Genomic DNA, 72,089 nt, shown 5'->3' on the forward strand with positions numbered 1-72,089 from the left:
ATACTGTCTGTAGGTTTCAGCCTTGGTCTTGGTACACCATTGCACATTGCAACACATGCCTTTGGGAGACTTGATGTTATGCATATGCAACCTGTAGAGAGACCTAGATGATATTTTCTGATTACCCTCACCCATAGGTCACACTTATGTAGAGTCCAGGCAATTGTCGACACAGGTACTGCACATGCAGTGCTTGCTAGACATTCCTGCAAGTCCCTCAGTGTTGCTGCATGTTTCTGGGCAGCCTCCATGTTGCAACATGTGTTTCATCTATCTTGGATGGGCATCTGTTTATTTTCTACATTAATGTTGTCCCATACTTCATAGTCACATACATGACTGTCGGCACTGTTTGCCATGGTATATGCAATGATGAGTTAAGGCTACATCTCCCACTCCTGAGTGCTACCTTTTGGATATGAGATCTATTCCATTGACTGTAAGATGTGTGCAAGCCACAACTGCCTCTATTGCAGGTGAGTGGGCAAAAGTCATGGACATACTTCTTGGACAATAGACCATTACTTGTACTTGATGGAAGGTGCATGCTCAAGAAGAGTGAATGCTGTCAGTACCTTAAAAGCTGCTTCAACAATATGTTATTTGGAGTGTGTGCACACATATGCTTCCAGTGTTTGTTAAGGTATGTATTCCCCATATTTGTTGCACTAACATAGGATTCCATTTTTCACATTCATTGCTCATGTTAGGATCACATTACAGGTTGTAAAAGGTGTGGAATGTGGTATTGTGTGTGTTGTGTAGACCTGTAACAGTTGCCATTCTAATAGTGGTATATACACTGTTCTAGCTGCTGTATAAGGGTAATGTTTCAGACATGTCCCTACATTTGTCCCACCGTTATGTTCATCTCTGTCCACACATCTTGCACTGACAGGTTGTTAGCTATACTGAAGGAGTCTTACATACCCTTCAGATATGCCACCATGATGACCACTGCAATGCAGTGCAGTTAACAGCAACAATAAGTGAACATGTACAGCATGTATTATGGGTAGGTGTGTTAAATGTGTGCATGACAAATACCATGGGCATAACATGGCCAGGGTATTGGCAAACCTGAACAAAAACACTCCATACTCATCAGCTACAGGCTGCTGCCCCAGAGGTATATCAGAGGGACCTACATAGTTGTGTGAGAGATGTGATGTCAGTAGCCACACCTGTGGCCTTGGTACTGGGTGAGAGCAGCATTGCAGTACATCAACAGTACAATGCTACAATACTAGAGATTATGCACATCTGCTCATTACTACTCTGCAGCAACAGACTACGTTATCTGACATATGCATGAAGATCCTTTACAGATGAAGATGGGTAAGCAACAATGGTCTACTAATGTGCCCTGGGGCCTTACCTGCACACTCCCCATCCATTTTGTGGGTAGCACCCATCTCCTCAATGCTATCATCAGGTTTGTGGCTTGGCTGGCAGGCATGCGCCCCAAGGCTGGTGAGGAGCTCCTCAGCATGTGTCAGTGGGGGCTGGATGGCATGAACCCCACCTGTGGCTTGCTGGTCCCTCCTAACTGCAGCAGCAGACTGATGCGCATGGTGGATGAAGTCAGTGCAACAATGTCACACCTGCTCATAACTGCAGTTATGCTAGCCAACATCGTTTATCCTGTGAAAGAGCTTGTTCCACAGGGCAGTCCTCTCCTGCAGAAAATGGGCCGTATGCCCAAACAGGGTTCTGTGGTGATGCACAAGGTAGTTGATTAGTATTTCATTCTCCTGTGGAGTATAAGCAAGGAGACACTCCCTTGACATGTTATCTGGAAGACATAAACAGGAAAAAAGGTCTGAGGACCTCATACTGCAAGGATATAATAGTTGTTAATTGACATCTCCACCATATCCGCAGCAATAATCTGAACACACAAATCAATGGGTATGTTTACACCAAACCTAATGTTGGGACAAATATCCTATTGTGCAACAAATATTGAAATGTGTTTCTATTCATGTTCCATGTTGAAACACTATCATTGGTGGCCTGTTGCTAACAATGTAACCTGCATGCCATTGTAATTGCCACTGTGGTTCCATACATGCATGTGTTCTGTTTGCTATGCAACTGTTCCAAATCTGGGGTTTTGGGTTAATGGGAATATCTCTGCATGCTGTTATAATTAATCCTGGATTGTGTTGACTATTACTAACCACATATGTTCTAAAACTGCAACACAATAGCATGTTTGGGAAAGCTATTCCCAGCAGAACCACTTCTCCCACCTCATCTGGCCATGGTACCAGACCACAGCACATCTGGGACCCAACCCAGGACCTCCTCATCTGTTGGTCCTGCACTACCTTCAGGTGGAACCACCTAAGGGGATGGTGCTTGCCCCCATGGGAGCACACACAGATAAGATCCTGTCACCTGAAGTCATGTTCGGGGTCTGGTGCATATGGAGCTCCGCAGAGAAATGGTGGATCTGTTACACCACCTTAAGGCCCTCATGACACAATAAGAGGGTCAGCTTGCCCCTCTTGCTCAGCTCCCAGCACAGCCACCTTCAGGGCTGCAAAGGTGCAGTGGTGACTGCTCATAGGTGGGGACCTCAGTCTCACTGCTATCATTTGGGGGCTCATGAGCTTCCAGTTTTTGCAAACATCCCTCCCCACCCAAGGTGTTTACCCACCACATGTCATATACCTCCCCTGTATGCTGTCTTGTCTGTCTTGTCTGTCTTCCGACCCAACCTACCTCCGTAGATATACCTACTATCCTACCCCAACATCCCACTCTCACTTTAGCAAATAAAGGGCAATCTGTTCCCAACACAAATTTCACACCATCCATAATTGTCCACTTTGCACCCACTTACAACTGCTTGCAGCTGCCTTAATCACTCTGTATCCAACAGCCCTTGTTCTGGCCAGCAAATAAATTATCAGCCCTTGCATGTGTCTAACCCAGGACCCTACACACCATAGCCACATTAATTTACCAGTAAGCTATTTAAGCTGCAGATATGTGTGATGTTTTCTCAAACATATCATGCAGCACAGTCATTTAACAGTAGGGAAAATGTTTTATATATATATATATATATATATATATATATATATATATATATATATATATATTTGTGTGTGTGTGTGTGTGTGTGTGTGTGTGTGTCTGTATATATGTAGACATACATGTCTATATATATATATATATATATATATATATATATATATATATGGAGTGCATTCAGACATTGGGTCCACACTCTGAACCTCCTTCCTACATAGCTGCACTATTCTGCCTTGCTACAAAACGAGTGTCACATGTGGGTACAGCCTATCATTGGGGGTTATATAAGGACAGATCATAGATAAGCCTATTACAAACCTATGAAGTTTGTGCATTATACTTTTCACATTACCATGACTGTTCTGAATGTAGTGAGGACTGAAACTCATGTGTCTATCATGACTTCATTACTTCCACCTTCAGCTATTTTCCAGACTAGTATACATGTTTGGCGGAACAGAACAAACACTATGATGGCTTAATTCTTGTCATTCTGTACAGATCTGCACAGTAGACAAGTATGGCCCACTGCCCACAGGACCAGATGCTTTGTACATAGCAGTTGTTCAGCAGGGCATCATTACAGCAACAAGTCTTGATGGCACATATAAATCTTTCAACATCATCCATCCCATTATCACAAACCAAGTACTACATTCAGTTACATGTGTACATGTTTCACATACCTGTTTTATTATTGAGCTCTCTTCTGTGTGCCACTTGGATATCTTCCTTGTTTTTTTTTTTTTTTTTTTTTTTGTAGTATTATTTTTTTAGTGCCATTTTTGTTTTTTTATTCCTCTGTCTCTCTCTCTCTCTCTCTGCTACAGGGATTGAGCTGGTTTGAATAGGTTGGAGCATGGCTTTTGTTGGTGATGCTCATGATCAGGTGATGGCCTCTGCACCAACTGGCATTCCCCACATTTGTAATTGCATGCAGCCAGCTGTGTAGTACTTCCAATAGCCAATGTCATAGCAACCCACTACTATAAATGACTTCATCATGTGGGCGCTGTCCCTTTAGCTTTCCTGTATGGAAGACATCCTGCCTGTGTGTGTGGGCAGCAGTGTTACAGACAATAGGTAACAATACCTCTTACAACAGGACTTGCGGACACAGGCCAAATACATGTTTGTATAAGGTTCCAGAACTACAGACAGTGTGAGTATTGCTGTTATATGCATTGAATACTTCTAGTTTTATAAGGTTTGTCTGTACATGCTAGTTTTGCATGGAATGTAGTCTGTGTGCATAGCTCTCAACTGTGGGCCTATCCACGTGATGGCCAAAAGATTGGCTGTTATGTTTTGTCTGTTCACTACACAGGTCTTGTCTCTGACATATCAGTGGCATTCTCTCCGTTGATTGCTATCAGTACATGGCAACATCCATTTATGTTGCTAACTTCATATTCCTGAGTAAGGGTATGTTGCAACCAATCCTGCAACACCAGCAACTTTCACAGTGTAAAACAGCAATATTTCAAATATGGCCCTGTGTTCCAGCCTCTGTCCTCCAGCTATATACCACACTTTGTCCAGATGTCATACAGTAAGAGGTTGTTAGGTAATGGCCTATCATTATTTACTGCTGCCATTCCTGCTATCATTCCAGCGATGTTGTGGACTCCCACACAAATTGTGGGGTAGGGTCCATATATATGAGGGCTACAGCTGGACAAAATGTGTGTGAACTTCTACAGTCTGGAGGTCAATGTATAGAAAACACTGTTATATGCCATTGTAAGACATTTTATGGGGGAGGGGTATTAAATGTTTTTAACCTAGGCTGTTACAACATGTGAGGGATATCAGTAGTAAAAACACTAAGGTATATGGCTGTACATTTTCATACATTTCACCATGGAAAAAGTAGTGAACTAGAGCTTACTGTCTTACACACAGTTCTGTTTGTCAGTGTGATAGTGACGTTTTAAGTTAAGCATTGTTGTGTAACAGATACATTTACATTGTGACAACTAATACTTTCCCCCCTAGGGGTTGAGTACAGAGTGTAATTGGAGGCTGCTGAACTGCACCTGTAGTTAAGTGTTGATTGGTTCTTATCTTCAAGGCAAGTTTTTTTTTTACTGGTGTTCTACTTGAAGGCCTTAGCCTGGACCGCAGTGTTATGTTTTTCAGATTGCTGTATCAAATATTTTGTATGAGAGCTGCTTTAATCAGATATTATGTATTTCAAACACCTAACTGCTATAAGAAATGGTATAAACAACTGAAATAGTACACAAATAAACATTTCTATGCATGCAAACTTGTGTGTGGTGTCATGTCATTTGCATTGTGTGTGGGTATATGTTTCATGCAATAATTCTCATTTGTAGGAAAGAATCAAGCATTAGCCATTTTAAAAGGTGGCAACTGTAAGAATAATGGCTGTTTGATATGCTATTCACCCTGTATATATACTCTTCTTATACCTGTCTATAAGTAGTAATATATTTATATGTGCATGTATGTGTATATATATGTAAATGCATATATATTTGTGCGTGTGTGTGTGTGTGTGTGTGTGTGTGTGTGTGTGTGTGTGTGTGTGTGTGTGTGTGTGTCTGTCATTGGAATGTTTACTGCTTCCACATTGTACATTCCCTATGGTAGACTGACTGTTCTGCATGATATGTTAGAGATATCATCCTGATGTCTTACAGTTGAGATGGCTTACTGTTAACTTGTTGTGGCTATGTTGTCGAGAGTCCTGGGTTCAAGACTTGCAAGTGCTGGTTATTGTGTTTCAAGGCAGATCTGTTCAGCTGTGGAGGAAGGGATAATGGCAAGAAGTTTCTACTTTGAGACCCTTCACCTCCATTAACAGTGCTTTCATCAGATGCTTTGTAGTGAAAGTTCAGAGTGTGGATCCAATGTGCAAACAATACACACACACACACACACACACACACACACACAGACACATATATATATATATATATATATATATATATATATATATATATATATATATATATATATATATACATATGGGTCTATATTAAAAAGACGAAAGCTGAAGTCCACGAATGCCATAACATCGACACATAAACGTCGATCTACAAAAACAGCGAAAGATGAAAATGTCAAAAGTCACAATGCCGAATGAATTCCTGGAAGCAACAGCGCCACGCCATACAGGTAAGTTGAACATAAGTAAACAAACACAATGTAAAACAGTTTTCCACACCCCCCCTACTTATATATATCAATTCTTGAGACTGCACTACAGTGGGGAAAAGGATATATTTCCTCATCCCCATGATCACCCTGCTGGCCAGGGAAATTCGTTTTGCATTGTGACTTTTGGCGTTTCCGTCTTTCGCTCTTTTCATAGATTGATGTTTATGTGTCGATGTTATGGCATTTGCTGATATATATATATATATATATATATATATATATATATATATATATATATATATAGGGTCTATATTAGATTAACAAACAGGTAAATGTTCGAATCTGTAAAGGTCGACCGTCATAGATCGAACATTTACGTGTTCAAAAATCTTTAAAAATAAAAAAAAAATAAGTAATAAATGCATAAACCAAAGGGTGTAGGCAGGGGGGCAAGCCCCCCTGCACCACCAAACCCCTCCTACTTAAATATACCAACTCCTGGATCACGCTACAGTGTAGTGAAGGGGAAATTTCCCATTTCCGCACTGTAGTGCATTGATGTGCAATCTCAGAGTTGGTATATTTAAGTAGTGGGGGCTGTGGGTGGTGCAGCGGGGGCTTGCCAACTTGCTAAAACCCATTTCTTAATTTTTGTTTTCTTTATTTTGTTTATATTTTATTTTTGAACATTTGAATGTTCGATCTCTTAAGGTTGACCTTTAGAGATTCGAACAGTTAAATATTCGTTGATGTAATATAGACCCATATATATATATATATATATATATATATATATATATATATATATATATATATATATATATATATAGATATATATATATGTATATTTACATCTATATCTATAAATACATTTTTCCTACTGTTAAATAAATGTGCTGCATGATATGTTTGAGAAAACATCACATTTATGTTCAGCTTAAATGGCTTAGTGGTACATCACTGGGGCTATGGTGTGTAGGGTCCTGTGTTTCAAACTTGCAAGAGCTGATTATTTTGTTGCTGGGCAGAACAAGGGCAGTTGGATACAAACTGATTAAGGCACTTTTATTCAGGTTTGCTCGGGTTTGCGTGACGGTAAGCAATGGTAACGTCCTGTTAAATATTCTTACAGACAATTAGCCTGACAGTGCTTAATTTGTGTAGCCATTGCTTGCCACCATACAAGCAAGCTTGAATCCACTTACTACTGCTTAAAAGTGCTTACTCTCATTTACCCCCATGCTAATTTCTTTAAAAGTAAAAAAGGGGTGATAGGAAAGTGGCAAAAAAGGGGGCAGGCAGAGGGAAAAACAATAGGGAAATTAGCTAGGGATGTGCAGGACTCGTGTAGGGAAGATCCATAGCTGTCCATTTTTTCTACAGCAGCAGCTATGCATATGTTCTGAATTTGGAGATAGATTTGGACACTCAAACCCCTGAGAGGGGGGTGAGGACAATGATAATGTGTTGTGAAGCCAATTAGAACAGATTACATGTATCCAGTGGACATGTGTGGGAAATGGACAGCTATGTGTTTTTTTTAAGGTAATAGTGGGATGTTGGTGAAGGATAGTAGCTATATTTGGGGAGGTAGACTGGGTAGGATGACAGACAAGACAGTATACAGGGGCAGTATATGACACATGTGAGGGATAAGCAACTTGGATGCGGAATAGTGTTTGGAAATCAGAAGCCCATGACCCCCCAAATTGAAACAGTGGGACTGAGGTCCCCACCCATGGGCAGTCACCACTACACTTTGACGGCCACAAAGGTGGCTGTGCTGGAGGCTGAGCAGGAGGGGCAGGTTGACCCTCTAAATATGCCATACACCCCTTAATCTGGTGTAGCAGATCTCCGAACTCCCTTCAGAGCTACGCACCAGTCCCTGGACCTGAGTTCAGGTAACAGGATTCTGTCCATGCCCACTCCCGGGGTGGGGGTGAGCCCCATCCCCTGAGGCAGTTCCACCCAAAAGTGGTGGAGGACCAGCGGATGAGGTGGTCCCAGGGTGGGAACCAGGCAAGCTGCCACCCAGTGCCATGGCCAGATGAGGTGGGAGAGGTGGGTCCACTGGGTCAGGCATTCCCATACGTTCCACGGTGTTGCAGTTTTAAAACATATGTGGGTTAGTGTCAAAGGAAAAAACTTCAAAGACCAAGTCACGTTAGGTTCAAGCAAGGCACCCGTTATTACTTGCAGCAAGGAGACAAAGCATGTATGCACAGGGTTTGTCTGGATAATTAATGATTAGTAGGTTATACTTATACAGTTCTCTTCCTGTCACATAGAAAATGTTACATTCTATTGCTGACGTAGTTAGACACAGCTTTCTGTATGTTCTACAGAAAATATTGTTAGACTTATTGCTGACCAAGTTAAAAATATCTGTCATTCTGCAAAAAACATTTTGAAAAAAACAACCTGGCCTTGGGTTTATGTCAGTCTATTTCAGCATTTCAATTCTTCTATTGCACTGTTCTAATACATGTGTTACATTTTTCCAAGATTCAAGGTACATTTCTAGCTTCAGTACAAGTAATGCTGACTACGGTTTAAACTTTCAAGCATCTATTGTTTTCTTTATCAATGGCTTCTAGCAGCTGCATGTTTTCTCATGGCACAAGCAGAAATCAATATCCCTTTGTTAATTTTCATGACATTAGCAGAAATGAATTACTTCTTGTTATTTGCTGACTTTAGCAGGAAAATAGAATGCTTCTTGTTAAGTTTCCAATGGCTGTGCAGATTCATGCAGTGTTAACAGAATAAATGTATTAACCCTTTTAAATCTCGAATGCACTAAATGCACTAAGCATGCATATTACTATTACATATTTTTCTAACATTTCCCCTCTTTTAATACTTTTATTCTACTTTCAAGATAAGCATAAACAGTTTTTCTTCCCCTAACCTCTTCCTACTCAGGATTTGCAGTTAAGAGAGTCATTCAGTTTAAACTTATGAAAGCATTTTCAGATTTTTAACAATTCTTCAAGTTCAGCACCTTGGTATAAGGTTTCTGAAACTGACATGTCTATAAAGTCTTTAATCAGTCTTTTCATGCAGGGGATGCAGCAGCACACACATACCACCAGTAGGATCATTCCTACACAGATGGCAATCAGGATGTTCATCAGGATACTGCCCCATCTCCCAGACAATCTCTGGAAAAAGTCCGTCAATGGATTTGGTCCTGGTTTGGTCATGGCTGACACCTGCTGAATTACCTCAAGATGATTGTCTATCTCGTGTTTGTGGTTAGGAATATATGAACAGCACTTCTCCTGGATTAAAGTGCACGTACCTCCTCTCGCCGCTAGGGTGAAGTTGAGAGCCATGCGGTTTTGAAGAACTACAGTTCTCATGGCAGTCAGTTCATCAGTCACCAATTCTAGGGTAGAAAAGGTTGCATTACTCATTATTTCGAGAAGTTTAGACAATTTTATCAGTTCCCAGATTGATTTTGTTGCTCCATATGCTGGCAGTACACCTGCCCACGAGATAACAGTATCACCAAGTCCATATGTGACAGTCCATTTTTCCCTAAGCCCATAGCATGATGGTTTTTCCAGCCCGCATTGATTTGCCCCACTGGATTGACAGGCTTCTTGATTTCTCGTCGAACATTTCGAATTTTCCCTTGAGGTAAAACTGCTGTGTGTCGTATGGCCGCAACCAGGTACCCCAAATAACAACTGCCGGACCAGTTCTAATGTAACCACTTGTATGCTTTCCTACCACATACAAAATAACAGTCTTCTACTTTGGTAGTAACTTTACTATGTCCTGGCTCTGGATGAAACATTTTTTGTCTGTCATAGACAGTTGTCTATAAAGGTCAGCATTATGTTTTACTTCATCAGTTGTCCTATGCATCAGTTCAACAAATGAATCATAGCTCATGTTGCAATAGGACCCTGTGTTATCAGTCTTATTGTAGCATCTATAAGGAACAGTCACATTGCAATTGCTCCAACCCACCTGAACTGTATCATTTTTGTAAAAACACACAGTCCTCTTCTGTCGAACAGACAAGTGCAATGCTACTTTATCTTGTGATGTGACATCTGATGTATCATAGACTAAGTTTTCCCAGGTCTTGTTGGCTCCTAGGGGGACTGAAGTTAACAACAACCCCCCGTATGCTGTTGGCAAAGTTGTGCAAATCCAGCAATTCAAAACATTGAAGGTCTCAGCATACACATATTTGATTGCCTGGTAGGTGTTGAAGTTTGGGTGCCACTCTGCGTACAACTCTGCATGCTTTTTCAGTCCAGTTTGTGTGGCTGAAAAAAGGAATGGCCACAACAAAAAGATTATTGTCACTAGTACAGTCAACAGGATGGTTATGCAAGACTTCCGAGGAAACGGTTGTTCTGCATTCCTGTTTTCTCTGACTCTTCCGAATAGGTACATCTGGATCTTACTGGATCCTGTCATCTTTATTTCAGACATATGTTCTTACTCTCTGCCCTAATAGGACCTTCAGCACCGATGGTTTCTTCACTGGGGTTGAGACGGATCAGTCCTATTGATCTGACCCCTCTTTGCAGCCAGACTTTGTGCTGAGGGGCCCCGATGGAGAGGTAAGATTTTTGTCCAGTTCAAAGTTCTTAACAAGTTTGCAGTGCGTCAGGTGGATCCACGAAGCTCTGCTATCTTGACTGCAGTGGGTATCAAAAGAAGCACCTGGTAGGGACCTTCCCACCTTGGCGATAACCAATTCTTCTTCTTGATAACTTGTATCCACACCCAGTCCCCGGGTGTCACTACTGTCACTTCTGATGTCTCGGTTTGCTTTCTATCTGAAACAGAATTTGACTGCAACGGATGTTTAGAATTCATGACTTTCTTCACATATTCAGCTAGTGTAAAATCAGCTTCCTGGTCTGATGACACGAGAAGTTTCCACTGGGGTGTGTAGTACGCCCTTCCAAATAATTTTTCAAAAGGAGTCAATCCTTTTGCTGTAGGGACAGTTCTCATGCTCAACAGTGCCAGGGGTAAACAGTATATCCAATTTTTTCCTGCCTCAGCTATCAACTTTCTCAATTTGTTTTTTAATATACCATTATGCCTTTCAACTAGCCCTGCAGATTGTGGATGGTATGCACAATGATTTTTTAAATAACTACCAAAATGCTTACTTAACTGCTGTATGGTTTGGTTTACAAAGTGTGTACCATTGTCACTGTAGATCCTTTCCGGAATGCCGAATCTAGGGATGATTTCTTTGACAAGTACTTTTGCCACCGCGGCTGCATCTGGATTTTTGGTTGGAAAGGCTTCTACCCACCTGGAAAACATATCTACAATGACAAGACAATACTTTTTATTTTCACATTTGTTCAATTCTATGAAATCCATACAGATAGTGTGAAATGGATATGGTAGTGGAGGGAAACTCCCTTGCTTGGGCTTTAACGCCCCTTGTGCATGATGTTTGTTACAAATCTTACACATCAAACAAAATTTTTTAGAGTAGTTTGTAAATCCATACATTGTGAACACCTGGTTCACCAGTTGTACCATCCCCCTGTTGAGACATGGCACTGCCCATGGCTCAACAAAGATGCATATCTAAACAAATTAGATGGTAGTATCGGTTTCCCTTCTCTAGAGATGTACAGCCCCTTTTCAAGAATTGCTCCTCGTTTTACCAATCATTGTTTTTCAGCTTGCTTAGTGAGTGTCTGCATTGTTTTTAACATTTCTAAGTCTAAAATCTCAGAGGGTTGTAATTCCTCATTTAAAACAAATACTTCTGTGGCTGCTTGTTTTGCAGCTGCATCAGCTCTCGCATTACCTTTTGAAATCCTATCTTGTTGCTTGGTGTGAGCTGTGCATTTACAAATGGCTACTTTCTGAGGTAACTGAATAGATTCTAAAAGATCTAAAATAAACTGTGCATGATTGATAGGTTTGCCAGTAGATGTTATCATTCCCCGTTTTTCCACTGTTGCACAAAAACATGTACAGTAGAAAAAGCGTACTGGCTATCAGTAAAATGTTTACACATTTACCCTTTGCAAAGGTACATGCCCGTGTCAAGGCAGTCAATTCTGTTGCCTGTGCAGATAAGTTGTGTGGTAAAGGTTTTGCTTCTATAATCCCGGTATCAGAAACTACTGCATATCCTACTAGGTTCTGTCCTGCACAACCCCTTTTGCACAAGCCATCCACATAGTATGTCACCTCGGCATCATCCAAGGGGACATCCATGAGATCTTTTCCAGGTAGTGTCATTTGCTCAATCACCTGCAGGCAGCAGTGCGGTGTGCCGTCTGCAGGGCTTGGGAACAAAGTAGAAGGGTTTAAAGTCATGCATCATTCAATTGTCATATGAGGTTGGCTCAACAATATAGTCATACAGGAAAGATGCCTAGCAGGGGAAAGATATGCCACCTTTTCTTGTAGTAAAATAATTGTGACTGCATGAGGTACTCTCAAAGTGAGAGGGTGGAATAAGATTACTGAGGCCGAAGCTTGTACTGCCATTGCAGCTGCAACTACTGCTTGTACACAGTGGGGTAAGGATCATGCCACTGGGTCTGGTTGTGATGAATAGTAAGCAATGGGGTGTTGCTTATCCCCATGCTGCTGTGTTAATACTGATGTCATGTAACCCTGCTTACAATCTACAGTTTGGAAAAAACGTTTATGATAGTTTGGCAATCCCAGAACTAATGAGGATGCTATTAACTGCTTCAGTTTGCAGAAAGCAGATTCTGCTTCTGGTGTCCATTGCAATAAATCTTGTGCTGCCATAGGCTTCTTATATATAAGGTCAGTCAGAGGTGCAGATTCCAAAGCATAGTTTGGAATCCAGCTCTGGCAAAAATTAGTTGTACCCAGGAAGGACATCATTTCCTTCTTGGTAGTGGGTTTTGGTGCTTGCAAAATTGCTATCTTTCTGTCCTCATCTAATGTTCTTCCTTCCTTGGATATTACATATCCTAGGTATTTGACTTGTTTTTTTCAAAGCTGCAGTTTACTTTTATTTACCTTATGTCCTTCAGTGGCTAAGAATTGTAGAAGTGATATGGTATCTTCTCTACAATCCTGCTGGGTGGGGGCTTCCAGCAAGATGTCATCAACATAAAGTAAAATCTGACTGCCTCTTGGTGGGGTGAATCCCGCCAAGTTGCTTGCCATTTCTTGTGAGAATATTGTTGGACTTTCACAATATCCCTGTGGTAGTCCTGTATATGTATACCTTTTCCCCTGAAATGTAAATGCAAACCAATATTGGCTATCAGGGTGTATCAGCATCGAAAAGAACGCATTGCTGATGTCTACCATGGAAAAATACTTCTGTTGAGGTTTTAAATCATTCAATAGGATGTGTGGGTCTGGCACTGTGGGTGCCCTTGGTATTACTGCATCATTTACAGCTTGTAAATCTTGAACCATATGCCATTCTCCATTTGCTTTTTTGACTGGAAATAAGGGTGTGTTACATGGTGAATCGGGAGATTCTATTAGTATCCCTCCTTCAAGTAAGGCTGCTATAATAGGCTTTATCCCTGCCTCTGCATCTTTTCTTAAGGGATATTGTCTTTTTTGTGGTCTGAATGCTGACTTTAGCGTGATAGTAACTGGTCCTGCTGTATGAATAAGTCCTACATCTGACTTTCCTGTTGACCAGAGAGTCTCTGGTATATTTTGTAAGGCATTTTCTTCCTCCTTTAACAGGAGTGTCAATCAGCTGTCCTCACCAGACTGTAAGTGCACAGCTGGGTTGGTCTGAGTTATCCAATTCAACTTCTGTATTTGTATTCCCTCTTCTGATAGTTCTAGTTCTGTCTGTTTCTCCCATCTCGTGACTTTTTCTCCTAGGTCTGCCCATTCTATATTTCTGTTTTTGGTTAAGCTAACATGTGATAATCAATTAGATTTATAAAGTGCAAAGAACTCCTGGGGCAATGAACAGCTGGCTACACTGTTCCCTTCTGTGTCCCAGTACAGGTTACGCAATATCAATCTGGTTGCATGATTCTTAAACAATTCTTGCTCATATTCCTTATCAGGTCCTGGTGTATTACAATAATACAGGGTACAGTGCAACAGGTGTTGCTTATCAATGTCAAGGGAGGGGAACTTGCTGAAGGCTACATTCATTAACTCTTCGGTTACAGTCCCTGGACCAGTCATAACCAAGTCCTGGCTGTACCAATAAAACATTTCACCCGCCAATTGCACTGCAAAGGTGTCAATTTGTCGCTGTGCTTCCATACCCTGCATGGTTGGGACTACTGCTATACTAAATAGCTGCATTATTTCTCTGCCCAAGAGGTTTACTGGGCATTTTGCAGAAACAACAATTTTGCTTTTTTGTGTCAATCCTGAAACTGGATCAGTTATTGCAATGTTATAGGAGAGAGGCTCCCGATACAGCTGTCCATTAGCTGCTTTGGACAATTATGTAATCAGGTGTCTCTATGTTTTCTGGCAGTTTGGAGGGATGTATCAGGTTTCGTGATGCCCCTGAGTCACACAAGAATTTGACTTCCTTCCCTTCTACCAAGAGTGTAACTTCTGATTTTGTGTCTGCTAAATAGAGCTCCAAGCTCAATAAAGCTAGGTCTAATATTTCATCTTCTTCATTGTCACTAACTTCCTGCACTTCCTCTACTCCCGCTATCACATTCTCATTTGTCCCTTCTTCGCTAGCCCCTTCTAGTGATTCCTGACTACCATATAATCAGTCCTCACCCTCCTTGTCTTCCGTTGTTGCCTTCTTGTTTTTCTTGCAATCCCTTGCCAAATGTCCCTTTTTACTGCATTTAAAACATTCACCCCTTTTTTTTTGCCCTTCAAAGTCCTCTGATCGTTGATCAGATTGTTTGTTTCCCTGTGCATTTTTCTTGCCCTTTTTTCCTGACTGTACTACATAAACTTCTGCTCCATCTTCTACAGAAAATATTTGAGCTTTCTTTTTCTTTTTGCTATTAAAATGCCTTTCGGCATGTCTAGCATATTCAAGTAATGATTGTAATCTGCTTGTACGATGATCTACCATGTGTTTTGTAATAAAACTGCTTATAGGTGCAATACTGCCCTTTAAAAATGCATTCTTTAACTGCTGTTCATATGGGGAATCTTGTGTTTGATCTTCAGGAACCTGCATTCCACAGTGGTTATTAAAACACTAGTCTGGCATAATACCGGTCAATAGTTTCACCTTCTTGTTAGATGTATTGATTAATGAAAGTCCAGTCTGCCCTAGGTTTCCATTTTTCAGAGATGCGGTCTGTCAGACCTTTTACTCTGGTGTTTAATTCTGTGCTGCTATGTTGGAGGGGTCTTTGTGCAGCGTCACGGGGATTCCAGTTCCCACTAATCATATACCAATCTGGCCCTACAATTTGTCTAACTACTTTTTCTACCTCTTCTCCATTTAAGTTATAACTCAGCCTAATTCCTTGTAAATCTTCTGAGAATTTTCTAAAATTAACCTTTGGATGGGGAATTCCCTCAGTGGCTTTCCAGATGTCTTCTGGAGTCCAAGGTCTATACACTAAAATAGTTGGGTCCTGATTGTCCTGACCTGCCTGAGGGTTGGGTACTTCTATAAGTGGACATACTTCTTCTCCTTCACTTATAGATCATGAATTCTTAACCATTTGCCATAACTCGATGCCTTCATCTGAGTTACCTGCCTTTGTTTGAGACCTGGTCTCGATGGGATCTCTAATATACAGTTTTATTTTCATAATGCCTCTATCTTCAGTGACTTCAGGATATCGTGGGGGTGGACTAACCTGTTCACTTGCTTCATATTCCGGTAAGGGAGGTGGAGGTGCTGATGCTGTTACTAAGTTATTGTCCTCCTTGTCTAAAAACATTGCTTTTGAATTTTTGTTCTTTTGTTCCCTACGGTTTACTTCCTCAATCCACCTGTGTGCCTGAGGAATTCCTAACTTACATTGCTTTTTTACCCGACCTTCGGAATTGGTTTTGAGTTGTTTGACAAGTTTGATAAGCGAGGATTTGTCTAATTTTCCGTCGAATTCGTACTTATTAACCCATTTTGAATAATATTTAATATTGTCGGCGCGCTGCGACTGCATGTATTTTGCGTCTTCTGTTAACGGCGGATTTTGGGGTCTTTTTGTGCAATTATTACCCATTTTGTTCTACCCTTTGATTGTTATGTAACTTCTCTTAGTTTTTTAAAGTGGTACCACGGATTTTGTTATAGTCTCTTCAGAATGACTGCCTACTTATTCTGTTTCTCCTGATCTATGACAAGACAGTAATCTTTTTTGTCCCTGACTTATAAGAAAAATACAGTCTAACAAAAACAATATACATCTAGTCCCTGATGTAAAACAGAAAACAGAAAAAAGTAGATTCACCTTACCTGAGCCCACGTGATTGATCACCAATTCGCGGAGACTCGTCCTTCAGTCACAGATCAGAAAGTGGCTGGCCTCTTTTGAACGACAATTCAGTCGGAGGGCTTTTCAGATAAGAAGAACCGATTTGGTTTCTTCCCCATACGGTTTCAACCACCTGGCCCGTCTGATCCGAGGTGAAGAGAAGGTTCCAGTGGTCCGAAGGACCAATCTGTCAAAGGAAAAAACTTCAAAGACCAATTCACGTTAGGTTCAAGCAAGGCACCCTTTATTTCTTGCAGCAAGGAGACAAAGCATGTATGCACAGGGTTTGTCTGGATAATTAATGATTAGTAGGTTATACTTATACAGTTCTCTTCCTGTCACATAGAAAATGTTACATTCTATTGCTGACGTAGTTAGACACAGCTTTCTGTATGTTCTACAGAAAATATTGTTAGACTTATTGCTGACCAAGTTAAAAATATCTGTCATTCTGCAAGAAACATTTTGAGAAAAACAACCTGGCCTTGGGTTTATGTCAGTCCATTTCAGCACTTCAATTCTTCTATTGTACTGTTCTAATACATGTGTTACATTTTACCTAGATTCAAGGTACATTTCTAGCTTCAGTACAAGTAATGCTGACTATGGTTTAAACTTTCAAGCATCTATTGTTTTCTTTATCAATGGTTTCTAGCAGCTGCATGTTTTCTCATGGCATAAGCAGAAATCAATATCCCTTTGTTAAATTTCATGACATTAGCAGAAATGAATTACTTCTTGTTACTTGCTGACATTAGCAGACAATAGAATGCTTCTTGTTAAGTTTCTAATGGCTGTGCAGATTCATGCAGTGTGAACAGAATAAATGTATTAACCCCTTTAAATCTCGAATGCACTAAATGCACTAAGCATGCATATTACTATTACATATTTTTCTAACAGTTAGTAAAAGTCAATACAATCCAGGATTAGTTATAACAGCATGCATAGATATTCCCATTAACCCAAAACACCAGATTTGGAACAGTTGCATAGTAAACAGAACACATGCATATATGGAACCACAGTGGCCATTACAATGGCATGCAGGTTACACTGATAGCAACAGGCCACCAATGATAATATTTCAACATGGAACATTAATAGAAACACATTTCAATATTTATTGAACAATAGGACATATGTCCCAAAAGTAGGTTTGGTGTAAACATACCCATTGATTCGTGTATTTAGATTATTGTTGCAGATATGGTGGGGGGAGAGAGAGAGATATAAATTAGCAATGTATATATCCTTGTAGTACTCACAACTTTAATGATCATTGCTCTAATCATTAAGGTACAGGTATTATTACAATACCCTATGGCCTTGGTTTGGGCAGTGGTATGTTTGTACACAGTGTATACTTCAACTGTCTTATAGCTAAATCCTTACATCTCTTACCTGGTGGACCTGTGGAGGGAATGTTTGTTAACACTACCTGACTGTTTCTTCACATATTCCCAGATTCAAAGTTAATATTATGCACATACCTCTCACTCTCTTAATGCACACACTCTGGACAAAGCTTGACAATGTGGGGGTACAAATAGGGACATGTTTTGAATATTGCTGTCATAAACTTTGAGAGTTGCATGAGTGACAAGATTTGTTTTAATATACATTTTCTGAACATTTTGAGGTCTGAAAATCAAATGTATGTCATTATTTTGTGACTACAATTCTGAGATCATCCCACTGATTTGCCAGGGGGACAGAGGAACAGGCAGAAAATATGAGACAATTATCTGGACATTCTAAATAATCTGTACAGTTGAGTGGTATGTTTATACATACAGCTTACTACCACTTCTAGGATTCAAACCATGGCTGTGTCTGCTAAAAATACAATAATTTAAGTCACAGTAGAGTGTGCTATTTGGATATTGCTGTCTATCTCTTCAGTGTTTTCTGTCTAAGTCTCTCTTGGTTGTACAATCTGACCTTGTAATTACAACAGTCTTACACAGACATTCCTACACATATTTTTATGTAACACAGTGTGAAAAACAATGGTTCACACAACAGTACTATTCTGATATCAGATGTTACTGAATGCTACATGTTAGGCCATACTATACCAGAGTAAACACTACCAGTCTTGGATTTAAATCTTTATTGGCAGTATGGTAGTAGCATTGTTACCTCACAGCAAGAGGTTCTCCCGTTCGAATCTTGGCTGGGCTTGGGAGTGCCTTCTGTATGGAGTCTGCATGTCCTCCCCATGGTTGGGTAGCGTTCAAAAGACATGCGTGCGTAAATGGGTGTGCCTTCGTTGAAGGTTGGGAGTTGAGCTGGCACCTCGGCATTTTGTAAAAAATCTACTGCCAATCATTAGCGGACCGGAGTTCCGCTATGGCGACCCCTTACCTGGAAAAGCCGAAAGACAAGCAACAACAACATTGGCAGGCACAGTTTTCTTATCTAACAGACCTGTGGAGGGAATGTTTAACACTACCTGACTGTTTGTACACATATTCCCAGATTCCAGCTAATGTTATGCACATACCTCTCAATCTCTTAATGCACACACTCTGGACAAAGCTTGCCAACATGAGGGTACAGATAGGGACATGCTTTGAATACTGCTGTCATAAACTTGGTGAGTTGCATGAGTGACAGGATTTGTTTTAATATACATTTTCTGAAGGGATTGAGGTTGGAAAATCAAATGTATGTCATTATTTCGTGACTGCAATTTTGAGATCATCCCACTGATTTGCCAGGGGGACAGAGGAACACACAGAAAATATGAGCCAATTATTTGGAGATTTGAAAAATCTGAACAGTTGAGGGGTATAATTATGAATACAGCTTACTACCACTCCCAGGATTCAAACCATGCGGAAATATGCTAAAAATACAACAATTTAAGTCACAGTAGAGTCTGCTATTTGGATATTGCTGTCTATCTCTTCATTGTTTTCTGTCTAAGTCTCTCTTTGTTGTACAATCTGATCTTTTACTTACAACAGTCTTATACAAACATCCTTAGACATTTTTTTTTATGTAGCACAGTGTGGGTACAGTGGTTAATACAACATTGCTATTCAGAGAATGCAAAAATAAATGCCATACAATACCAGAGTAAACACAACCAGTCCAGGATTTAGAGATTTATTGCCAGGCAGTTACAGTTTTATTTAAATATGACCTATATGGGACTATTACTGTCATATTGTCTGTGTTTTTCAGTACAACTGGTACAACAGTTTTTATACTGCCAGATGACTTTCTACTCTTTATATTTATTTGGTCTAACTACTACAAGCAGGATTGTTACTCCCCAGCCTCGCAATGCAGCCTTTGCAGCCTTCTTGCATAGGCTTCCTGATTCACAGCCTACTCAGCTGCAGATGTAAAGACATATTTAGGCATACCTATCCATCACATACACATGCTGGACTTTAATAAACAGTAATGGTATGACTACTTACACACTACTGGGACATCACCCCTCTGCCTTGCTTCTTGGACCCAGTCATTCAAGACCTTCCTCTTTCGCTGCTTCAAGTCAGCATAGTGATGCCTAACATGCTCACCAGTCTGAGGGATATCACTGGCACTGGTGAGATCACGGGCGAGATGGTCACAGGCTTTCTCTTTATATTGGGAGCCCTGGTAGTGGCCCTGCTTCAGTGTATCATCATGTTTTTTTTTGCCAGGAGCCCTACCATGACCTTGGACTCCTGTATGCCCCAGCGTTGCACCCGGAAGCGCAATCCCTCTCCAACTCCAGCCATCCTGCCTGCACTGGAAAGCTGCAACCAGTTATGAGCTGTATTCCCACCTGTGGGGTTTAAATATGGCTGTTTTCCCACACTTTGCCATGACTGGACGGTATGAAACATTATGTGGAGGAACTATTTTACATCAAAAATATAATAAAAAATAAATACACAAGCAAGTAAAACACAACAATTTTACAGGGAGCCCATTCTCTAAGGGCTGGCAGAGATTGGTTCACTTTCACACATCACTCACTCGCTCTCTTTCTCACACACACACACACACACACACACACACACACACACACACACACACACACACACACACACACACTCATGCACTCGATCGAGTGCTCTCTCTCACTTACTCTTATATACGCATACAGTCTCTCACACATGCTTTATTTTTAATTTTTTTTTTCCTTTTTTATTTTACACTCGCCAAACCATTTTATGTCTCCACCTATAGTCTGCTAAAAAAATAGGCTGTCAAAGCAAAAAGAAAACACCGCAAGCACAAAGACTGACCTCAGTAGTGAGTTAGCAAAAGGTGCAGTAAACCAAACAATAACTAGCACAGGTCTAGGGAAAAATACATCAGATTCAGATAAAGGTCATTCCCTTTGGAGCCCAGAAAAGGATAGCTGTAACTGACAGTGAGACATGGGCAGTCTAAAGACTAAGCTAAGGAAACCCGCCAACAGAAATTTCTTTTTGATTGCTACACTCTACAAGTATATAGCACTGGACAATGAAGGGAATTTACATCTACCTTGTATGTCCATTGCCAGTTATTCTAATGAGAAATATGAAACAGGAATAGGCATGATCTCTGATGTTTGACACTAAACAAAATATGAAACAGTCTACTAAAGGCAATACATGTACAGATGCCTTAAATAGTCATTTGCTCTTGCCAATCTTTTAATAAGGGATCTGGTAGTCTCCCAGCTTTTGTGACCCCATTGAGGAGTATCCTTAATTAATTGTGTCAAGTGGCCTCAGATCCTTGTCTTTGGGCTGCTTTTTTACAAAAAAAAAAAAAGAACAGCTGTATTGTCTAACTTCTGCCCAGACAGGTCATGGCTAGGTTATCACCTGTTTTCCCCTGTGGGACTAGGGTTGCACAGCTGCCTTTGTGCAATACATTATGTTATCTGAGTGCTTCAAGTCTATTTCTCTGTGTGGATTACCTTCAGCCATCCTTCTGTGATATTTGTGGTAGAGATTTTATATTATTACTATTATGAAGTATGTGCCTAGCAGTTGGCATAAAGGACTAAAAGCTTTGACTTGTTAATAAGCTACTTCCTGTTTTAAGGGTACAGGATTTGAATCTTTGTGTCTTTATTTGCCTAATGTGTGACCTTGAGCAAGACAATTAACCAGTCAGTGCTTTGGGGCAATTGGAAATTTGAGATAGGCTTCTTAATGGTCTCCTGGACTGCATGCCTCATAACTATCTGTGAGCCTGTTTGTCACTTAAAGCAACAGGCATTAACTTAGTATTGAAAATTTATTAGCTGCAGTATTTTATTAAAAATCCATCAAGCAGATTTGGTCTTCTTAAAAGTGGTCAAAATTGCATGCACACAGCAGTAGTACATTTTAATAAACCAGAAAGGCATAATATATTTTGACTATTTCTTCCAAATGGGGTAATTGTTTTAATAAAAATAGGCTGCTCATTAAATTCCAGTACCAAAGACAAGGACGGTCAGAAGACCTTGCAGAAATTCTAAACCCCGCATGATGCTATTATTTTTGGAATCAGTCATTGGTTGAATAGTGAGATCCTATTTGTGTTTTCCTTGTTCTTTTATGGGCCGGAGAAAGGATTGTTACAGAGTTCAGTGCTCAATCAAGTGTCAATTTTTTTATACTGGAAAGACTATTTCTAACTTTAAATGGAGGATAGCCCAACACACTTCTGAAATTAGAAATATACCTAACAAGAATCCCCTTGCAAAGCACAGGATTTAATAAACCAGGCCATTCTGTTTTTTTTTTTTTCTCATTTTGGACATAATCAGCATAGGTCTACTCAAGGGGAACTATAATGTCATTACTGAAAAGAAGGAGCTGGCATGGCAAATTCATCTTAACTCCTACAGCCACATAGTCTTAATTCTACTTGTGCAGTTAAATGTATTCCTCATCTTAGTACACTGGACCACACATTATTTTATTAATGGGTTTGACATGACACGTTTGCTCCTTTCTTCACTTATATTGGACATTTTTTATGGCTGTACTTTTGATGGTTTCTACTTGTTTACTGTCTGCTACAGAATATACATATACACAGTCATTTGCATTTTTTCCACACATTTTTCCTTATTTTTAGTGCATGACTGATTTATGAATGTTGAGTTCTGATAGTAATCCGGTGAAGCTCTAGGGGTGAATGTGCTTTTCATTTTTGTTTGTTTTTAATACACTTATGATTACAATTTTGTTTTTGATCATATTTTTACCGATGATGTTTCTTTATATTGCATCTTTTTCAAGGTTACTATAGTAGGTACAGGTCTCTCGATTTATGTGCCTAATGTCACACACGCATGCACACTCACATGCACACACATTTTCTCAGTTCATCTCTCTGATTTTATTGTTTTGTTTCCTTTACGTTTTTATTTGGAAGGATCTTGTCACCTTGATGTTTTTAGTGAAGGGAGAATTGTGACACCTTGTTTCTTCCTAGTGACACACTAGGAGTTAATTCTGAACTTCAAGTTATTTAGACAGTTTATTAGTACTCTTTCTGTTTCTTATTTAGTTTGGGTTGTAAAAAATGACATGTTACTTCAGGCTAGCTTTTAGTGTAGGCTAAGCTCATTACAATGTATGAGGTTGTCGATCACAATTTATGATCCTTTGTGCTTTTTTGTAGTTATAATTGGGTGCTGGAAGGAATATTGATGAAAACCGCCAGCGAGAACAACAACCTCCATTCCAGGCTTGGAAGATGATGCTGAAATTTATAAGTGAGTTAAAGAGGAGAACGTAATCAACAGAAGAAGGCAGCGAGGGTTCGTGAGTGACTAAGTGGTGCCCTTGAAACTCGGTTTTATTCATGTTGCACACTATTGCGAGTGAGTAGGTACTTTTTGGAAATGATTAGACTACAGGCCTCTAATTTATCTCCATAAGCCATTGAAAATTGATATTTTGTTTTGCTAGCATCGAGTGGGACTGTAGTGAATTTTTCAAGTTTGAAACTGTATCCAGTGGGTTCGGATTGTCGTATTTCGCTCTCCGGAGGTAAGCTGTTGGAACTGAATATCATTATTCTCTGGGGACTTGTGTGTAAAAATTTCCGATTTTCCTCAAGATATTAACAGTGTTTTATGCTGTTATATGCGCGTTGGTTTGAATGGAACAGCTTTTTTCCCTCTTTGCAGGGGTGTAAGCTGTTAAGACTGAATATCTTTACTCTTTGGGGACTTGTGGGTAAATCTCACTTTTTTTTCATGATATCTACAGTGTTTGATGCCAGCTATATGGGACTTGTTTCGAACGGAACCGTTTCTTTCAATGTGAATTAAAATTGCTTTTGGAAGTGCTCGACTTTGGAGTACGGACTTCATATAACTACCAGTTGGGATTATCAGTTTTGTATCACGCATTTGAGTAATTTGCAAATTTAGTCAATTTGGTGTGATTTAAATATAACACCCAATTGTTTTTGTTTTGCTGCACTGCTATTATATATGAGGGCCTATTTATTTAGTATGGCTCTAATTTTGTCGACTTGTGCCTTTACAATCTTATGCTGATGTATGTTTGTGATATATATGTTTACACACACACACACACACACACACATATATATATGTGCTTATGGCCTTGAGTTGTACCCCTTATATTATCTCTTTAGTAAATACACATATTTTGGGTTTAACACTTTGAATTTTTGATATTCTGGCTAGCTACATTTTTATAGCTTAATCCAGGTTACTATTGAATACCATACTTTGAGTTCATTATGTGTTGAGATAGGATATATCTAAGGGCTGACACAATATATTCTTCTCTCCCCAAGAAAGCCTGCCTTCAGTGCCCTCTACCCTTGCATCCTGCCTCTCTTCCCCCACACCTTTGTATCAACTTTACTCCCACCATCAGACTTACCTGTTGGTTAGCTCTCTCTTTACTGATTGTCTCCCTCCATATTTTACTCCTTTGTCTCTTCCCGCTCCGTTCACCCTGCGGGCTCACTCCGCTCCCCTACCCTACCCCCAATTCTCACCCACCCCCACTACATCTAGCTTTATAGCCTGACAACCACACCTACTTCCTCCCAAACTATCAAACTCCTCCCCTTCCTCTTCCCATCCCCTCCCACCCCACCCCTCTCTATACTCACATGACAACTTCCCCTCATCCTCCTCGATATAATTTTAGAACTCATCAACACATGTCTCTCAGTTATTCATCCCACCCAATTCAACTGCTACTCCTTCTCAGCCTCACTTATTTTTACTCTCTTACACAACCCTCTCTCATCAACCATTCTACCCACTTACATACCACCTTTCATCTCCATACAACAGAACCTCACTACAATAACCACATCTCTCCTAACCTCTACCCCCTCTGCAACAACCTATGTTTCCACTATAAAATTATCCTTCCTCATAAAGTCATCACACCCTCCCTATTCTTCATATCCCCCTCTAATCCTACCACCCACTCTATTCAAACTAAACAACCCAAATACCTCTTCTTACTAACCAAACTTCTAACTTCAATACTTTTATCTGGTGATATACACCCTAACCCAGGTCCAAACCACTCCTCAAATCATAAATCCATCCTATTCACTTCTCTTAATGCACAAAGCGTAGCAAACAAAATCCCTGACCTTCATGCATGGATATTCCATAACAAACCTGACATCTTAGCCATTTCTGAAACCTGGCTAAAACCCCACATTAAGGATGCTGAGATATTACCACCAAACTACTCAATCATTAGATTAGACAGACCCTACAAAAAGGGTGGTGGAGTAGCTCTACTCTATCCATCCTCCCTATGCCTAACACCTTACAACAAAACCATTCCCCAGTTTTCTAATGCAGAACTACTGCTAGCTCATCTCCAACTAAATACACACAAATCCATTGCTATAGCCTCTCTACATTCCCCCTGGAGATAATATCCCAATACTTGAAAACATCCTCTCCTGGCTATCAAGTAACATTAACAATGAAACAATAATCATGGGAGATACCAACATTAATTGGTCCTCCATACAGTCACCTACACACCCCCTCAACATCAACCTTTTCAAATACTCTCAATTAATCAACACAATAACTAGGCCATCCAAAGACTTCTCAAGTGGCAACATCTTAGACTGGATTCTAGTCTCCCATCCCCATAACTACACTGACAGTGGAACCCTTCCTGACCCCCTCAGTGATCATCTTCCCATCTTCACTACACGTCTTCCAACTCCCTTACAAGTTACTCACAATTACATAACTACCAGATTCCATAAAAATTTCAACCCTGACGCTTTTTCCAGTAACCTTAAATCTATTAATTGGACTCCCTTAAAAACCCTACCACTCGAAAATGCAGTATCCCACTTTAACACTATCTTCCTAAACATCCTAAATAATCATGCTCCCCTAATAACCAAAAGAATAAAAAGGAAAGCAGCCCCCTGGCTAACTAAAAATACAATTACTTCCATGCGACTCAGAGACAAAACATGGACACAATACAAGAAAAACAAATCTACTTCAAACCTCAATCAGTACAAAAATATACGTAACTCAGTGAAAAAACTTATCTCAATAGACCGGCAAAATTACTTTATCCACCTTCAAAACAATCATAAAACTAACCCACGAAAATTCTGGACAAGTATAAATTCACTCTTAAAACCTGGTACTATAGAAAACCCAAACCCCAGCCCAGACTCACAGGACATAGATCTTGCTACCCAATTCAATTGTTTCTTCATAGACTCTATTTCTAAACTTACTTCCTCTTTTACACACAACAATTCACCTAATACTTCCTCTTCTGCCAACCAACATCCCCCTCCTACTCCTTTGTCTCATTCACCCTCACCTCAATCTCCTCCTCATACTCCTTTGTCCCATTCATCTCCACCTCAATCACACCCTTTCTCAATTAAACCTACTCCTACTGCTACCATAAGAAAACTCCTACAGAAATTAAAACCAGGCACCAATGCCCCTGACAACATTCCCTCATACTATCTCAGTATTGCTGCTGATACCATTGCCCTCCCTATCAGCATCCTCATCAATCGCTCCATCCAAGAAGGTCTTGTTCCCGAATCCTGGAAGAAAGCCTATATTATTCCTCTACACAAAGGTGGAAATAATACTAACATCTCCAATTTCCGTCCTATAGCCATCCTCTCTCCCATTTCTAAAGTCTTGGAGAAATGTATCCACCTTCAACTCCTTCCCCACCTCTTGGACAACAATCAAATAACCCCCACCCAACATGGATTCAGACCCCATCATAGTACTATGACAGCCCTTCTATCTTTCCTCGAAACTGTTAACAAAGCTAGGATTCTGGACTCATTGTATCTACCACTCTTCTTGATCTTTCCAAGGCCTTTGATACTATATCCCATAACCTACTTCTTACTAAACTATCTAATCTAAACCTTTCTCTCACTTCACTCCACTGGTTTAACAGCTATCTCTCCAACAGACAACAAGCAGTCAAATGGAAAAAAGCCACTTCTTCCTTTCTAAATACCCCTACAGGTGTCCCACAAGGCTCCATCCTGGGCCCCCTTCTCTTCAATATTTTCATTAATGACTTTTATCACGCTATCCCTCAAGCTAATATTATTCAATATGCAGATGATTCCACAATCATCTGCACTGCCTCATCCATACCAACTCTACTAAAGCTTACCCAGGAAGCCTTCTCCACCACTGAAAATTGGATGAAAGACAACCATCTAGCCCTTAATGCTACTAAAACCAAACTCATGATATTTACCCCATCAAAAAATACTAACATCGATCTTAAATCATTCTCCATCTATAGCCATAATAACATTCCCCTTGAGCTTGTATCAGAAACCAAACTATTAGGAGTCCAAATCGATGACCAGTTTAAATTCCACTCCCATCTGCTAAAAAACATAAAAAAAACACACCTAAAACATGGAATGCTCTACCGTCATAATCGCTTTCTTAGCCCAGCTACCAAAATTACACTCTCAACTACATTTCTCTTACCCTCCCTCCTCTATGGAGCACCCCTTCTCACTAACCTCCAATCTTCCCTCAAAACCAAACTATCCTCTTGTTACAATAAAATTGCCAAATTTGCCACTTCTAACAAATCATCTATACACCACTGTGAACCACTCCACCAACTAAAATGGTTAGAAGTACCCAACTACCTCTCATATACCCAACTCACATATGCTCACAAACTGATTTTCCAGCCATCCCTCTGCCCCTCACTCTCTTCTACCTTTAAAATACACCACACACAAAGACAGCTAAGATCAAACAATCAAAACCTTATAGAAATACACAGACCCCACCACCCTCCTGGACAAAACCTCCTGTCCTTCTCTCTAGCACGCTCATGGAACTCCCTTCCTCCCTCTATTCGTACTATCACAAGCCTCCCATCCTTCAAAAAATCACTCCACTCATCTATCTTCCTCATGGCAATGCTCCTGCTCTCACCCTTCATAACCTATTATTTCATCTTGTAACTCTTTCAGCTCTGACTACTCTGACTATACGAACACCAGGCAGCATATTTTTGTTTTTTAATTTGGTGTAACTCTTATTGCCTTGTTTCAGCTGTTTTCTGCACGAGTTTTTACGTATATTGTACTATGTTTTACCCCAGCAAATGTATATGTATTTCCCCTGTACTTGTTACTTTTCTCATGTTGAACCCCATGTAATGTCTATGTATATCCTCATTCTCTGTTAAATATGTATATGGAGCTTTTCTCCCCAGGACTCCATTGAAAACGGGTTCTTGAGCCCAATGGATTATCCTGGTTAAACAAATGCAAATAAATAAATAATAAATAAATAATAAATATTAGTTTTTCATGGGTTAAAGTTGCTATTGAAAAGTTAATCAATAATTATATTGATAATAAAATAATAATAAATTAATTGGTGGATAAAGGCACTTATCATAAATTAAAGCTAAGTGATTCCAGTAACTAAGCCAGTTTGAGTTTGTTTCTTTAGCACCCTCATACAAGTGGAAGTAACATCTGAAGTATTTTTGTTTTATTACCGTTACTTAATACTGTAACATTTAAGAGTTTGTATTTTTCATTTTTCATAAAGAGCAAGGAAGTGAAGTCAGTCCTCTATCTTAATGCTAGGAATAGCTTTCTATTCACCTTTCTGTTGTGGTTTGAGAAATAAATAAAAGGGATTCCCCAGTACTGGTACCGAGGTGCATTACTGTAGCTCTAGAATCTGTTCTTGACTTCCTATTGTGGAATGGTGATGCAAGATTGCATGTTAAGGGGGGATCTCTCTCATATTTGGAGGATTCTTTTAAATTTCCCCAAATATTGATGGGAAAAGCAGACTATATTACTTTGTTTTTTCTTATAACTTGGTCATTGAAATTGATGATACAAACAATTGCCCTGTTGCAGGCCACAAAGTAATTATTATGTCTTTTTCTATAACAACACAGGCAAAGCCCATTAAAACCTGACAAGATAGTCCCTTGATGTTCTCTGACTCTGAAGCACAAGCTTAGTTGCTTGAACTGTTGAAGTCCTATCTGGATTCTAAGTCTCTGGAAGAGTTGCTGCTTATGATTAATGCATGACATTTGAAATCCAATTTTATTGCAAGGTGGCCAGCACTATAGCCTAGAGTAAGCATAAGAAGAAACTACAACTTACATTAATCCAGTTATTAGAGATTTGAATGTAAACTCTATATACCACTATTACATTGTACTTTTAAGTTGTGTATATGGCTACTTATCTGTTAGACATAATTTATATCAGACGCTTGCTACTCCCTACTTTTCTATACATTAAACCGTATTTTGTTCTTAGAGCTTTTCTCCCTGGGTCTCTGCTGAAAATGGGCTCAGACTCACTTGGACATACCTGGCTAACAAATGTCAAAATAAAATAAATAAATAAATGAAACACTCCTGACTTATGAAACTATACAAAAATGGAAGTGTAAGCAGCAAGACGATGTACACACAGGGATCAGATGCAGCTCCTCAGGGCTACACCCTATATTTGCAAATTCAAGGAGAAACCTTGAAGATTTTTAGCTAATCCAAATAAAGGTAGGAGAGTGAGTAGTGCAATTACTATTTGAAAGAAGGTGTGAAGAAAATTGAAGATTCTACTGATATTATTAAAACCTTTCCTAAAGGCTTTACAGATCTTTCCTCAGAACGATTGTTGGATAATGGTTGCCATACAGCTGACGCAATCAGTCAATTTCTTAGAAAATCAAACCTTTAGAATCTAAACCCCTGCTTTTACCAATGTAGATTTCAAAGGTACAGAAACCTATAATATTAATGCCCCTGGGTAAGGCACTAGCGCAGAAGAGCTGTCTGAGATACTGTGGCAATGATCTTTTGTTTTTGTTTTTTGGGAGGGGGTCGCTACTCTTGCAGCTTGATTGACAACTTCCCACTACCCCTTCAGATTAATCAGCTTCCACTCCTAGTACTTTCTCTAACTAGGGCAATTTTTAGCCAGATAGGAAGCAAAATTGGTTCCTGCAATGGATGGGAGGCAGATCAACCTGACCTCCAGTCCCTTTATGATCCTGCAGTCAGGCTGTGTTGGTTGAGTGGGAAGAGAAAGCAGGATCTGCAACATGTAGGTGGTAAGGAGGAGCCAAGTCACATGCAGCATCATATGCACAGCTTATGTTCTGGCTTTTCTATTAAACCCTACCCTACTGATGTGTTACAATAAGATCACAGGAGAGTGTGCAGTGGCACTGAGTGGCATTCCTCTCACTTATGTGGGGATGTACCCTCATCATCCACTCCCAGTGCTTGTCAAACTGAAACTGTATGGCTTTGGTACTGCCACCAGCATTTCTTTGCTTTGATTGGGTGTACCCAGGATAACTGTAACCCTCCTCTTGAGGATAGAAAAGCAGGCTAAACCTCGTCATTTCTCTCCTTCCTAGTGCCAACATTAGGAGGTGCCTGAGCTAATAATCAAACTTAGGTCACCTGTGTGATAGTCAGGGCGTGATCCCTCTGCAATACTGGAGGCAGCCTGCCTGTAGCTTTCTCCATCCATCATACAGGATCATAGGAATTACAAGGTAAGTAAGTCTGAAAACTATTTACTCCTTGTGGGTGACCACCATAAAGATATACATCCCACTTCCAGAAGGACAAAACAGGTTGGACTTGGACCAAATTTGTGAATATCAATTCAGTAATGAAGGCTTATCTTGAAGGATGTAAGAGTATCACTCTGTTTTACATGTAAAGGTAATTTGCTCCAGAGACAGAGTAAGCATGGGTAATATAGCTATTCTTTCACCAAGTCTTAGTTATATGCTAGTGGATATTTATGTGGATATATTTTTCTTGCACAGGTACAAGAGATCAAGGATTGTTGCATGTTTAATGGCATGTTGTAGAAGCTCTAGATATGTACACATGGGACTATTGGAGATAGAGTACAGGGTCTGAACTTTAGTTATTTACTAAATGTGACATACTACACTTATCTGCCTTTTTCTTTAGACTATTGGTTTGTAAGGATTAGTTCATGCTGCGATAATTCTGTATTAAGGGGTGATTAAGTAATAAAATCCAGCTTAAAGTCACTGGCAAATGTAGTTAGCCTTAGATCTTGGTTTATGGTTTTGAAAAGGTGGGGTCCTAGTACTGGGCCCTGATGTACACCACTAGTTTACTTTCTTAACCTCTGAAGTGGTACCACTCACATTGAATTTGTGAGTTCTGTCTTTTAGTTTGCTATCTACCTAACCACATAAGAGTCTACATTTTGTTCTTTTAGCATTTTAAAATATCAGAATGGTAAATGGTGTCAAATGCATTCACCAGATCCAGATCTGTTACCTGAAATGAATGAGCACTTTTTTCCCCTAGGCTTAGGTTTAGGCAGATCATAATGCTGCTTAAACCAGGGAAAGATCCTCAATGGCTGGGAGCTAGACATCAATTTTTTTTGAATGCAGAAACTAAGCTGTTTACGAAAATCTGGGTCAAGAGACTGTATCATCTGCTGGCTTGGCCTACAGGACCTCACCACTCTGGTTTTGTGAAAGTCAGGGAAACTGCAGATCATCTTTAGGCTTCTCTAACGTTATTCTGGCAAGCCAATGGCTCATCAATGGTCAATGTTTTTGTGCACTTTGGGAAGGCCTTCACTTCTGTCACTCATCATTATATTTGGAGAGCTTTTGAGAAATTTGGTTTCTAGTAGGCACTGTACTACAGAAACCCTATGGTTGTGATGTTTATCAAAAGTAATATGTCTTGTTATTTTGCCTAAGGAAGAGACATCAGTAAGGGTTGTTCACTTCTGCACCATATTTTTATTTGCTAAGGAAACCTAACAATGTTACCACAAAATGATTTATTTTTTTTTGAAACAAGGGCTTTTTGAATATATTTGCAGATGATTTACTATCAATTGTAATGAATCTCTGTCAAAATGCCCCTGTAAAGCATAATCTGTATACAGGTGCATGAGCATCTCAGGTGTTAACACTTGCATATGTCTCATCATTGACGTGACACGTGAGTTTAAATAAAAGTGTATCCCTAACATTTCCTTTCCTTTTCTTTGCAAAGGGGCACAATAATATTTAGGGTATTACCCTATACCCTCTCATTGGCCAGGTCCATCCCTTAAACTTGAAGCAACAATGCAAATAGTGATCTGTGGGAGATATTGGATTTGACTCAAGGCTTTAGCTAGGCATACTCTTTAAACTCTACTGACTACAAATGTCTATACATTACTTCGGGAAACCATGGCTTTTTTAGGCCATACTATGTCCACAACTGTCTAAATTACTGTCTCCAGTAAGAATTTTATAGATTGAAAACATAACTATTTAATGTTTTTTAGAGGGAAATTGATGCAAACATTTGTTAAGTGCTGGGAGTGAGGGGAGCACTTCAAATTTTTAACTGACAAGTGGGTTGTGGGCAGCAATAAGAGCATGCAAGTGCAAAATTATATTCCCCAATTTCACCCCTGCTTTAACTATCTATGGCAAAATTGCTGTCATTAAAATTGTGTTAAACTCATCAGAGTTCTACATTGTATCTGTCTGCCTGGGAAGACATGGTCGACAGACCACGATGCTTTGCCACAGATGGCCTGCACCTGTCACCCCTGGGATTCAAGATACTGGCTAAGACTCTTGCTGCCCCTATAGTGCCTTTTTTAGGCAAGGTTCAAATGACAAATTCACCACCATAACAGGATCAGGCAAGCAAAATCTGAGGGTAATGCTATTCAATGCTAGAAGTCTAAATCTCAAAATGCACTCCCTCGAGGCACTCATTAAAATGGAGTACATCGATATCTGTGCAGTGACTGAGACCTGGTTCAAGGTTCCAGAGAGCACCCCTGCATTACCAGGCTATAACTCATACCACACTTTTCGGCCACCTAACCTGGACCGGAACACCAAAGGCAGAGGTGTGTCCATATTCATTAAGGATATCCACACCTCCAGGCTAGTTACTCAGCATAATGCATCAAGGTTATCCAAGTGCAACTAACTCTGGACAAAACTACAATCCAAATTGTAGCTTGCTACAGATCCCCACCATGACCCAGGATTCCACTCCTCTTTTCTTGATATACTGGAAAATATTAGGTTTCAACCAAACACACTAATGATGGGCGATTTCAACTACCCCACCATTAACTGGGAAAACTACTCATGCACCAACTCCTTCACTCAACACTTTTTGGAATTCATAAATTCCAATGCCCTGGATCAACTTATCCATACCCCCACCAGGGGCAACAATATCCTAGACCTAGTCATTACCAACATGAGTGACCGGTGTTCCAAACCTGAGGTCAACTCCTTGTTGGCCAGATCCAACCATAAGCTAATCATCCTAGATATTCACATCCCACCCCCACCCCCACCCCCACCCCCATTAAGGAAACCACGGTAAAAAATTCTCCAAAGCCAACTTCATGCTTCTTAAGACAGAAGTGGTGAACTTCATGACACCCATGCAGATGGATAATACAGTTATGACTGCTGAATCCTACATAGAGGCACTCTATAAGCACTTATATGAGTGCATGGATTGTGCTATCCCAAACAGAACCAAGATGCTATCCTCCAAAAAAAGGAAGCCAATCAGGTGGTCCCCTGCCATAAACAAACTCTACAACAGAAGGAAGAAACTGTTGCAAAAGAGAGCAAAATCCCATGAGTGGAGAAGTTCTCTGTTCAGCCTCAGTAAGAAGCTGAGATCCCTTATAAGATCCTCCAATGCTAGCTATGAAAACAAAATAGCCACTGATTCTAGGGACAACCACAAAGCATTCTATAGCTATGTCAAGAAACTCAATGGTAATGCCCAGATCTGCTCTGAGATACAGCACAATGGCATGAAAATTACAGAACCAACCGATCTTGCCAACATCCTGGCAGATAGGTTCAGTGCTAACTTTACCCCCCTTGCACCACTTAAAGGGCCCATATCTATACAGAAAGAATGCAGAGTCCCTGTAATCACAACTACGCAGGTAAAAGCTGCACTCCCTAAAGCCAAAAACACAGCATCCATGGGACTGGACAATATCCACAAAGGGGGAGCCACCACTGATCCCGGGAACTATCGCCCTATTAGCCTGATGAGCCTGGTCTGTAAGGCCATGGAACGTATCATCATGTAACTCATAAACAAAGACATTGTTAACCTCCAAACTCTGGACCCACCCAGTTTGGGTTTGTGAAAGGCAGATCATGCCTCCTGAACCTGATCGACTTCTTTGAGGCAGTCACCAAAGCCGTAGACAAGGATAAGGTGGTTCACACAGCCTATCTTGACCTCGCCAAGGCTTTCAACACCATACCCCATTCTGGAATTATAGCTAAACTCACTAAACTAGGTTTAAATCCCTATATCACAAGATGGGTTGCCAATTGGCTCACCAACAGAATCCACACTGTAAAAGTTGCAGACTCCAAATCTGACTTCAAACCAGTGACAAGTGGAGTACCACACGATTCAGTCTTGGGACCTCTCCTGTTTTATATCTACTTCTCTAACACAGAGGGCCTTTGGTTAACAAAGTTCACAGATGACTGCAAACTAGGAGCCATAGTTGAGTCCCCAGATGATGTAGACATCCTACAGAAGGGCCTCACTGAGACAGATGCCTGTGTCAGAGCCATGGCCTCAAGCTCAATGCCAAAAAGTGCATTGTCATCCCCTTTGGTAATAACTCTGTACCCATGAACTACCACATAGGTGGCAGTCTACTTAACACCAAATGTGTGATAAGAGACCTTGGGACCCAGATGGATAGTAGTCTATCCTTTGATAATCACATCACCACAGAAGTCAGGAAATCCTTCTACGTGGCACACCTCATCACAAAAGGGTTCTTATCCAGGAAAAAAGAGGTAATTGTTCCCCTCTACTTGACACTCATTAGAGCCATTATAGAGTACAATGCCCCTTTTGAAATGTACCTCACAAGACATCTGCAGCAGCTGGAAAGGCCACAGAAGTACCTCACAAAGAGGATTACTGGCCTCAAAAAGATGCCCTTCACTGACAGTCTCAAAAAACTCTAGCTTTTCTCCATAGCATGTTGCCTACTCTGAGGTGATCTCTGCCTAACATATAAAGCTATGTCAGACCCAGAGCTGTTGGACATGCTATACCTAAAGAAATCCCAATCCCTCCGAGCTACACTTTCCATACTCTGGAACAAAGTACCCGTCTATGTCAAGCAAAGTTCCTCATTTGCATTCTTCAAGAAAAATCTTGATGAGTGGATGGGAAATAGGAAATACACCCCGAGAATTACTTCTGTGGCTCTGCTCGACAGGGGCACAGGAAATAACTTTTTTGGGTGGCGTAAGCCAGGAAACTTGTTGGCTAGGCTTACTTAGGCCCTTGGGCCGATAGCCTAGTACCTACCTATGAACCTATGAACCTATGTAGGGCACCACCTTTGGCTTTCCCTTTGATCTGGTGAAAGAAAATCAGAGAACTGGTAGAGGATATTTAATGGAGTGGAAGAAAGTTGCTAAACATGGCTAGCTCTAAGAGGTAGAGAGAGGCTGCTGTGCTAGAATCTGTTTTTGCTCTGCAAGCTTTCTTTAATATATAATATGATTCTCCCCATTTATAGGCTACACTACAAGCCTATTTATTAAGTAGACCTTCTTTATATATCTCCTTTTATACAAAGGAGCACTGTCTGAAAACAAATAGCATATCACACAGGTAGCTCCACATATTCAGCAGTAAGACTGTTAAGTAAAGCTTTATCATATCCTGGTGACACTGGACCTGATACTACCATCCCCATTTGGGGATGCAGGGCAGCAGGTGGTAGCTGAATGAATTGGGAAAAGACAGCAGTATTTAATTTGCCTGACTTTGTGTGTCTCAAATATTTATACACTCCTTCCTGCTCAAGTTCCATTAAATCATATTTCTGTCCTAAACTGATATTATCTTGTCACTGCAACTTTCCTGCTTTAAATGTTGCTTTTGCACATTTATCAAGACCAAATGTCATTCTTATGTCATCTGAGAAAGTTTTAACCACTTGCTGTTGTGCTTTCAATTTCTCATCTGATGAACGTTACATTTTAAAGTTATCCACAAAAAGTAGATGAGAAATCTCTAAGCCAGCTTGTTATAAACAATACCTAATCTGTTAAGCAAGCAGCTTAATTGGTAAAGGACAAGACAAAACAACAGCCCTGACAAAGAATCACCCTGGAGTATCCCCTTTTGAATTCTTATCCCAGGGATAATAATTTGTCCTTAGTCATGGCTTAATTGCAACATGGTTTGCCACCATTTCATAGTCACTGTAATATAATTGATCAATGTAGGATGCATCTTGAGGTCTATATTAGATCAACAAATTTTTAAGACATTGAATCACTAAAGCTCGACCTTTAGTGATCAAAGTCTTAAAACTTCGAATGATTATAAAATTATTTTAAAAAGAAAAAAAAAACAAACACCAAAATCTTCCGGTTCCATACTGTATTGCGATCTTGGAGTTGGTATATTTAAGTAGTGGGGGTGTGGGGGTACAGGGTGGCTTGCCCCCCTGCATAAAACAATTTATGACAGTTTGCCTGTCTCAGTTTTTTTTTTCAGATTCGAAAACTTCAAACTTTGACCATATGGTGTCGACCATATGGTATTCGGGGTTTGAAGTTTTCATTCCAATAATACAGACCCGCATCTTGTACATTGATAAGCATTCCTTTATCCATGAAAGTGGAATGCTGTAAAATGCTTTTTTGTAATCTATCCATGCCATACTTAGATTTTTCCCCTTTTTACAGTTCTGCATTATGACGTTATTCAGGAACAAATGATCCTTTGCTCCATATGATTTTCATGTTTACCCTTTTGGTCTATTGCCATGAATGATTTTTTTTTCTAAATGACTATAAAGTCTGTCGCCATCAATGCATCAATTCTAGTATATAGTTTAAACATTGTTAGAAGCCAAGGTATTGGTCTACAGTTTTTCGGATAGGTTACAGGATCACTCTTCTAAGATTTACATTTAGCTTTTCTTGTTTTAATTTTTCCATGTCATTTTGGTTTCTAATACCTTGATGGGAATGGGCCCCATTCCTATGTCAAAGTAAGATTAATGTCTGTGAAATTAGTTCTGTTTCAATCTTTGATGTTAACCAGCAGTGCTAATTGCAATACCGGCGAAGTGCTCAGAATTGAGTCCTTCTGCAATTCATACGGATTTACATGTATTGGTAGCATATCTAAATAAGACTGTTTTTTTTTTTTTTTTTTTATGAGACTCTCTTACTACTATTGGAACTGTTGGGGAACCCTTCTATCACATTGCCCTCATTTCTGCCTGAAAATCATGATATTCTATGACTTTATTTCTCTCTGTACATAAGACACTGTAATCACTGGGTGTAGCAATTTCAATGATCAATGCTGCTGTTCTCTTTTTTCTTGGTTGATGAGTTTGTTTGATGAGTTTTCTATCCTTGCAATTATACTTACACATTTTCCAAATTTCTTGCCTTCTCATCTGATCCTTTTACTTATATTCTTTGCTTTGTTGTTTAGCACAATCAGTTGTTGCCTGATTTTTGTCTATTTCTGGTTTGGTTTCCATTCCTGTTTGACACTGATATGCTTCTGCTGAACTAAGCAGGGAAACCTCTATGTTTCAATACCTTCTCTATGTTTGGATCTGGTGAGGTCAGCAGATATGTATGCAGACCTAAAATTGCAATCTATACATGTAATCAGTTTCTAGAAGGTCCAAACCTCCCTCAGAGTGAGGAATATATAATCTTGGTATACAGTGATCTTTATATATCATTTGATACGCGTGAAACATTTTTCTTGTTTTCCTGTCCAACTGATCTAATACCTTTTGGGGTCAGTCAATCACCTCCAAAACTCTAAGTGAGAACAGGAAGAGCAAATTGTTTTGTAGCTTGGACTTTGTTCCTAGATGTTAGGGCTGTTTTCAGTATTACTTTTATTCTTCTAAAATATCCCTTACTGAGTTTTGTTTGCATTTGTTCATGTTTTATTGTCAATCCCTCATCAATTCCCAAATATTAATATACTCTCTCCTGTTCGAGTTCCTTTATATCACATTCCTGTCCCAGACTGATGTTTTCTTGATGCTGCAGCTTTCCTGCTTTAAAAGTTGCTTTTGCACATTCATCAGGACCAAATGTCATCTTTATATCATCTGAGACAGCTTGAATACTCCAATTTGTGCTTTCATCTCCTCATCTGATGAAATATGCAGTTTTAAATCATCTACAAAAAAGATGAGAAGTCTTTACATGTTGTTGTTTTCTGGGTGCCAGATTGTAACCATGTCCTAATCTGTTAAGCAGACAGCTTAATGGGTTAAGGGCAAGATGACGAATCAGTGGTGACAGAGAGTCCAAAGAGTCACCATGGAATATCCCTCCTTGAATTTTTATCTCTGAGATAATAAATTGTCCTTTATCAAGGCATAGCTGCAAAGTAGTTTGCCACTGTTTCATGGTCACTGTAATGTAACTTGATCAATCTAGTATGCATCTTATACATCTGTAAGTATTCCTTTATCCATGAATGGGGGGGGGTGTCACATGCTGTTTTGTAGTCTAGCTGTACCAGACTTAGATTCTTCCCCTTTTTCCAATTCTCCATGATGACTTTATTTAACAACAAATGCACCTTTGTTCCATATGACTTTCTTTTCTTAACCTTTTGTTCTACTGCCATGATTGAGTTTTCTTCTAAATGTCATAAACTCTGTCAGTATAATTTCCAGTATATAGTTTATACATCGTCAGAAGGCAAGTTATTTGTCTACAGTTTAGGATAGCATGCAGGTTCACTCTTAAGGAAGAGTATCATTTTTTCAGTTGTTAACCAGGTTGGTGTCTGTATGGGGTATGCATATAAATAGTTCTTACTCAAGGCTAAATCTTCATTTAAAGATGTTAATACTTTTAGCCAGAAGTTAGGTACCACATCTGGGCCTGGAGTTTTCCAGTTAGGAGCTCTTCTTAATTTTGTTTCAGTTTCTCTTGCCGTTACTTTATCCTATTTCATATCTTGTACATTTGAACTTCTTACTGTTTCTATTACTTCTTCTATCCATTCAGCATTGTTGTTATGTTCCACATGGTCTTCATAGATATTTCTCCAAAATTTGTCTTTTTTTTTTTTTTTAGTGGTGTTTCTATTCCTACTGCTTTGTTTCCCAATTCTGTATAAAACTTTTTTTGGATCATCCATGAACTGCTTATTTTATAGTTTTTCTTTATATTTATCTGCATATCTTCTATGTTCTTCTGCCTGTGATGATATCTTTAGTTTATTATTTGCAGTAGTGTACAATAGATCCTTGTCTGTTCTAATACTGCACACTGCTTTTATCACATCTATTCTAAATATTTTTGTTGATCTGTTCCCTCTTCTATACTCTTCTAACAGTGACACTTCTTGTCTTAATTGATTTATAATTTTCTCTATTCGATAATTCCATGTTGGTGTTTGATTTCTTCCCTTCCTTTCCCTTACTGACCTGTATTTTTGTGATAAGACTTTATCTATTATATTTTATTTATTTATTTAACATCTGTTGACCGGGAAAGTCCGATTAGTTTCCACAGATCCTGTTTTCAGCGGAGGCCCGGGGAGAAATGCTCCAGACGCATGTCTTTAGAATGTGGGAGGAAACCGGAGTGCCCAGAGGAAACCCACGCAAATGCAGAGAGAACATGCAAACTCCTCACAGAAGGCACCCCAGCCGAGAATCAAGCCAGAGAACCTCTTGCTGTGAGGCGACAGCATTAACCGCTGCACCACTGCGCTGCCCAATTATTATTATTAATTTAGTTTCACAATAATACATTCTATTTACTTTTGTTATAGCACATGAATTTCTGATAATGTTCTTGATTACAATGTTCATTTGTTTTATCAGACTTCTAACATTTTTGGTCTTACTGACTTTCTGTAATCTATTTCTTTCATTGATCTTAATATGTTCATCTCTATTAAATCAAGCAACTCCTCCCTTAGATCTTTTTCTTCTAAACTGAAGGCACATTCTTTATTCTTTGTTTCCTGTGGGTACAGCAAGGTCCAGAGCATCTTTCTGTTACATACTCTCTTCAGCTGCATCCTGTCTCATCTGTTGCTCTTTCATATGGGAACTCACTGGCCTATCACTCCACAACATTGGCTATATCCAAGTTGCCATTATTTTCTGCTCCTTCCCATGCTGGAAGGAGCAGAAAACTCTTACACTGGTTTCCTAATGAAGGCTCCAAAGTATCTTCATATGACAACTGATCAGATCCTTCCCATTCCACCGTTTTCTCCTTATTTAGGGACTCATTGTTCTATCATGCTATGATGTTACCAGATCTGTATTTTCTACACTAAATCCTTCACTTTGCAGGTAATCCAGAATGTCAGTTTCTGTTTATTTAACTTCTACACTACTAATCCTCTTTTCTATTTCCCCCCTTTGATTTCTTATTTTTGTATTGTAAAAAATTCCATATCCAAATGCCTTTGCCTATATTTCTCTTCAAATATCTTTAGTGTCGCTTGTTTGCATGGATTAGTTTCATTTTCCCCCTTGCATAAATATTGCATTATATTAAATCTCTTTATCTTTCCTATGTACATATTTCTTCTTCAGGTGTGTCTCACTCCTGTTTCTCCTTAATCTGGGGACTCAATGTTTTTTCATACTATGATATAACCTATGTTAGACTTTCTACACTAACTCCATCACTTTACAGGTATCCTATAACTTCAGCTTCTATTTGTTTAAGTTCTGCTTTACTAATCTTCTTCATATGTTCATAGGTGTTTATTAGGCTAATGACCACAAAGGCCTATTTAAACCTAGCCATGCATACCAAATCTCTGACAAGTTCTTATACCCTTAATAAGTGTAACCAGAGTTTGGGAGATGAAGCATTTACAAGCAGGGGCCTGGGGGATGGAACTATTTACAGGCTGCCTGTGTCCATTAGAGATAGAGGTGCCAAACCAGGGATGAATTTACTATTCCCCATTCAATTGTCCAAGTTGCACATGAATTGTGTTAGAGAGGAACTCTGCTTCACATGGATGGGGAATGCAGCAACAGCAACCTGGAACACAATGAAAGATAAACAACAACCACAAGTTCCACCGAACCGTTTATTAAAACTAGAATAGCTTCTCTCTCTGACGTCTCGGCCAAAAGCCTTCAAGGAGTATGATACACATAAAAAATACACAATATATATACACAGATGTAGCTGCTAATTAACCATTCAGCATTTGGCAATTAATTAAGCAATGCTTTCCAATTAAACTCTTCATTTAATCCATATGGAGGCATTGTCTTAAACTTTAAAATGTACATTGCTTCTTTTTGTACTAAAACAGATTTAACATCCACATAACAATTTGCAGATGTATAAACTTGCTCTAAAACAGTCGTTTTAAGAAAATTACTCTTTCCCCCATGGAACTGTGCAAAATGTGAAGCTACAGGGCTATCGTCCTTACAATTATCAATATTCCTAATATGTTCTAAAAGTCTTAGTTTAAACGCCCTTTTAGTCTCCCCAATATAAAACTTCTTACATGGACATTGTAAACAATAAATCACACCTACTGTGTTGCAATTATAAACATTTTTCGTATTGAATTTTATATTATTAATAACATCAAATGAAGGTACAATAAATTTACAAGCCTTGCATTTCCTGCAGCCAAATGTACCTAACTTTTTGGGATTTTTATGCAACATAGGAGGGGGCAGACTGAACTTACTCTTGACTAAAAAGTCTTTAATACTCTTCCCCCTACGATATGAGAATTGTAAATTGAACTTCATCCAATGTTGCACACTATTTAAGGAACATAAAAAGTTCCAAAATTGGCTAACAATCTTTATAAATATGTCTGTAAAGGAGCCAAAAGTAGTCACAAAATAAATGGACTCCTTTGCCTCACAAACTTTGTTAGAATCATGCCCCAGTGGACCAAAAGGTTTAGGGCCCTTATTATACTTTATTTTACCATTAAATAGTCTATCAAGACTATTATGTAGAATTTCATTACTATAGCCTCTGGATGCAAAAGATTCTACCATAGAAGTCAATTCTTTGTTAAAAATTTCAGGCTTATTACAAAGTCTATATATCCTTAACATCTCACTATAAGGAAGAGCATTTAAGGTATGTGGGGGATGGTTACTCGTGCCATATAAATATTGAAACCCCCCTTCAAATTTTCGGTTTAAATATGTAACCAAGTTCTGACCATCAGAAATATCAAGAATTACATCCAAAAACGGAACAATGGTCCCAGTTTTTAAATCATCCAACTGTAGATTCCATCTATTAGTATTCAAATCATCTACACAATTTTTAATATCAAGTTCACTCCCATCTACCAAAAATACCAAATCATCTACATATCTATAATACTGTATTACATGTGTATTAAAAAAATTATGTTTATAGATGATTTCTTGCTCAAATAGCCCCATAGCAAGATTAGCATACATAGGGGCAAAAGGAGCCCCCATAGCTGTACCTGAAATCTGTTGATAAATATTTTCATTAAATTCAAAAAAATTATGTGTTAATGAAAAATAAACCAATTCTACTATATACTCCGTAACTGGTGAATCACCTAGGAAGAGTCTGATGGCTTCAATTCCAAAACTATGTTGGATATTAGTATATAAGCTCTTCACATCAATGGTGACCCAACACATGTTTTGTTTAAAATTAACTTTCTTAATCTTATCCAAAAAATCAAACACATCTGTAATATATGACGGTAACTTAACAACATAAGATAAAAGAAAATTATGTAAAAAAATACCTAAATTATGCAAAAAATACTGCCTCCCTGAAACTATGGGCCTACCTGGAGGTCTCAACAAATTTTTATGTATTTTCGGCAGGCAATAAAATAACGCCATCTTACAGCCATCTACTTTAAATTTTTGCTTAGCTTCATGCTGTGAAAAATAGCCTAATCTAATACCTTTGTTAATAAGGGTCAAATATTCATCAATAGATGATGCATACAACTTAGAATCCACAATTTTATATGTGTTGGTATCACTAAGGTGTTCCATACACATATCCAAATACATAGTTGCTTCCATCACTACTAATTTGTTCCCCTTATCAGATGGTTTAAATACGACATTTTTTAAACTAGCAAGTGTCATTAAAGCCTTCCATTCATTATACTGCATGTTATACTTGATATTTGCCTTCTCACTCATAAATTCCTTATATGCAGTTTCAGTAAAGTGATTGATCAAATTAACACAGTTACACACATCACCATTAAGTACATTAGGAACAAAATTACTAGAAGAAGGTACTTTAGATGTATCCAAATTATAATAGGCATTCATAACATCATCCGACACACAAGAATGAAAACTATCTGACAAACTACTACTAGTGTCACTGTTGCAGATAGACGATGAAAATGGATTGCTTCTAAAAAAATACTTAAGATGTAATTTTCTACCAAACATGAATACATCTTTTTGGATGTCATGCAATCTAGTAACTACAGTTGGCACGAATTTCAATCCCTTATTTAGTACTGCTAACTCTACATCTTTAAAGTGATAATTAGATAAATTAATCACATATTCATTAGTGTCTATGTTATGTACATCAAACTGTTGCTTATCGTTTACCACGTTTAAGTCCTTGATATTCAAAACGTTGTCCCCCTGTGTTAACGAACTGTTCCCGCGTGCGCTTCTGTCCTCTGACCTGTCGAAAGTTGGTGTTCGACTCGCCACGAAAAGTTTGGCGAAAATTTTCAGTTTGTCCTGCTTGAGGAAGCACCGGATATTCTACATCAAAGTTGTCATCTTCGAATGAAGTATAACCACCTTCCGAAGCCGAGGAATATTGAAACTGATTCTCAGACAAGTTTGCAGAAAACCTAACTTGTTTGTTTCTCTTATTGCGTTGTGTTCTGGACAAGAACGCTCTATTGTTCTCGTAGTCACGTACGTCACGAATCAACTTGCTCTTCTTTCTGTCAATTAAAGTGACCTCATACTCTTTGAGTTTCAAATTAGTTTGTTTTAAGAATTCTTCGAGCGTAAGTACAGGCACACTATTAGTAAGGTCAGCACACAGTTTCTTAATTTCTGAGCACAGTTCTTTTTGTTTAAGCTGATCCCGTTCGATTAAAATGTGCAACCATTCGGTTACACATTTATGGGCAGCATTCACCCACCTTTTTTGAAATACACAGTCAATTTCTGATGTTAGGTCAAATGGGGTTGTAGGATCTTTAAACACCCTTAGACCTCTCGGAGTGATTTCTGTTTCCAAATACTTTTTTAAACCACAAATATTGTAGTATGTGGCTGTTTCTTTCCACATTTTTTTCTCGAGATCCTCAAACAGTACTTTATGTTCTGTGTTAACAGCAAGAGGTATTTTTCTGCCTACGCACGAAAATGGATTTGAGGACTGTTTTTTACGGTCCTCGTCCCATTTCTCCCACACAGAACTGCTGTCAGTTACATTTCTCTGAGCTGTATGTCGCTCACCTCTTTCGGCTGTGTTTGCCAAAAAATTGTCCAAGGATAATTGAGTTCCATCCATAGTATCTCTAAAAATGCGAGGCAAGTGGAGTTGTGGATCTGTAGACATGAAGTATGCAGCAACAGCAACCTGGAACACGATGAAAGATAAACAACAACCACAAGTTCCACCGAACCGTTTATTAAAACTAGAATAGCTTCTCTCTCTGACGTCTCGGCCAAAAGCCTTCAAGGAGTATGATACACATAAAAAATACACAATATATATACACAGATGTAGCTGCTAATTAACCATTCAGCATTTGGCAATTAATTAAGCAATGCTTTCCAATTAAACTCTTCATTTAATCCATATGGAGGCATTGTCTTAAACTTTAAAATGTACATTGCTTCTTTTTGTACTAAAACAGATTTAACATCCACATAACAATTTGCAGATATATAAACTTGCTCTAAAACAGTCGCTTTAAGAAAATTACTCTTTCCCCCATGGAACTGTGCAAAATGTGAAGCTACAGGGCTATCTTCCTTACAATTATCAATATTCCTAATATGTTCTAAAAGTCTTAGTTTAAACGCCCTTTTAGTCTCCCCAATATTTAATGAAAATATTTATCAACAGATTTCAGGTACAGCTATGGGAGCTCCTTTTGCCCCTATGTATGCTAATCTTGCTATGGGGCTATTTGAGCGAGAAATCATCTATAAACATAATTTTTTTAATACACATGTAATACAGTATTATAGATATGTAGATGATTTGGTATTTTTGGTAGATGGGAGTGAACTTGATATTAAAAATTTTGTAGATGATTTGAATACTAATAGATGGAATCTACAGTTGGATGATTTAAAAACTGGGACCATTGTTCCGTTTTTGGATGTAATTCTTGATATTTCTGATGGTCAGAACTTGGTTACATATTTAAACCGAAAATTTGAAGGGGGGTTTCAATATTTATATGGCACGGGTAACCATCCCCCACATACCTTAAATGCTCTTCCTTATAGTGAGATGTTAAGGATATATAGACTTTGTAATAAGCCTGAAATTTTTAACAAAGAATTGACTTCTATGGTAGAATCTTTTGCATCCAGAGGCTATAGTAATGAAATTCTACATAATAGTCTTGATAGACTATTTAATGGTAAAATAAAGTATAATAAGGGCCCTAAACCTTTTGGTCCACTGGGGCATGATTCTAACAAAGTTTGTGAGGCAAAGGAGTCCATTTATTTTGTGACTACTTTTGGCTCCTTTACAGACATATTTATAAAGATTGTTAGCCAATTTTGGAACTTTTTATGTTCCTTAAATAGTGTGCAACATTGGATGAAGTTCAATTTACAATTCTCATATCGTAGGGGGAAGAGTATTAAAGACTTTTTAGTCAAGAGTAAGTTCAGTCTGCCCCCTCCTATGTTGCATAAAAATCCCAAAAAGTTAGGTACATTTGGCTGCGGGAAATGCAAGGCTTGTAAATTTATTGTACCTTCATTTGATGTTATTAATAATATAAAATTCAATACGAAAAATGTTTATAATTGCAACACAGTAGGTGTGATTTATTGTTTACAATGTCCATGTAAGAAGTTTTATATTGGGGAGACTAAAAGGGCGTTTAAACTAAGACTTTTAGAACATATTAGGAATATTGATAATTGTAAGGAAGATAGCCCTGTAGCTTCACATTTTGCACAGTTCCATGGGGGAAAGAGTAATTTTCTTAAAGCGACTGTTTTAGAGCAAGTTTATATATCTGCAAATTGTTATGTGGATGTTAAATCTGTTTTAGTACAAAAAGAAGCAATGTACATTTTAAAGTTTAAGACAATGCCTCCATATGGATTAAATGAAGAGTTTAATTGGAAAGCATTGCTTAATTAATTGCCAAATGCTGAATGGTTAATTAGCAGCTACATCTGTGTATATATATTGTGTATTTTTTATGTGTATCATACTCCTTGAAGGCTTTTGGCCGAGACGTCAGAGAGAGAAGCTATTCTAGTTTTAATAAACGGTTCGGTGGAACTTGTGGTTGTTGTTTATCTTTCACATGGATGGGGAGCCTGTTCCAGAGAAGGAGTCATCTTTGGATACATATCTGTCTCTACAGCAAGTCCAATTTATATCACAGGCAAGGTTTATGTCTTTAGAATGGGTAATTCTGGTGCTGTTTGTTTTGTGGATATGCAAGAGGTCTATCTGTTCTATGTTCCTCCTCTGTGATCGTATTTGTTGTATTGTGAAATCATCCATATCTGGGTACCTTTGCCTATATTTCTATTCAAATATCTTTGGAGCTGTTTATTTATTTATTTTTATTGATTAGTTTGGCTTTCTCCTTTGCATAGATATTGCACCATATCAGATCTTTCATTCTTTCCCATGTGTATGTTTCTGTTTTATACCCTTCAAAAATCTTTAATTTGTTCTTTATATTTTCATACTTCCTCAGTCACTTCTTTTTCCAAATAGCCCAAGGTTTCTTGGTCTGTATAATGTTTTTCATGAATCAGCTGTATTAATGAAAACAAATTTGCATTTGAAGCTTTTGACAGCCTTTCTTGTACAAATGTTTTTCTTTCTTTTAATTTCTCTCTTAACCTTTTGGCATATCTTCTATTCGGAAATTCTGGACTTCTTGCATAACAGTAACTATTCATAATTTCTTCCTTATCCTCAATAGTCCACTCTGTCATCTTTATGGCTCTTTTTGGGCTTGTAAGTTTTTGTGTTTTTGTGGACTACTACTTCCTTCTAACACAAGGGGCCTGGGTTGACATAGTCAACAGACCTCGATGCTTTGCCAGAGATGGTCTTCATCTGTCACCACTGGGATTTCGGTTACTGACTAAGGCTCTTGCCTTTCCCATAATGCCTTTTTGAGGCATTGTCACAAGAACAAAATTCCTGATGTAAAAACACCCTCTAAAACCAACCTTAATGTTATACTGCTAAACGTTAGGAGTCTAAATCAGAAACTGCACTCACTGGAAGCAGTCCTCACCAAGGAAGATGCTGACATTTGTGCAGTCACTGAGACCTGGTTTAAGGCTGCAGAGAGCACCCCAGCTATACCAGGTTACATTTCCTTCCACACGCTCAAACCACAAACTGAAATCATGGGAGCTAAAGGAGGTGGTGCATCAATAATCATTAAAGATAGATACACCTCCAGATTGGTTAAACAGCAACATTCCCTTGAACTACTTCAGGTGCAATTGATTATAAGTAAGACCCCTCTTCAAGTCATTTTCAACTACAGGACCCGCTTCATGAATCAGGGCATCCACTCAGCCTACTTGGATCTACTTGAGTCAATCAAGGCATAACCAAACACCCTGGTTTTGGGTGACTTTAACTAGCCGTCCATAGACTGGGTAAATATTCGTGTTCTAACTCACTTGCCCAAAGGTTCTTGGACTTCATAAACTCCAGTGTCCTTGATCAGCTGGTTGACACACCCACAAGGGGCTCAAACATCCAGGACCTGCTGCTTAAAAACATGGGGGACCATTGCACCACCCATAGTGTATGGTCATCACAGGTGAGATCTGACCACCAATCAGTCTTACTAGAAGTAACTATAACACAGTACCCACCACCTTAGCAAAAACTAGACTAAAAACTTCTCCAAGGCCTCTTACATGATGGGACAAATAGCTTCATAGCTCCTCTCTCAACTGATGCAACAGATACCTATGCTGAGTTATACACCAATGCTTTATACAAGCACCTGTACAATTGTATTCACTCTGCCATATCTGATAGAACCAAAGCAATATCTTCAAGGAAAAACAAACCTGCCTGATGGGCAACTGTTATTAATAATCTATACAATAGGAGAAAGAAATTGCTGTCTAAGTGTAGGAAGGAATGGTCTCAAAACTGGAAACACTTCCTCCTCAACCTAAACAAGCAAATAAGACTTCTAGTGAAGTCCTGCAAAGCTAACTATGAATCCAAATTAGCTTCCCTAGTTATGGATAACCACAAGACATACTTTAGTTACATCCATAACCTCAAAGGTAAGACTCAGATTTGCACTGAACTTGGAGTTAATGGTACTACATATATAGAACCTGTGTATATAGCAAACCTGCTGACTGACTTCACTCCCCTGTCCCAACCACATATACCCCAAAGCATCCCTAACACCTGTCCCCTGCCTAGTATCTTCAAGGAGCAGGTCTTATATGCCCTCTACAAGGTGAAAAACAGTCTCTATGGGACCAGACAATATCCTGGGCTGTGTTCTACATGGCTTAAAACAGGAATTAGCATCACCTTTGAGTATGCTATTCAATCACAGCCTAAGCACTGGCTTTGTCCCAGCGGAATGAAAAACAGCTGCTGTCATCCCTTTCCACAAAGGGTGTGCATCCATGGACCCCGAGAACGATAGACCCATTAGCCTGACCAGCCTTATTTGCGAGGCCATGGAATGAATCATCATGGACCTTATTAACAATGATATAGGAAATCTCCAAATACTCGATCTCACCCAGCATGGCTTTGTCAAGGGGAGATCATGCCTGTTAAACTTGGTGGACTTCTTCAAGACAGTCACCAAAGCCCTAGACATGGGCAAATCTGTGCATGCAGCCTACCTAGACTTAGCCAAGGCCTTTGACACAATCCCCCAGTCATGCATCACTGATAAACTCACTCAGCTGGGTATCAACTCATCTATTATCAGGTGAGTTGCAAACTGGCTCCCTGATAGAACTCATTTGGTTAAAACAGGGGACTCTATCCCTTCCAGTAGACCTGTAACCAGTGGTATTCCACAGGGATCAGTTCTGGGACCCTTACTGTTTGGAATCTTCTTCTCTGAAGTACAAGCTAAAACTAAAAGACTGTGGCTGACAAAGTTTGCTGATGAATGCAAACTGGGAGCAATCACTGAAACCCCTAGTGATGTCAACTTCCTGCACAAAGGTCTTACACAGACTAATGACTGGTGCCAAACCCATGGTCTTAAACTTAATGTAAAGAAATGCATTATTGTCCCCTTAAAAAGGGTGATATTCCTGCAGATTACCACATCAATAGCAATACCCTAAGCACAATATCAGTGGTGAAATATCTGGGCTCACAGGTGGACAGAAACCTTAACTTCAATCACCATGTCTCCACAGTGGTAAGAAGGGCATTTTATATTGCTCATCTCATAAGTAAGAGCATTGTCTACAGAGAAAAAAGAAGTTATAACTCCCCTGTACTCTTTCGTCATCAGGCCAATAATAAAGTATAACACTCCCTTTGGTATGTTCCTTTCCAAACACATGCAGCAATTTGGAGACAACAAAGGTTCCTTGCAAAGAAAATTCAAGGTCTTCAAGATCTGTCTTATGTGGACAGACTGAAATCTTTATCACTTTACTCTGTGTTGTACAGACTGCTCAGTGGCAACCTGTGCCTTGCATACAGAGCAATCTCTGAGCCAGCTTTAATGGAAATGCTGCATATTTGTAAGTCAAATGACACAGGGGTCACTCGCTCAAAGGACCTTAACCTGGTATGTGACATCAAGAGAACAGGGGTCCACGGAAGTAAATAGTGTGGGAAGAAATAGCCAGGGAATTGTTATGGCTAGGCTTGTATAGGCCCTAGTGCCAATAGCCTAGTACCATCCTATGAACCTATGAACTTACTGGGGAGACAGATTTGTCTCACAGAGGTTACCCCATCTTTGGAACAAGCTTCCTATTCATGTTAAACAAAGCCCCTTGTTGGCCCTATTTAAGAGCATTTTGAATGATTGAATGGGTAACCAGAAATTCACCCCAGGGGCTCCACCTGTGTCCCTCTTGGACAGGGGCAATAGGTGCTGAATTTAGTGTCTGTTTGGATCAGATATCCTTGAGGAACACAGGTGGAACTTGGCTAAGCTTATAAGGGCCCTGGGGCTGTTAGCCTAGTAACTTCCTGTGACCGGATCCTCCCCCTTAGCATGGCCTAACCCCATTGTAAGAATGTTTCTGTGTCTTGAGAATTCTATACTGTTATTTTTTCTACTTCTGGCACCAGTGACCCTTCCAGGATTGGGAACATTTTTATCCTGGGATTTGTGCACCCAGCTGTCTTTTTTATTTTTTAACAAACAACTTCTGTCCATGATATATATAGTATGCAAAATACAGTCTATATATTAGTGTTATCTTGGTGAGATTTTGTATAAAGAGCGTCCACCTCATGAAGGTTCTCACCATGAATTCAATTCCAGCATTACTACTCTGCTTTGCTACTGATTCTATCATCTGTGCATTTAGACCCCCCAAATGGATCACATTTAGCTGTGACAGTCTCTCTATGATGCCTGAGTGTGGAATGGTATCAAACTTCTTTGCAATTTCTAGATATACAATGTTCACAGGTTCCCCTCACCTGTTGTGATAGTTATTCTTTTTCAAAGAAGTCTACTGAGTTAAATAGACAGGAGCTGCATTTGATGAATCCAATCTGGCTTGGGTTGAAACTCTGTAGTTTCTCTATATCACTGTTTATTAATTCCATAACAATTATTTTCATGACCTACAGATGAGACTGGTCAGGCTTATAAATCCATAATTACCTGGCTCTGTCATGGCCCCACCATTCTGCAAAGAGTTAACTGTGGCAGTTCTGCATCTGACTGGCATAAAGTCTGTTTTGAGGCTGAGAGTGAGTAATTTTTGCATGTGGTTTGATAGGTTATGTTTCTGACTAACCAGTAGACAGCTAGGTATGTTTCCAGCCCCCACAGAAGTAGTGTTTTTGGCCTCCAACAGTGCTTTAAATATTTGCTCTTTTGAGATTGGTAGGGGGTAGCTTCACATTGTCACTAGAAAAACTGTTGGGATTGAATTTTGTGCTAAATTTATTGGCAGGTAGATTTGCTGTGTTTGAGTAAGTGGTATCCCTTACCATTAGTTCTGGACATAGTGCTGGGTACTCTTCAGAAATAATAGCAGAAATAATAATAAATAAACATTGCTGAACAGTGCTGAGCACAGTGCTGGACGTTTTTCTGGGGTTTCTAATGAAGGTAAAGAAGGCTTTGAGGCCATCTTTTGCTTGGGTTGCTATTTTTATCTCATATCTGGCCTTGTTTTATTTGATCAGGATATGGACTTCTTTATTTATTTATTTTACCCATGTTGCGTTTAGCACCTTGGGAATTGAATATGCTTTTGCATGCGATGAGTTTTTTTTTCTTTTGTTGTCGAACCTGTTAATATTAGGGTTCTGTCACTTGGGTTTATTTTTAAAATGTATTATTGCATTTATTTCTGAGTAGTATGCAGCTATCTGCATATTTGTAGAATTTTGTGATGAAGAAGTCTGTATAAGCTCTGTGGTTGTTTAGATGGGAAAGGCTTTTGACTTTAGATTATCACTCAGTTTTAGTAGATTAGTCTTTGTATAATCCCAGAATACTGAAGTACTGGTGTCTGATTCAGGCTGCAGTCTTATGATCAGATTTGACAAATGAGGTCATAGCTGGTAGATATCACAACTGTCCCATTTTAGTTAGGACTAAGTCAGGGATATTATATTCTCTTACAGGAGTGTGGACTAACTGGTTCAGTGAGTTAAAATGACTAAAGTCCAGAAATTTCTGGCAATGCATGATTGAGGTTGCATAGGTCAGTGGGTGTATGGAGGATTATTGAAGTTACCTAGTGCAATGGTATTAGGGTTAATACAAAGGGACTCCAAGATGGTTACATAGGAGGTATGAGGTATGATCAGATGGGGGCATAGAGAGTGTTCTATAATTTGACATGGTTTGACATGGGGAATTGTTGATAGAAAGATGGGCATGAAGAAGTTCCAGATCATTATCTTGGCTAATGCATTTGGTGGTGATTTTTTTTCTGGAATATAGACACCACCACCCTTTTTGTCTTCATCTGAATGTTTGGGCCTGAACATGTCATAGGTGTTAAAGTCTTGCACTGATGGGTGCTCTTGCAATACTTGAATCAAGTCTGTGTGATGATGCATATATCAATGTTTTCCAGGGCATGGAGTGCTTGGAGAGAAGAAATGATTTTATTTTATTTTATATTTGTTCCCCAGATTAAGTGTATTGGTCTATTGACCCTTTTTAGCCTCATTAGTTCAGATGAAGTCCTGCCTTTTAGATGGAAGCACTTAACCTTAATAGAGTTCTTTATTTATTTCACTATCTTGTGGGATGCTTGAGAGTTGGGTGTAAAGGTTAATCTGTTGATAAATAGTACAATGCACTTGTTATTCCCAAACAGAGACAGTCCAATATTCTGGATGCAAACACAGTTTATTGCAAAGTATTAATATAGGAAACTTACAACACACAGAAAGATTCAGCTGTATACTCAGATGCAATTCCTTTTTTATCTTAAATTTAGAAAAAAAAACAAAATATTACTTCCTACAAAGCTCAAAGCTTTTTTAGCTTTTGATTACACATAAACACACTTTCAATGCTGTAAGGGGTAACTAGATAAAAGGTATGCATACAGGAGTTCTTTGCTTTTGACAGGTTAATGTGCTCCTTTTCAGCAGACTTAACTTTCTGCCATCTGTTTTCCAAGCTCTAATGAACTCTAACAATGTCACGCTGTTCTTCTTAGGCAATATGTGAAATACATGTATGAAGTTGTTGCAGTACTTTAAGCTAGCTGCATATATAAGTATTAGTAAACATAAAAAAATAACATATCCATAGCATGAATCATGTGGCTTGTGGCTCTGGTGCATTTCATTTTGGTTCTTGGTTTCTTGGCACTGGAAGCTCCTTTGTGTTTTATGTCCTTTTCAGTCACAACCCAAGCCAAAAGAGCAGAAACTACATCAATGTCTTTTCATTCAACAATATCATATACAATATGATCACATAGCAAAACTCAGAACATAATAATAAGGCTGAATGCAGATTGGGGAAGATTAAAGGATTCAGAGTACATTGAGAAAAGAAAAAAATATATACAGAATGCAAGCTAAGATATGCATAAAATAGACTGCAGTCATATATATTGTGCATAAACTCTTATATGCATGTGAAATATATGGGCAAAAGATGCTGCATTAGGAGGTTGAGAAAAGTTTCTTAATTTTTTCTATTATTCATAATATGGGATGGTAAGTTCCCTAACCACTGTCATGGTAGCAGAGCAGATGCAGATTGAGTCAGTAAAGAGATGCTCCTTAAGTGCATTTTTGCAGCTTTTAATGGTTGTAGAGTCTTTGATGTCTGTAGGCAGGTGGATCCAGGTGGATCCAGGTAGAAAGTCTCAGCCTAGCGAAGACTGCCTCACCTACAGCAGACCTAAATCTTCAGAATAAGACACATAACATTGTCATAGGCTCCTGTCACTGAGTAATTTGTCTTATGTTGGAAGCTATAGGAGACAGACATTGCTTAATAAAGGTATTGTGGGGGTGGATAAGGACTTAGCCAATATACAAAAGCCTTAGAATGACAGGTGCAGGCCATCTCTGGCAAAGCAGTTTAGTCTGTCAACCATCTCCACTCAGGCTGATATATATTGTACCCCCCTGGAATGATACCAGACACTAAGCCAAGTGTTAAAATTAGTCTATATATTTTTTCATAATGCAGTATTTTTCTTGTTGACAGCAGAATGCTGCTTGTGGAAGGGTTCATACCAGCCTGGGACACATATTCTGAGAGTTCCTTCATGTCTCTTTTCATATAGTCTGAGGAGGCATGCTTCAACTGAATCACTCCACATAGACTATGACTGTGTCATATCTGTATCAGTCTTGCAATGACTTGAGTGCATTGATGATATGGCGATTCCTGGCACCTGATAAACAGCTGACCATGAGTTTCACCTTCCACAGCCTGGTGAGTGGTTCATCTGTGAGTTGTACTATGGAGTCATGGATAATTAAGATGTTTGAATATGTGATAAATCACCTCATGAGCTTTTGAACTGAGTCCATGTGTGCAATGTGTGTGAGACAGCTGACATTTGGCTTACATTTGGCAGGCTTTTGTGAGTTTGTTAGGCTGCTTTTAAGAGCCCCAGCGTAGGTAGGTCTTTGTGTTTGATCTGACGTGGGTTTGCTCTGTTTAATGTTGTGTTATACAGTGTTGAGAACCTGTTTATTGCATGCTGTTATTGTGTGTGAAAGCTTTGCCTTTGGTAACATCTCTCATACGCAGTGTCTGTTTAAGCAGTAGGTGCTTGTTAGTAAATATGAGAGAACTGGAACACTGTCTTAGGATGCCATTTCAACCATGCTGGCTTCAGTGATATCAGGATAGTGCAGATCCATGGTTTAGTATTGTGGGTTTTGGGGATCTGCAGATTAGGCGGCTTTGATTTAACTCACTAGATAGGCAAACATCTAAAAAACAAGAAACCATATATATTAACACTAGAAGCAGAAATGCCTTTAGGTGCTAATCAAAGCATCACTCCTCTCTATCACACTAAAGTGACAAGATGTCCAACATGAGCAAGCCTATTGCATAATGTTGTGCAAAGTACTGGCTCTTGGAATATTAAGAGTTTGTGAAATATTGTATAAAATGATCCTGTAACAATGATTTTAGTAGGGTCTATAGGGACAGAATAAGACTAATAACTGTAGGGCAATGAGGTGTGTCAGCGTATACAATCACACTCAGTCCTTGGACTGAGGTTAAAGTTCACTTAGTACATACAATTGGTTTCTATCAATTTATTATAGTCGTGCATGATATTCTGAAATTATTAAGCAAAGTACATTTTTAGTAAACAGAATTTTACAATTCATTCATTCATTTACACATGAAATTATTTATTTATTTATTGACGTCTGTTAACCGAGTTAGTCTAGCTGAGCTTGTGGCCCGTTTTCAGTGGAGACTCAAGGAGAAAAGCTCCAAGAAACATACAGTTTACAGAAAAATGACACTATACACATTCATAGTATGATAAGATTTTTATTATACAATAATAAATAGAATTCAACAGCAAAATGCATCACTTGTAGTTATATCTATCCTAAGTTTACAGAGTAGAGATTTATTTACAAATTTACAACAAGAGCTTGGTCCATCAGAATGAGTATTAAGTAGACAAATATCCCCTAATAGAGGGAAATATATTGTTGGGGGGGTTAAAGACACGGTTCCTCAAGAGGGAAGAGATGAGGTAAGTTGGGGCTTGACAAGGACATATTTTGTTGTTTGGTAATTTTAGTTTAAATTATTTTATTTCACAAGGTTTTTAGAATAGAATTGTTTAACAGGCTGTTTTGCTGGTAGAACCTTGTGCATTCTTTTACATTAAACTCTAAATAAAAATCTATAACAATGACATTGTAATTAGTTTATGCATAATCTTCAACAACTGGTCTTCTGGGTGTTGCAGGACTGGAGAAGCATGAAGTAATACTGCTGGCCTCAGATGGTCAGCAACTTAGAGACAAAATTTAGTTGAATTAGACTGTTAAACATATTGGTATGTCCACAATATGGAAACAGTTTATCAAACTAGGATGACAAAAATATGTGCAGAATAAGCAAAATTTGATTTCAAGATAGACTATACCTGAAAAATATAATTAATGTTTCACGTGTAAGTAGAAGAAAGAAATGATTCACAATATGGCAGTGTGGTCATGTTGCTTGTCCAGTACACTGAAACATGTACTGTACAGTAATGCTTTCTTAATAATGAAACCATATTTAGCATACCTTACTCTAATCAAAGGGTAAAGATATGGAAACCTTTCTCATCTCTAAGAGCTGGAGCAATCCTTGAGGAATATAAAATTATTCTACTGCATATAAGTTAAGATCATAGCCTTATCAGAGCAGGAGACATTGTAATCTTTTGTACGTGAGAAGATCACAGTGGTATAAGCAATATATATCAACAGCATAGTTTAATTAGTTCAGCTTAATTGAATATAACTTAATTTAATTTAGTTGTAATAAACACTGGTGCCAAAATAAAACCAATTGCAATTAAAAGTGTATAAGCATAGTCTCACACTGACTACATCCAGATAAGGGGTCTAAATGCAGGTTGATGTTTGGTGTAAGGATGACAAGCTCACATTATAGTCATAAAGCTGAATCAAAAAGCTCTTCTGATCCAATACTGAATGTCATAATTAAATGAAGCAGACCATACCTCAGTGCCCATGGAATGCTGTTAGATAGCAACACATTAAACTGGCCATTTAAACCTTGTAAACACCAAACGTATAGATAACTACAAGAATAAGTACAAAGGCACAAGGTAGGCTATAAGGCAGAAATCATGTGCTGGTTTAACGGTGCTCTTCTTTTGGGAAGGATGGCTATTGACTCATTCATGCTAGCACTGTAGACTGTGCTGTATCCTGCTCCACACCACCAGTATTAGTTAGGTTGGCTGATTTTTCTTTTTTACAGAGTACTTTAAATGCAGACCACCTGCATCACCACTGCTACAATTTAGCATAAGGGCACTGCTGAATTGGTTGTATTCAATGTTTCAGTTAAGCAACATAAATGCTTGCATTTATTCAAATTAAACAAGTAAAGGAAAAATCAGCATTGCTTGTTTAAATTGAACTATGTTTGTCATACTTTGGACTTTGGAGTTAAAGTAAGCCATAAATAGCAAATGTCCCTGACAAAAAAAAACTTTAATCAGTTTATCTCTACCTTGGTATGACCAAATAGTATAAAGCAATAACAATTTGAAAATACAAAACATGATTAAGATCATATGACCATAAAGGCCATACAAATGTATATATCCTTGGGCAGTGGTAACATGAAAATTATACCCACCATGATTTTGCTCTGATATGGGATATCTCTAACTATCATTCTTAGTTATTGGGAAAAAATTAAATTTCTCTTCACATTCTGTTTGTTTCCTTCCCCTTATATTTTGCCCCCTGGTGTGTGGTTCTGGGAAAAAAAAAGAAGAAGAAAAAAATGTTTAAAATGTGGTTATGATGTCACAATCAGTATTGTCTAGCTTTGGTACATCTGCTATATGTAATCTTTCAAGACAATTCAGACTTTGTTAAGTGGCTCATCTGTACATGAGTTTGACTAAAGCAGCACTTTGTATATATTGTAGATAAGACTGGTTGTGTTTCGAATTTTTGTTTTTTGTGAGTTTTATCTTCTGTATGAACACATGTAAATCTACACTTCTGTGTGTTATGATTTTTTTACTTGTATGTGTTATGAAAAGAAAATTCAATAAAATTCCAATTTGAAAAAAAAATACACCCCACCATACATAGTACTGCCCCAACACATTGACCATACAGTCTTACTATACAATAAAATAAGCATTATATCCACCACACATAGTACTAACCCAACATATAAACCATACAGTCTTACTATACAAATAACAAACATTATATCCAACACACATAGTAATGACCCACATACAGAACGCATTCTGAGGCACTTAAATGCAACCTTCAGAAACCACAAAGACTTCCAAGACATTTATCCTACAAAAATAATTCTCACCAACCCCCAAAACACTTCATCAAAACAACATCCAATACAACACATACAGCCATACCCTTTGAAACCTCAGCTACGAAGCCCATAAGGCAAGTCAACATGCTACTCAATATTTTCATCATTGGAGATTCCATTGTGAGGTAAACAGATGTCCTCTTCAACAGGCTGCATAAGGAGAATATTAAGGTCAGTACTCTATCAGAGGCCAGGAACTGCCAAATCACCCAAGCACTATTAGACCACAAGTACCAGTTTGACTCAGTCTTAGCCCATTAGAGTGTAAATGATGTAAGATGAACCTCCCTTGACGATATAAAGAGTGATGATATGGTGATCTTAGACTATGTGTCACAGGCTGGTATGTGCCTTGCATTGAGGAGCATTCTACCTTCACTAAGGATGATGCTACAACATGAACAAAAGATGATTGACTTCAATAATTGATTTAGTTTCTGGTGTCATTCCAAGAGGGTACAATATTTGTCAGCATAGAAGGAGATGGTCGACAGTCCACATTGCTTTGCCAAGGATGGTCTGCACCTGTCCCCTCTAGGTTTTCAAATATTGACTAAAACATCATCTTCTCTTGCCTTTTTATGACAATGACAAGCTGGCAAACCTTCTGTCATTGTAAAAGCAGCTCAAGGGAACCTAAAGGTGTTACCCCTTCAATGCTAGGAGCCTAATCAAGAAACTCCACTCTCCCCAGGCTCTCCTGACCCTGGACAATGCGATCACCTGTGCAGTTACTGAAAAGTGGTTTAAAGATACTTAGAAATTGGGCAACCTGTATATCAATACACTGACTGGAAAATGAATGTTCTCCAGCAGGGTATGAATGTACAAGTAATGCCCTGTTAAAAATGAGTCTGCCACTTCACAGCAGCATATCAAGCTGCCATGGCACTCAGACTGGAAAAAAATAATGGCTAACATTATTTTACGCTCATTAAGCAGCAGTTCTGCTGTTTAGCGAGTGTAAAATGTAAAAAAAAAAGAGAGAGAGAGAGAAACTGTGTGTGTGTGTGTGTGTGTGTGTGTGTGTGTGTGTGTGTGTGTGTGTGTGTGTGTGTGTGTGTGTGTGAGATAGAGAGAGTTGGAGAGAAAGTGAGAGTGATCATGTGTCACTGAATGTGTGTATGAATGCAGAGGAGACTGTGTTTGTATAAGAGATCGAGAGAGAGTAAGAGCGATCTTGTGTGTGTGAATGCCTGTATGAAAGCAGCAGAGACTGTGTGTTTGAGAGATTGAGAAAGAGTGAGACTGATCTTGTGTGAGTGAATGTGTGCATAAACGCGTAGGAGACTGTGTGTGTATATGTATATGTGTGTGAAAGCAGAAGAGGCTGTGTATGTGTGCATGAGAGAGAGAGAGAGACAGAATGGGCTCTATGTAAAATTGTTGTGTTTTATTTATTTTTTAAGCACTATATTATTTATTTTATGTATTTTTGATGTAAAAGGAAGGTCTACAAGAGGGTAGTGAGACCAGCTATGTTATATGGGTTGGAGACAGTGGCATTGACAAAAAGGCAGGAGTTTGAGCTGGATGTGGCAGAGTTAAAGATGTTAAGATTTGCACAGGGTGTGATGAGTGTGGACAGTATTAGGAATAAGTATATTAGAGGGTCAGCCCAGGTTGGAAGGTTTGGAGACAAAGCCAGAGAGGCAAGATTATGTTGGTTTGGACATGTGCTGAGGAGGGATGCTGAGTATATTGGGAAAAAGATGCTAAGGATGAAGCTACCTGGTAACAGGAAAAGAGAAAGGCCTAAGATAAGGTTTAGGGTTGTGGTGAGAGAGGACATGCAGGTGGTTGGTGTGACACAGCAAGATGCTGAGGACAGGAAGAAATGGAAACAGATGATCCTCTGTGGCAACCCCTAATGAGAACAGCCGAAAGAAGATGATGATGTAAAATGCTTCCCCCAACACCATTAGCATATACTACAGCAGGTTTAAAACATTAGGCAGAGGAACTATTTTACACTAAAAATGTATAAAAAAAAATAGTACTTAAAAAAAATAAATAAACAAGTAAAACGCAACAATTTTACAGCAAACCCATAATCTAAGTGCAGTAATGCCATCCAGGGTGCATGTTAATGTGTAATTAATGCCCTTCCAGGGGTGTAGTGGCCCAATACCACTGGGCGGGCATTAATTACTCATTATACCATGACCCCCCATTAATATTCCAAAACGTGCACGCTGATTGGCCAGCGTGCACGTTGTAAATTGACTTATACTAATGGAAAAAGGTCCGGTCACCCGGACTTTTTCCATTAGTATAAGTCTCTTTTAAAACACTGTCTCACTATGTTAAAAGAGTTTAACATAGCGACACAGGTTTAAAAAAAGCAACGGAGATCTCCGTTGCTTTTTTTAAAGCTGTCTCGCTATGTTAAACTCCTTTAACATAGCGACACAGTGTGTAAAAAGCAAGGGAGATCTTGCTTTCTCCATTGCTTTTTTTTAAACCTGTCTCGCTATGTTAAATGGGTTTAACATAGCAAGACAGCTTTAAAATAAGCAACGGACATCTCCGTTGCTTATTTTAAAGCTGCCTCGCTATGTTAAACCCATTTAACATAGCAAGACAGCTTTAAAATAAGCAACAGACATCTCCGTTGCTTATTTTAAAGCTGTCTTGCTATGTTAAACCCATTTAACATAGCGAAACAGTAAAATGCAATGGAGATCTTGCTTTCTCCATTGCTTTTGGCCACAGCTCTGATGTACTGCGTAGGCATGAGCAGTACATCAGAACTGCCGCGGATACCAGCCAGCTGCGGAAGGGCAGCAAAGAGGCATTATACACTGCCATTATTTAAGAAAAGTAATTATTTCTTTTCTTAAATAATGTCATAGTATAATAGCAATAACCCACTTCTGGGTGTGGGTAATGCGGGATTTACCCACGGTTGTCTTTGTTTGGTCCTGAGGGCGAGGCGCCAACCGTGGGTAAATCCTGCATTACCCACACCCAGGCGTGGGTTATTGCTATATTAACACACATCCTGTCAGGCATTATTCCTTGCAGAGCTGCAATGCCTTCTACACATTCAGGTCAGCTACTGCACAGGCAGGGACCAAACAACAAACTTACCTCAAGACTAGTCAAACAGCTTGAGCTTCAACATGTCCAGATTTACATGGGCAAAGTCCCATATCTTATCCTTGCAATCCATGGGTCACCCTCTATGACCTAAGAAACCAATAAGTTATACTTGGACTCAATGAAGGCCCTCGCTATTCAACCCAGTACCACATTTATGGACAACTTCAATTACTCCTCTATAAACTGTCATACTTACACAACTCCAAACACAGAAGCTTAGAGATTCCTGGATTTTGTAAATACAAACAGCTTGGACCAGATAGTAGATATGCCAACTCAGGGTGCAAATTTACTCAACGTGATAGTCACAAACATAGGAGGGTCTATATTACAAGATCGAGGCTTCAGTTAATCGAATAATTAAAGCTCAATCTTGTAATATCAAAACCATATGTAATATCAAAACCATATGTCGAACGGCCAATTCAACCCAGGGAAGTGCTTTCTTTGTGACCATTTTGTGGATTATGCCCTTTTCTCCAATTTGGAGCGCTCTCAGAGTTGGTATATTTAGTTAGAGGGCTGTGGGGGGCACAGCCCCCCACACTGAGGGGTGGGGTGGGGGGTGAAGCCCCTCACTTGATTTTGGGTGTAAAGTTTTTTTTTTTGAAGCAGCCAAGGGAATTGTTTCCCTGGGTTGAAACACCCATTCGACATTTTATGGTTTCGATATTACAAGATCGAGCTTTAGTTATTCGATTAACTAAAGTGTTGATGTTGTAATATAGATGCATGTAGGAGAATGCTCTACCATAAAGCTGTCTTCATCATAAAGTCCAATTCTGTGACTCTAGTTAACCGAGTAACATTTAGGAATTATTCTAAGGCAAACTTCATACTACAGAGTGATAACCTGTCAAAATTTCAAGCCCCCACCAAACCCTGAAAGCTCAGATGGTTATGCAGAATTGTTCACAGAAACCCTATACAATCATGTCAATAAATGTATAGAGACAGCTGCACTTGTCAGAAATAAGTCTAGAACTAACTGAAAAACAAACAACTCTGGTGGAATCCAAACATAAACAGGTCGTATAACAAAAGAAAATTGTCATAGCCAAGATTAGAAAGTTATTCTCAGCATGATAGAAACACTTTCATCAAATTAAAAACAGAGAAGTGAGAGGGCAAATTAAGTCAAGTAAAATCAAAGCTGATAAAAAGATAGCCTCTCAGGCAAAGGACATCCAAAAGGCTTTCTTTAGCTATGTTCAAAATGTCAAAGACAGCACACAGCAGTGTACACAACTGATAGGAAATAGAGCACCTACATGAAGCCAGAAGATATAGCAAATCTCCTGGTTGACAAATTCAGCTCCAATTTAACCTCCTCCATCAGCTGCCCCCAGGAAATGCCATCACACAACTCCCTGAACTATCACTTGGGAGAAGGTCTTAAATGCATTCTTTAAGGTCATTAAAGAACCCCAATAATATCTAAGGATGCTTCCTAAATAGCATGAAACATGACCTCTCAGGACCACTAGAGTCACTATTTAACCATGGCCACCAGGCAGGCTTTGCGCTACATGAATGGAGAACTGCAATGGTCATTCCTCTGTATTACGTTAGGCCATCAATGGGCCCCAGGAACTGCAGACTTTACTGTCTGACTAGTTTCATATGCAAAGTCAAGGAAAGAATTATCACAGAAATGATTAATAAAGACATAGAAAACATTCAAACACTGGAAACAACCCAGTTTTGTTTCATTAAGAACAGATCCTGCCTACTCATCCTGGTGGATTTCTTTGAGAAAGTCAATGAGGCAATGGATGAAGACAGTGCATACCACATACTTTGACCTGGCTAAGGCATTTCCTACAATACACCACTCGGGTATTGTAAAGAATCTCACAAATATAGTCATAAACCCCTTTGTTAAGCAATGGATAGCCAACTGGCTCTCAGATAGGCCCCCGGAAGTTAGGATAAGGAAGACCAACTCCACAAAGAGGCCAGTCACTAGAGGTGTCTCTGAGGAATAGTTGACTATGGCATATCAGATATATGTGTTCCAAGTAAATATATTTTCTAACAAAAATAGAATGTTTCATGTTATTTAATATTGTATTAATATGCTATCCTGTAATAAAAGCTATTTGTTGCTGCTGGGAATTGAACCCCCGCACACATCTAAGGTGATTTACACATTGCCTATTGCAATAATTAAAAGCTATTGGAAGAGGCATGTATGCTTAATATAAAGGTTAGGTATGCATACACAAGCTGCTATGGACTGATGTCTTGAAATTTGCTGAGATTAACAGTATTGCTGAGGTACTTTGATCTTATTTGCATTCATACCTGATCCATACTTACCTCATGCCTATCTCAATTGAGACAATCTTTCCTAATGACTCTCTTCATTCCAGGTGATCTCTTCAGCAGTTGCCCACAATAGAAAACAGGCAAAAAAAGCGTGATGAATGATGCCTTAGGGGTTGGCATAATGGTCAAGGTGTTTACCTTGGAAACATAAGGTGCAGTGTTTGATTCTCAAATGGAATTATCTAGGCTTAAAAGGGCCCAGAAGGACAGTTAGTCTTGTACTGACCTATAACTTTGTTGCCTGGCCAATCTATAGTATATTGCCTGGTGGTACAACTCAGTGGTGTCTTCATTTCTAAATACTACCTCCCATCAGCTCAGGAGGTCTTACTTCCACCTCTTCATGTCACTATAATGGTGTTGACAATGTTTTCCAGTGCATGGAATCCCAATGACAATTCTTTAGAAAGGGTACATGCAGGAGATGACATAAGCTCATTTTTTACATACCATAAACAAGCAATAATGACATATTTTAAAGGAAATGCATTACTGCCATGATTGCTATTTGGAAAATATGGATAATTAATACAGAATATATTATATATACTTTCTATAATCATGTAACTGATTTTCTTTTCTCACACATTAGTAAATGTCATATGTTTTACATCATACATATCAAATTGTTTTATTATTACTTTGAATAGTTCAGTTTCTAACAACAAAACATTTGTGTCACTCAAAATAGTGCATTAAAAGTAACAAAATCTGGATTCAAAACCTACATTATCTTTGCTATCACTCATATGATAATGCAATAACATGCTTTGCCACAGAGAAAGTCATATAGCAATTGTCGTTTTGCCAATCACTACTAAGTATTTTTAGCATTATACATATGAAACTATTGCTTCATTTAGATATGATCAGTGTTATGCTTAACACCAATTTACACAGAGTATAGGTAACATATTTAGCAGTACTTACACAAAGCTGTGTTGTTCAACTCATAACAAAAAGCATGTGGAAAAGAGACCCCTTAGTAAAACTACTTACAATCTGGATTTGAACCCAGCATTTTCTCTGCTGTGCCTCTACACTTATTGCATTAACATATTGAGCCACAGATAAAGGTACTCAAGAATTATATTTTCTTTAGACAGTACTGTCCAAAGTGCAGATGGAAGTGCAACAGCACCAGTTTCATTTGTGCTACTAATGGCATTCCAAATGAAATTTCTGATTTTCTGCTTTGTGAAGTAAACAAGTTGTCACTGACCACTGGCAGGCACTGAGGCACAATGCCAAGTTGCCACAATGCCAAAAAAATAGATAAATAACAAGGAGGAATGTTTATGAAAGATGATTTTCCAACTCTGTACTCTTACACCATGAAAATGCAGATATTAAGGCACACAGACATCATTCTTTCTAGAAATGAACCTTGACACCATGACATTAACATAACGCATTGATAAGATTAACAGTATGTGCCACATACAGAGAGGAGTTTGTGAGGCACAGAAAGTGGAGCAGATATACTCAAGCTTTCACATTCTAATACTTTACTTTTATAGAACAATATATCCATGTAATCAAGTTATCCTTTGTCATTTCACAGTTGACATCTCCATGCTTTTGATATATGCAATAGTTAACCTAACAAATCATGGCACAGTAATGACAAATGTATGACATACAACAGTTTGGTTTTCTCTTTATCTTGTGAGCAGTAAATTTATTTTGATACAGTTGTAAAGTGCTTGCATTATTTCTTAACATGTATGTAAAGGTCTCACATTTACCTCTTAAGCATATATTCAGAAATGTGTGATAATGTTTTCTCTTTTAAGTAAGCCAAAGTAATCTTATCTTTTTAAGTTTATTCTTATAGCAAACACACCCTCAATAAGTGTACATCAAAGTGGCAGGAGTTTTAAACACTCAGTTGTTCATGTAGTACTGCTAATGACTCACACTTGCAAGCACTTAGGAAGCCGCAGTTCGTAACCCTCATTCATGTAATGCTAAGCCATGTGCATGGCAATGTGTAGGTCCTCACACCATGTTTACCTGATGAATACTTCATACAGATCATGTAATTCATGAATGATAATGAATTGACACCTGGCTTCATAGCTGTCAACCTTCCATGTCCAAAATGAGGAACATTAGCCCTCATAATGTGGAACAAATGGGTAAAATGTGGAACACATACTAATCGCTTACTAACAACTTTAACTAGGAAGGTCATAGGATGGTTAAAATAAGCTGGTTTTACTTATAAAGAAGATATTTTAATGAATTAATATGATTCATTTCTATTTACAATGGATTTCACTTAAAAAATTCCTAACACTGAATATGTGACAGAGTCTTTCAATGTGGAACTTTGAGAAATTTCGAGGAACATGAACTTTTTAAGACCCCAAATGAGGTACGTTCCTCGTAATGAGGTACACTTGAGAGGTATGCCTGGCTTACATATTCATAAGTGTCCAGAGGGCACAGAGGCACTATATAAGCATAACATGTAAGGCATTTGTATTATAGTAGTTGATACTGAATTCACCAACTTGAGATACTGCTGTTTAACTGCTACAATTTCATTCGTTTTTTTGACTTATGGAAATCTTGTCAATGTATGTGCTGTTTCTTTATGAATACATTACGTAAACAATTATTCTTTATGAATACTTTATTTGAACAGTTGTGATGGCTTATTTTTCAGATAACATTGCATTACATCTGAAGATTGTCCATTTGAGTTGGTACAAAAGGATTTGCAGTTTTTATGCACAATACCCTCAGCTAAAGTTACATTGTCTTTATAGCCAAGGGTGTAGCCAGGCATACACTTTGTGCTCTGCAATGTATATTTTTCTGAACATAATTTAGAAAATTATAGCTTTTTCAAGACATAGCATGTCTTTGACTGTCTAAATGAATGTCTTGCTTAAGGACAGTGTTATTAATCCAAAAAAACAAACAAAAAAAAAAAGAACAATAACTTTAGTAGGTATAGAGGAACAACTGAAAATTATGTATATGTTTGTTTGCAGGGGGGGGGACAACATTTTGTGAGATGTACACATTTTTATTGTCAGATGGGTTGGAGGCAGCAATAATAGACTGCGATTATAAAACTGAATTCTCTGGCTATGCCTCAATTTATAGTAATATTTCATAATGTACACAGACTCCAAATTCTATTTTTGCAAAACTTTCACAAACAAATTCTCATATCTTAGAAACTGTATAACCTAGGCATATGAACATGTGATAACATTTTTATTGATGTGGAGATTGCATTTTAGAGAATCAAATATGTTAAGCTTGCTGTATATGCCTGACATCAACAAAGCTCATCCAAGATGGTAACATGTTAATATTCTATACTTGATTTATTGTTTATACTGGTATCTGTTAAGAAGTTACACATGTTTCAACCATGCCAGGTTTGTCATTGACTTCTTTGGGAGGAGGGGAGCTATGCTTATGTATTGCGTATGTTTTATCATATAGAGCAGGAACATATAGTGCATGTCCTGGCTGAGGGCAACTTTAAATCATTAACAACTATTTGGTGTGGAATGTCACACCCCTAGCAGCCTACACACAGCTTGCATTCTTAATCATTTTCTGAAAAATAAAATTAAAAAGCATAAGATAGATAAATGTTAATATTTTGTGAATAGTAAATGCTATTAAAACTGCACAAGTAGCAATGTTATCAGTTAATGAGTATTCTTTACAGTGATAATATTCAATGCATTCATAGTCATTACATAAATACTATAATATGTTATAATGTACACAGACTCCAAATTCTATTTTTGCAAAACTTTCACAAACAAATTCTCATATCTTAGAAACTGTATAACCTAGACATATATTGTTAGAACATTTTTGGTAACCAAACATAAGCTTTCACATGGGAGCTATAATTTTTTCTCTGCGTGCATGTTCATTGAGGTATTTACAGAAATATGAATATTTATGCTTAATTGTATGATTAGCAATATAAATAACACTGAATATCTCTCAAGATTTGTAATTTACAGTACAAATATCAAACTTAATGTTCTTCAACATCAGCTTAGGATTCACTTGATGCCATGCAACAGTTTGCAGGTCACTTTGTTTTGTTTTTTTAATATTAAGTACAGACTGAAATATTGTTCATTTGCATAATTATTAGCAAACAACTAGCAATATCTCAGGTATAGTGTGATAAAATGGACATTGACAATTAATTTCCCTGTCTCCCACAATGTCATATTACATTATACTCCTCACTAACATGTAGGGCTGTCAGTTATGAAAATATGAACACAAATATGAAAATATAAATAATAAGTGATACGTCTCTACTGCAGAGCATCCTAGATTAACAATCTCAGTGTCATTTTATTAATAACTCCGTGCACTTTCTAATACTGCCTGTTATTATCTGTTGAGTTGATTACTTAAAGAAGTCAGACCCAAAAATGGTTTGGATGCCATAAGGAGCTATGGATATGAATGGGAAATGTACAAAAAAGGCATTTTAGGCTTGAATCAGTTAATGTGTGATGCACAGTTTTGTGCAGATTAATATTTGTTACATTTATCATTCATGAGATACTGCAGACATTCCTGTATAGCTGAGCCATGTTTTATCTTACTGGCATACAAAACTTGCACATGAGGACAACTATTTCCATCTTTTGTTTACTGGTTCTTCACTTACCATGGTTTATGGTGTTGCTGCAAGTTGTGTTTTCTGGGGATGCCATTATCTAATTCTTACAGAACACCGCCATTACATGGATAAGTAAAGATTATTAATTGTGCATGCATTACTATTTGCATGTGTTTAGCTTCTTAGTTTTTCATTTATGTATTGAAGGTGTGTGCCATCCCTTGCCTCTTAGCCATATCCATAGCATATTGTACACTCCTACATGTACCAAGGTCATCCATGGCTACTGGTTCTTCCTCAAACTCATCATCTGTATCTGCTGGCCTAGTTTGTGGTGCTGGTAATTGCAGTCCCTGTCCTTGTGGGAGCTGTTTCCTGACAGTCATATTGTGCAATATGGCATAGACTGAGTATTTTGGCCAAGGTGGCTGGCTTATACTGTAGGGCACCATCAGACGTGTCTAGACATTGGAATCATGATTTGAGCAAGTCAGATGCACACACAATAATATTCCTGGTTTGAGCATATGTATCATTGAATCCTTGCTCAGTGGGGTTCATAGGTTCATAGGTTCATACTAGGATATCTGCCCTAGGGCATTTATAAGCCTAGCCAGAGTGTGTTTAGCTTTCACCACCCATTTTAAATGAATTTTGCTATGCCCTTTTTCGAGGTTAGTATACTGTGTCTCTGTCTAACAGTGACACAGAAGTGATAGCCGGGGTAAACCTACGATCTCCCATCCACTCATCAAGATTCCTCTTGAAGAGAGTCAATGAGGGACTCTGCCTAACCTGGACTGGGATTTTATTCCAGAGTGAAGGGAGCCTCTGGGTTATGAATCTGTCCCTCCAGCATGTCCTATTTATTTCAATGATGAGGTTCAAGTCTCTCAAGCACGTAGCTCGATGGGATTTGGATTTTCTGAGGTGCCGCATGTCCATTAATTCTGGGTTGTACATGGCTTTATACGTCAGGCACAGATCGCCTCTGAGCAGGCGGTATGGCACTGAGTAGAGCTGGAGTTTCTTTAACTAGGCAGCATATGGCATCTGTTTGAGCCCTTTGATCCTCTTGGTGAGGTACTTTTGGGGTCGTTCCAGTTGCTGCAGGTGTCTGGTAAGGTACATCCCAAAAGGGGCATTGTACTCAATTATGCGCCTGATGAGGGATGAGTAAAGAGGCATGATGACCTCCCCTGATCTAGATGTGAATCCCTTCATGATTAGGTGGGCTATATAAAATGTTTTTCTAACCACTTTGGCCACGTGGTTTTCAAATGAGAGATTGCTATCAACTTGGGTCCCCAGGTCCCTAATTACTTCTTCCATAGTTAATGGATTACCACCTATGTGGTAATTTGTGGGCACTTTGTTTTTGCCAAAGGGGATGACTATACACTTTTTGGTGTTTAGCTTGAGGCCATAGCTCTGGCACCAGTTGTCTGTTTCTATGAGGCCCTTTTGTAGGATGCTTGTGTCAGCTGGAGAGTCGATTATGGTGCCTAGTTTGCAGTCATCTGCAAACTTGGTCAGCCACAGTCCTTCCGTGTTGGCCTGTAACTCCGAGAAATATATACCGAACAAGAGAGGTCCCAGGACTGAGCCTTGTGGGATGCCACTTGTAACTGGTTTGAAGTCTGACATGGCTTCAGCAATTCTAACCATGTGGGTTCTGTCCTTGAGCCAGTTTGCAACCCATCTAGTGACATAGGGGTTTATATTTAAGCTGGTGAGCTTATCTATAATGCCCGAGTGGGGTATTGTATCGAAGGCTTTTACGAGGTCCAGGTAGGCTGTGTGGACCACCTTCCCCTCGTCAATGGCCTTGGTGACTGTTTCAAAGAAATTGACCAGGTTTAAGAGGCAGGATCTGCCCTTAACAAAGCCGAACTGGGTAGGATCCAGTGTCTGTAGGTCCCCAATATCTTTATTTATGAGGTCCATGATGATCCTTTTCATAGCTTTGCAGACCAAGCTAGTCAGGCTTATGGGGCGATAGTTTCCAGGATTCATTGAGGCACCACCTTTGTGGAGAGGGACCACTGTTGCTGTATGCCACTCTTTGGGTACATATCCTGTAGTAAGGCTGAGATTGAACATTAGTTTTATGTTTGGGTTTAGCTCTTCTTGGAGTTCATGTAGGACGCAGACCAGGACACCGTCTGGTCCCACTGATGCTGTGTTTTTTGCTTTGGAGAGGGCGGCTCTTACCTGTGCATCTGAGATGTCAGGGGGGCAGCACTCTGTTGGGATAGATATTTGCCCTTTTGGTGGGGAGGGGGGGAGAAGTTTGCGCTGAACCTGTCAGCTAGGATGTTGGCAATGCATGTGGGTTTGGTGTATTTTTTGTCATTTTGGACTAATTCTGAGCATATCTGGGAATTCCCACCCAGGTTCCTAACATAACTAAAGAAAGCCTTGTGATTATCCTTAGTGTCCTGTGCAATTTTTCTCTCGAAGCTGGCCTTAGACGATTTTATGAGTGCCCATAGTTTTTTGCTAATACTGATCAGAGATGCCTTCCCTTTTTGGGATTTTGCTCTATCATGTAGTAGCTTCCTCCTTCTATTGTATAGTTTGTTTATGGCTGGGGTTCACCAGACAGGACGCCTGCCTTTGGAGGACTGGGTCTTGGTTTTATTTGGGATTGCCTGATCCATGCATTCCTGAAGATGTTCATAGAATGTGTTTATAAAGGATTCTGCAATCTGGGCCGTATTTTCCACAGACCCGGGGGCTTTGAGGGATTCCACCTCGGTTTTGAGGAGTGTGAAATTTGGTTTAGAGAAGTTTTTCACTGCGGTTTTCTGGGCAGGGGGTGGGGTCGGGATGTGAATATCCAGTGAGATTAGTTTATGGTCTGATCTTACCAGTGAGGGATACACTTCTGGTCTGGAGCATAGAGCCCCCATGTTGGTGATGATCAGGTCCAGTATGTTTTCCCCTCTTGTGGGAGTGGTAACAAGTTGTTCCATAGCATTTGAGTTTATAAATTCTAGGAACCTTTGGGCTAGGGTGTTGGAGCTAGAGTAATGCTCCCAGTCTATGTTTGGGTATTTGAAGTCACCCAATATAATGGTGTTTGGAGAGACCTTCATATTTTCCAGTGTTCTCAGGAAGGCTGAGTGGGGTTCCTGGGTTTGGGAGGGTGGTCTGTAGCAGGCTATAAACTGGAAGGCAGTTTTACCCACTGTTAGTTGCACATGGATAGTCTCTGATGCTTCGTGCTGTGCCACCAACCTGGAGGTGTGGGTATCTTTGACAAATATTGATACTCCCCCTCCTTTTGTTGTTCGGTCCAAGTTTTGGGGCCAAAAAGCATGGTATGAGGTATAACCTGGTAGTGCCGGGGTGCTCTCGGGAGCGTTGAATCAGGTTTCTGTTACTGCACAGATATCGATGTTCTCCATGCTAAGGAGAGTTGAATGAGTTTTTTGTGAGTGTCATGAGCCAAAGCTCCAGTGCATAACCTGCATCTCCCACTAGATGCTCTTGTGGAAAGTCACCACTAGAAACCTTACATACAGATCACTGGTGTGCCATATGAGTGAATTGTGAAAGCTGCCAGGCTTAGCTGCACACACATTGTAGATGATCCCTTGGGCCTTACAGACCACTTGGCAGTTGATAGAGTGTTATCATTTTCTAAACAATCCACAAACATAACCAGTAATAAACAAAACCAAACTCAAAAATACAGGTTCCCCAATGGTCAATAAAGGCTCAAAATGGTAAAGTATGAAACCTCAATCTTTAGTGTACCAATACTTTATTCAATGCTTTCATCTGAACAGACTTCATCAGAAAACTAAAATAGTTGAATGTGTTAAAACCACTCCTTATATATTCCCCTTCAATACAATAAAACAATTAACTTTCATTTAAAAAAAACCCCTAAAAACACAGTGC

Source organism: Protopterus annectens, chromosome 1.part2, assembly GCF_019279795.1.
Source record: "Protopterus annectens isolate FY-2018-M chromosome 1.part2, PAN1.0, whole genome shotgun sequence".
NCBI lineage: Eukaryota > Metazoa > Chordata > Ceratodontiformes > Protopteridae > Protopterus > Protopterus annectens.